Here is a 70915-nt window from a genome sequence, read left to right on the forward strand (position 1 = left end):
ACAGCTACAAAACAGAGCCCCCCACAAAGTCTTTTGTCCTGTTTTTCAGCGTGTATGAAATCCTCAGGGTGGCAATGGCCCCTGGTATTTGAGCCCTGGGCACAGCTCAGTTAGCATTTAGAGCATTGGACCATGAAAACAGAACAGCAGCTTGGAGCATCCCCTTTGTCACAACCCTGCTGACATCTCGCCCTCCCTGTCACCAAAAGTCCCAGCAGCTTTGGAGGAAATTTGGGTTTTCTACCCCAAAAGCAGCATTGATTCAGCCCATCCTTCCCTTTCTCTCTGGTGTAACATGAAACATCTCGTTCCCTCTGCAGGGACACCCCCTAAATTGGCAGCATTCCCCAGCCTGTCCAAACTCCAGAGTGACAGAAGGGAGCCACCTCTAATTTCCTATCAATATCTTGGACTTGGATCAAAGACCTGCTGTGGAGAAAGAGATCTGAGAGTTGTTAAGTGTGAGAAAAATGCCCTTGTGCTGTAATACAAACCCTTTGGTGCCTGAGAGCATCCAAATTCCCAGGAACAAACCTGCCTCTGGCTCAAATCCACATCCTCCCAGTCTCCCTGCCCTAGGCTTGGCTCCCCCTGGGCTGGCCTGTGTGAGGGGATTTAAGTGATTAATCCTTGATTTGTCTCATTATTTGTCACATCTGTCGCAGGGAGTTCGTGCCACTCCTAATTAGGGGTAACGAGTTCAGCCCCAAAACAGGGTGAGGGATGGCTCCCACCTCACTCAGAACCTCTGCTCAGGGGTTCCCCCCTTCCCTCAGATGAATCCTGAAAGCACAGAACACAACAGGTCACTGAGACAACAACAAAAAAACCTTTTAGTTTCTTTCTGGTGTTAGGTTTCCACTGGAGAAGTCAACTGACCTACCCCAAGGGATCAGCAGAAGCACCAGCCTGGGATGGAGAAATAATAGGAATTTTTAAACTGGGAGTTCAACAATTAGCCAAGGAGGAGGTGTGAGGAGCAAATTATTCTTCTTCCTCCACTGTTCCTGGTGGACTGTGGATTCTTGTAACACCATTTCTTATTGCAGAGGAGCAGCAGTGGCTGCAGGAGTGTGTGGCAGAGGAATTCTGTTCCTCTGGGGGCTGGGAAGACAAAAAAGCCTCGATAGGACACAAAAGCTCAGCTGACAGAAGCCCTTTTGCCACACACACACCACGGATGACACTTCTGGCATGGAGCAAACAGGGCAGAGGCAACGCTTCAGGCTGTGAATGACCTTCAAAAAGCACCTCAGCCCCTCTGTGCCTCAGTTTCCCTCCCACTGAGAAGTCAGTCCATGCAACTGGCCTTCAGGGAAAGAGCTCTGGGGATTTTCAGAGATGTACAGAATTCAGAATTCACCTCTCAATTCAGGTCTCATCTGGGTGCTCGTGCTCCCACTCCAGTGGGTGCAGGGACACCCTCTGTGAACAATGGAGTTTGGGATCTGGTTCCCCTGACCATTTGCTCTGGAGGTTTGCACAGGGGTCACCCAGATACCTACAGAGGAAAGCCCTGGAGTAACTCCAACTTGCCAGCATCACCACCCAGCTCTGCAGCTCCCAGCAGCAGAGGAGGACCCTGAGCCTGGAAAGGTGGGGTGAAGGAACACCGAGGTGGTGTGGGAGGTGGGGGACAGTGCCTGGTGTGCAGGGAGAGCTGTGTTTGCCTCCCTCCATGCACAGCAATGACACAGGGCTGGGGTGGGGGTGACTGACCCCCCTGGAGGTCTCTGACCTGCCCTGGGTGTCTGCTGCAGGTTGGGAGAGGGGCAGAGAGGAGGAGGTGCCTGTGAAAGGGGTTGCCATAGCAATGGAGTAAGGGAGGACTCTGGCTGAGGTAGGATGGATGTTCCTGAGCATCCTGAGGGCAGCAGAGGCTCAGGGGCCTCAGGAATGGGGTGAGGGAAGGAGAGACCCATCAGGATTAACACTGCAGCTTCCTGGAGCTGGTGGCTCCCTTTCAGGGTGGTTGCACATCACTCATTCCTTTCCCCATGCCAGAATGAGCTCTGTCAGGAGAGGAGCTGCTGCGCTGGGTGGATTTGGTGAGCTGGGGGTTCCTCACCCTGCCAGAGCCCCCCCATCCTGCTGCCTCTGCACAGGGGTCCTGCAGAGGTGGAGAACAAATCCCTGGGCTCCCCACCGACCCCGAGGAGAGCTGGTTTCCCTGGATTTTATTATTCAGTGTTTACCCACCCAATCCTTTTCTGTAGCAGTTGAAATCCTCCCATGCAGAAAACCAGCCTGGTCCCAAGTGACCTTCAGCTTCCCTCCCTTCAAAAGGACAAAATCGCAGCACCAGGAAGAGCTGTCTGATCCCAAGGAGCCAGGGCATGCTCCAGGGCTGGAATTGGTTCTGTCAGGATCAGATGCTCTCTGTTTGCTCAGGATGGTCGGGACAGGATGGAAAGGGCTCTGCCCCTGCTGGAGGAGTCGTGGCAGAGCCCTCAGTGGCACTGAACACGGTGCCCATGGAGACCTTCTAGCCACCCTCCTGTCTGTGAGCTTGTTCCTTTCTCCATGGAAAAATGACAGCACTGATGGGACTAAAATGGGCATTACAAGCATAGATGTGGACATGGCATTCACAGAAAAATGGGGAAAAGGGTAAAAGAGAGGCTTTCCATTCACATGTGACCTGGAGCAAGATGAGGGTTTGCTCCAGCACATCCTTCTGCCCAAATGGCCTCCAGAAAGAGCCCTGAACTCTGCAAGGGAGGAGGGGAGAGCATTGGGGGCTGCAGAAAATCCATCAGAGGAGTGGAGGGATGCAGACATGGCTGCTCCAGCCCTGGCAGCATCCAAGGCCAGGTTGGACAGGGCTTGGAGCAGCCTGGGATAGTGGAAGGTGTCCCTGCCCATGGCAGGGGGTGGCTGAGCTTTATGGAAGGGACCTCCCTTCCAGCCCAAACCATGTTGTGATTCTGTGAGATTAGAGGGGACCAGTTTGCACTCCCTGCCCCAAGGCACTTCTCCCTGGCTGATTTCCAGCGTCACAGGCAGAGTCAGAACCTGTTCCAATACACACATCTGCACCTTCCTGCCCGACTACACCTCATCCCTCCTGCGTCCCCCACACAGCTTCCAGCAGGCTCCTGGTGGGGCAGCAGGGCTGAGGCTGCTGCCTGCTTCAGAGGGACCCTTTCAGCTCCATTTTCAGACCAGTTAGGCTCCCCTGGATCAGCAGATTTCCAGGCTTTGTGTGGAAATCCTGCATGAAGAAGTATTTGGCATTCCAGCAAACCAGTCTTCCAGTCAGCTGGAAGTAGCTGCAAACTGGGGAGCTGAACGGGGTCAATGCTTACAACCCACCAGCCCACACCAGGTAGGATTCCTCTCAGGAGGAAAAGGATTAAGGAGCAGAAGCAAAGGCAAGTTTTCAGGCTCTTGGTGAAGCCACCATGTCCACCTCAGTGTGGTCTGAGCTCAGGGGAGCCATGGATCATGGGCAAGGGTTTCATCTCCACTCACTGCCCCAAGCTGCCTGCAGGTTTTGGAGATAATCTCAGAGGTGGCACAGCCAACCTGTTCCCAGAGATGCCCCCAAAGGACCTGTGGCTTGGCACAGCTGTTTTTCCCCCCTTTTTACCCAATGCCACTCCAGGCACAGCCGTGTTTCAGCAAGGAGAGGTGGGGACCTCTGTGCCCAGTGTGCCCAGGCTAATGAAAAGGGCTGGGATTCCTTGGGAATGAGCCAGGGCAGGCTGAGAAATGCTCTCTTCCGAGGAGAGGAGACTAGTCGGGGAGATATTTTTTTTCCCCAGATGCAGCATGCAAGGGTGTGTTTTCAGAAAGAATAAAAAAACAACCCAACCTTTTTGTTCTGTTTTGTTGAGCTCCGATCTGCCCAGTGCCGAGCTCAGCCCCTGCAGGGACAACGCCAGGGCCAGCTCCCACTGGAGACCCCCAGGCTCCAAGTTAACACGATCAGGGGAGTGGGGTCAGCCCCTCGGTGACCCCTTAATCCCCTTTACATGCCCCCTGTCCCATCCAATTATCCAAACCATGATCCTCCAACCCCTGTCCTCAGACCTGTCTTTTCCCAGTGCTGAGCTGCACTGTGGCATTTAATACCATTTAAGATCAGCTGGTTGCAAACAGACCCTCCTCTCCCTCCCCCCAGAAGGGCTACGCTGCTCTGAGGCTGATTATTTTTATTTTTTTTTTCTCTTTTTCCCTGCAGTGTCTCTGCTACATTTTGCAAACACCTAATGGCTGCGGGGCTGTTGCAAACCCAGAGCCCGGCAGAAGCCAGATTCCTCCCGTTCTGCTGGATTTTTGTGGTGTACAGACCCCCCCATGAAGGATGGAGGGGGAATTTATTGGGCATTTGATAGCAGAGAAGAGCTGGGATGCAAAAACCAGCAGCAGCTCCCGTGTGCTGAAATGATGGCTGGCACAGAGCAAACCCACGGCAGCCAAAACAGGCTCGTTCCCGCTGGAAAGTGGGGAGTTCCTCGGATACAGGGGACGAGCAGACAAAGCCAGAGGAATCAGCTCCTCGCTGGAAGCCAGGAACTTGCTTTTCATCCATTCCCACCTCCCCCCCGCGCCTCCGCTGAGGTCTCCGATGTAGGAAAGCTCCGGAGGGTGCAGGATTGTGGAATAACCGGGGGAGCATCGCAGGGAGACAGGGAGGGGTGTCCTTAGAGAGGTGCCTGTGGTGGGAGAGGTGCCAGCCCCGTGGCTGCGGGATGGGGATGCTGCCCCTGTGTGCAGCACCCCGGGGCTTTCGGGCACAAACACTCGTGCCGGGAGGGGTGCGGGCTGGCGCTATTATTTTAACAATTAGCCCCAAGCTGTTATAAAGGGCTCTAAAGAAGTTCAGGCTGGTTGTTTTGTTGGTTTTTTTTGTTGTTTTTTTTTTCCCCTCCTCGGTGTAAACCTGAGCTGCGAGAGCCAGACCCGAGCAGGTGGAAACCTGCTCTGCTCAGCGCACGGTGCCTGATTCAAAAACCCGAGGTAGCTACGCCCTGCGAGGCCACCACGCTCATCCCACCATGTCTGCACTGCACAACCCCGCCAACCTTTCCAGGGCTGGGAAGGTTTCCAGGGCTCCCGCACATCTCAGGCTGGGGGCAGAGGGAGCAACAGGTGATTGTCCCGAAACCCGGGCAGCCTCTCCCCTGTCACACCTCACCCAGGGCGGAAAAATCCTCCTGGAGCGGGCGAGGAGCCCCGCGCTGCTCCCAGCTGAAAGCAAAATCCACAAACATCACGGGAAAGGAGGATTCAGACATTCCCAGTCAATGGGGAGCCATCTCCAGGCGATGTCGGCGGGGCAGGGGATTGCGGCAGGGGGGACACTTCGCGACACCCCGCAGCAGAAGCGGCTCGCCAGAGCCCGGAGCTGAGCTGGTGCTCCGTGGGGTCCCCATCACCCCTCTCTGCTGCTCCTGGGGTCCCCTCCAGCCCCGGGCAGCTCTCCGACAGCTCCCGCGCTGGGTGTCCCCAGGGTGGCTCTGTCCCCCCAAGCCACCACCAGCACCAAACTTACCGGGGCTGGAGTCAGGCTGGGGGTTATTGCACGGACATCTTGGCTCCCTCCTTGCACCTCGGGTCCCCAACTTGGTGTTCTCAGAGCGGTGTCACCGGTGCCTCCCGGAGTCTGTCTCATCCTCCTCCTCTGTGTCTCGCTTCAGCAATCTGTGCGTGTGGTGGTTGGTTTGTTGTTTTTTTGGTTTTTTTTTTTCATTTAGGGGACTCTTTTTTTTTTTTTTTTTTCCCCAGCGGTTGCGTCAGGGCTGTTGCCTGGAGACAGGCGAGCTATTCCAGTTTGAGCTTTTCAGTGCCGATTTCCTCTCTCTCTTTCATTCATACCACCGAGTCCTGAACCTACCTCCCACCAAGCAATAACCCTGGAGAGACCTGGAAGGGAGGAGCTGCACAGCCCGGGTCCTAAACATCCTCCGGCACCCAGGAGAGGGAGGAACATCAGCGATGCTTTCGGCGTGGCGAGCAGGGATGGAGCGGTCCAGAGGAGGGCAGGCACCCTCGAGGCTTGCAGGAGATGCCCGGAGAGCTGCTGTGCTCCCAAAGGAATCTGTAGCTCTTCCCTGCTGGTGTCCCCATACCGGTAGTGTTTCTTACCATGGGTATCAGCCCCCCTCCCCAAGGAGTTTGGGGTCCTCTGGCATTCGGGAGAGCTTTGGGATGACGTTTTCCAGGTGCCACAGCTTGCCCACTGCGTGTGCCGAGGGAAATTTTGCAAGGATGCATCAGCATCTCTGGGAAGCCCCAGGGTGGTGGTGCTTCCCTGGCTGGTACCATCCCTCCCCGGACAGAAACCAGCTTAGGAACCAGCCTGGGCCTGAATTTTGTACTGGGGAGGCTCCTGTTGCTTCCACAGCTGCCCCAGCGGGGCTGGAAACCATTTTAGCTGCTTCCGAGGAGGGACTGAGTGGAGCAGTGCCTGCCAGCTGAGTGGGGTCCAGAATCAAAGGCAGGGAACAGAGGGGGTTTCTTTCCTTCCTTCCTTCCTTCCTTCCTTCCTTCCTTCCTTCCTTCCTTCCTTCCTTCCTTCCTTCCTTCCTTCCTTCCTTCCTTCCTTCCTTCCTTCCTTCCTTCCTTCCTTCCTTCCTTCCTTCCTTCCTTCCTTCCTTCCTTCCTTCCTTCCTTCCTTCCTTCCTTCCTTCCTTCCTTCCTTCCTTCCTTCCTTCCTTCCTTCCTTCCTTCCTTCCTTCCTTCCTTCCTTCCTTCCTTCCTTCCTTCCTTCCTTCCTTCCTTCCTTCCTTCCTTCCTTCCTTCCTTCCTTCCTTCCTTCCTTCCTTCCTTCCTTCCTTCCTTCCTTCCTTCCTTCCTTCCTTCCTTCCTTCCTTCCTTCCTTCCTTCCTTCCTTCCTTCCTTCCTTCCTTCCTTCCTTCCTTCCTTCCTTCCTTCCTTCCTTCCTTCCTTCCTTCCTTCCTTCCTTCCTTCCTTCCTTCCTTCCTTCCTTCCCCAGAAGTTGGAGGTTAACCCCTCAAAGCCTGGGGGTCACTCTCCAAAGCATCCCACACATCACACATCTGGGGGCTCCGAGCCACCGCCCGCGTTTGCAGAGCTGTGAAGGGTTAAACCTTGGCCAGTGACCCCCCAGCCATCCAGGCCCCTTCCCGCATTCCCACATTTTTTAATGAGAGAAACCCCTTCACAGCCTTCTTATTCCTTTTTCACCCTTCCCTTCTCCTGCCTGAGCCATCCCCCCTGCTCCCCGAGGGCTACAGGGAGATTTACAGCCCCTTCCTGAGCTCCAGCATGGGAGGGCTGGGATTTCCCACTCCCTTCGAAAGCCAAGGTTACCCCAGACCCCCACAGGAATTTAGAGGCTGTGCCTGCACAGGGTTTGGAAATCTGGAGTGCAGAGAAGAGGGGTGTCCTGGATGCAGCAATGCAGATTCAGAATGAACAGCAGCATTTCCACATTTCTAATGAAAATGCAAAATTTTTTTCAATTTTTTTTTTTTTTTTTTTTTTTTTTTTTTTTTTTTTTTTTTTTTTTTTTTTTTTTTTTGCTTTGCCAGCATTCATTTTTTGTCAGATTTCAGATCTGCATATGCAAACTCAGCCTGGTGATCAGCTCTCACTGTGCTGCAGGGAGGCACCTGAAGGCTGATGATGATGGAGAGGCACCAAGGGAGATGGAAGAGCTCTTGGCTGCTTGTTAAAACTGTCTGACAAAGACCTACAGGAGCTTTTAGCAGCAAAAGGAATCCCAGAATCCCAAGTGGGAAGGGATCACAGTAGGTCAGCTAATCCAGCCTCCCCATCCCAGAGCACAGGGCTGTGTCCAGATAATTCTGGAATATCCCCATTGAGGGAGACTCCACTCCCTCTCTGGACAATCTGTTCAGTGCTCAGTCACTGCACAGGAAAGTTCTTCCTCATGTCCAGGTGGAACTTCCTGGGCATCAGTTCCTGCCCATTCCTGTTATCCTGTTGCTGGGTCCCACAGAGCAGAGCCTGCTCCATCAAGCACGTGGAGGTTCAACATTTTCAGCAGCATCTCATCCAAATCAAAACTGAGTCTGTGCCCGTGAACCAAGCAGCAGCAGGGAACAGACAGACACAGGATGAAAGAGCCCCTGGCCTGGGTTTGGTGTGGGATGAGCAGTGTCAGGACATGGCTTTGGAATGACCATGACTGGGGCCCCTTCCTGACAAACAAGTTGGATTCAGCCACCCAGATTTGGTAGCCAGGAGCTTTGAATCACAGGGAGGTGGCCAGACAGGGTCAGGTCTAGCAGGAGGAGTTTACAGCAGAGGTGTTGCTCCCAAGGCTGGATGTCTGTCTGTCCATCTCCTCACAGGAACAGACCACACACTGTCACCCGCTCCCTCTTCTGTAAATGTTTATTTTTAATTCGGTTGCGTAATGGATTTCAAATGAGCTGCCATAAGATAGCAGTGAAAGGCTGCAGCCACATCCCTCTGAAGCCAGTCCATGGGGTTTGACTGGTTTTTGGCCTGGATTTATCTTGGATGAATTGTCTTCATCCAAAAAACCCTGGTGGGGAGCTGCTGAAGAAGCGTGGTGCTCCCACTGGTGATGCTCTAACACCAACCACCTGCAAGGGACACCTGAAATTAGGTGTGATCAGTCAAAATGAACCTGTGCAACACCAGCACTCTCCACACCTATGGCTTAGTATTTTTTTTCTTTTCCTCAGACACAAGGAATCCTTTCTGTTGCCCTCAGAGCTCCAGAGACTGCCAGTTCCCACTGCATCCCTGGGCACAGGACCTTTTCCAGAGGACTGCTGAATCCTTGGGAACACACAGATCCAAGCCTGAGTTTTTGCTGGGATAAGGTTTTGCAAAGCCCAGGCTGGGAATTCCTTGCTGTAGTGGTAGTTTGTAGAAGCATGGAAGGGTTTGGGTTGGAAGGGACCTTAAAGATCCTCTCATTCCACCCCCTGCCATGGGCAGGGACACCTCCCACTGTCCCAGGTTGCTCCAAGCCCTGTCCAACCTGGCCTGGGACACTTCCAGGGATCCCGGGGCAACCAGACTTCCTTGGGATCCCCTGTGCTGATCTGAACACCACAAACTCTGTAAGGTGCCTTGGAGATCTCTAAATCTTACCTGGACCTTCTGAGCTGCCTCTTACCACCCAAAATGGGCAGAAATGACCATTCCTTTATCACAACAGCAGCAGCTCAACTCAGTCTGGATTTGAACCTCCAGCTTCTTGCCCTTCCTGCTGGATTTGGGTGGTTTCTCCCTGCAGGTATCCTGCTAACAAAGCATGGAGGAGCTGCATCTCCTGGCAGGGTTGTGTGGCCATTCTCTGGGACCAGTGCTGGAATCTTGCAGAAGCATCAATGTTTTCCCCTCAGCTGGTCCTCAAATAAATGCCTTTCCCCTAAAGCAAAGGCCCTGTAAAAAAAAGTTTTTGAAGTACCTTTAGAGAACATATGGGGAAGCTGGGACAAGAACATGGAGTGACAGGACAAAGGGGAAAGGGCTCAAACTGGAAGAGAGTGTCTTTAGATGAGATATTGGGAAGAAATTCCTCCCTGTGAGGGTGGTGAGGCTCTGGCACAGGGTGCCCAGAGAAGCTGTGGCTGCCACTGGATCCCTGGAAGTGTCCAAGGCCAGGCTGGACAGGGTTGGAGCAACCTGGGAAGGCAGAAGGTGTCCGTGTCCATGGCAGGGGGTGGAACAAGATGGTCTTTAAGGTCCCTTTGAACCCAAACCGTTCTGTGATCCTACAGTTCCCTGGGGCTTGGCATTCCAGGGATGGGAAGAGGAGGCTGGGGCGCTCCCAACCATCATCACCCCCCCATCCTGGGCAGGAGCAGCCTCCAGGTTCTCCACAGGCACTGGCAGCAGGAGAGTCCTCTGGCATGGCTGGAGGATCACCTGGGAGCAAATCAACCTGGAAGCACGGCAGAGGCACCTCCAGAGGGCAGCAGGTCCCCAGGTGATGCTGTCCCCTGGTGTCCCCAGGGGCTGCAGAGGTCAGTGGTGGTCACCAAGCTGCTCATCTCCATGGATCACTGAGGGACCTGGCACTGGCCTGGCTCAGTCTTCACAGAATCATTGAATGGTTTGGGTTGGAAGGGACCTTAAAGATCACCTAGGTCCAGTCCCTTGCCATGGGCAGGGACACTTTCCACTAGATCAGGGTCCTTCCCTGGGTATCTACTTTATTTTCTCTATGGGCTTCTCCCAGGTGAGTCAAAGACCTAACAAAGGAAAATTGTGCCTGAAATCCTATCAAGATCATGGTGGGAATTTTCAGCCCATTTGTTTTTTTTTCAAAGAAAAGAGTAAATCCATTTGGTGATTCCATAACTAACTTTGTAAGTGTGTGTATTGCTGAATTATTTCTCTCTCAAGTAAAAAAATTTTTCCCAAGACCTGAAGAACTAGAAATAATTTCCAAATAAAAGCAACACGCTTTCCAAAGATTTTGCCTGATTTGTAATGGCTTTCCATTGATAAACCTACTAACCCAACTCATTGCAGCAACCCATAAAAGTAAAAAGCATTTAAAAACCTCAGGACTGATATACGTTTTTTCACCTCTCTTCTTTGCTGGAAAAAAGGGATTTCAGTTCTACTTTCACTCAAAATATTTCTTGTAAATTAACTCCAGAAGTGCTAATGAATAAAAATTCCTCTTTCAGTCTTACTTGTCCACCCAGTAAGGCTTCATCACCAGAACCCAGAGGATTGGAGGGGTCTTTAAAAATGCTGTGATTACCCTGAACTTGTATCCTGGGCTTTGGGAGGAAGGAAAAGGTAAGAAAAGCCCATCTCAGACTCTTGCTTTAAGTTGGGGTGAATTAAGGGTGGAGTCCAAGCCGCAGCTTCCTTCCCTTGTTACCCCAGGATCACTTCTGCAGCAAGAGCTGGGTGGAATTCCATGAATTTGGAAGTGATGGTCAAGGAACACAGTTCTACTTCAGCAATTGGTGGCTTGGCAAACAGAATCTGGACAATCTCCTCAAGCCAGGACAATAAAATGAAAGGCCAATAAATAGATTTTTTTTTTCTCTCACCCCTGCTGTTGAAATTTTCTTCTATTTCTAAATCAAACTGAGTATTTTGGGGACCTTAAAATGCACACAGCACTTGAAATGTGTTTGCTTGTTAGATTCCTCTGCTTTGCTGTTCGTTCAGACTGATGAATGAGCCATAAAAACAGATGTTTGCCACGCTCCTGATGTCCACTATTCCAGAGAGATGCATACTTTGGAATTTGCCTCCAGACAACTTCCCCTGCAGAAATCCATCAGAAGAAGGGTGGTGATCAGCCAGTGGTGATCCTTGAAACTGCAGGAGCAAGAGTGAAGATCCAACTTTCTCTTAAATAGTATTTCCATCCCTCATCTCAAATAAAGCTGACAAACCTCCCATTGCTCAGCCAGTCTCAGACAGGATCCCTGTTGTCCTGTTTCATGAGGCTCTGGCTGGTTTTCCTTTCTCCTTGTCTCAACGTGCAGGGGCTTTATCCAGAATCCAGCAGGATCAGGGGGTGACACTCAACATTTTCCTGGCCTTCAGATGAGTTGGTGGGTCTGGAACCCCGAGGGTGAGGGTGGAAATGGGGATGATGGAGCTTCACAGCATTGCATGGTAAAAACAGGAATGGCCTGGAGTGATTCCAGAGGAGGCCACGGAGCTGCTCCAAGGGCTGGAGCCCCTCTGCTCTGGAGCCAGCTGGGAGAGCTGGGGGTGTTCACCTGGAGATGGGAAGGATCCAGGGAGAGCTCAGAGCCCCTTCCAGGGCCTAAAGGGGCTCCAGGAGAGCTGGAGAGGGACTGGGGACAAGGGATGGAGGGACAGGACACAGGGAATGGCTTCCCACTGCCAGAGGGCAGGGATGGATGGGATATTGGGAATGAATCCTTGGCTGTGAGGGTGGGGAGGCCCTGGAACAGGGTGCCCAGAGAAGCTGTGACTGCCCCTGGTTCCCTGGAAGTGTCCAAGGCCAGGCTGGACAGGGCTTGGAGCAACCTGGGACAGTGGAAGCTGTCCCTGGCCATGACATGGTGAAACAGGATGATCTATTTTTTCTATCCCCACCCGAACCATTCTGTGATTCTCTGGTGCTCTCCTTGGGAATGGAAGGCACTGAAATGCCCCAGAACACTCAGATTTGAGCTGGGCCTCACCCAAGGCAGCTCCAGATGTGCTCTGGGTGCTCAGCACAGGCAGAGCTTTGTGCAGTACCACAAACAGAGGGAAGGCAGAGCTCACAAAATCTCTCACTCAAGCAATAGAGATACCAGGATGTGCTGTCAGCTGTCTCCTGTGCTCTTCCCCCCGTGCCCTAAATGGCATCAGCTGTCTTGTACTTGTTGAAGAAAGGAGGAAGAACATGACCTGTCTCTTTAGGTGAGATCTGAAGCAGAAACAGAACTTCAAATGGAAAGTGAGTGAGGTTACAGCCCCGTAACCCAGCTGATTACAAAAAAAGAAACTTCTCAGACTCGAGAACCTGACTGGTGATAAGCTCTCTGAAAGTCAAGTGCAATAAATAACCCCACCCCTTCTATTGGCTCAGACTGCTCTGAGCTGTGAATGGGCCAATTTACACAACCCCAGACCCACATTTCTCCTCCCATTTTCAGACCAGCTTTATACCCTGAGGCTCCAGAAGTTGACTTTCACATCACCCCAGCCTGAATGAGGGCAGTTCAGGGCCCTGTTTGCAGCAGGACTGGGCTTCTTACAGCCTGAGGAGCCTTTGTGGGTTCTTCTAAGGTAGACACCCTTCTAATATTGGTAGGGTGTGAGAAGTGTGGTCACACTGTCAGCCCTCCACTGCTCTAAGTGTAACAAACCAGCTCCATTTGTCATTCAGCTGTTGGCAACAGGAAACCACCAACAGCAACTCAACACACAGACAACAAGAAGAATTAGGGTTTTCTCTTTCTGCATGCTCCAAGGATTGAAACTCATCAGAAGGAGATGATGGTCCCAAGCTGATGATCTGGAAGAGGTTTTTCAACTCTGGTGGACAGCTAAGATTGAGTGGGATATGATTTAATCTGAACACAGGACTCTCAAGGTAAGTGCAAATGATTTTTCCAGCAGTTTTCCTTCCTTCCTGCTGCCTGTTTGTTGTCTGTTGCTCCACTGGGCATATTCCCTTAGGGTATTTAAAGATTTGGCCCATCGATGGACCAGTGATTATTAAAGGTGGGATGTCCAATGAGCCAAACTGCTGCTGTGGACCAGGACAGAGGGAGTGTCTGTCTGTCTTTCCTTCTGGCAGCTTCCCAGTGCTGGAATTGGGAATGCTCTGAGGTGGGACTGATGTTCCAAGCCAGACATTCACCCAGTGGGTTCTCCCTCAGGCACAGGACAACCTTCATCCTCTTAAAAATAGTGAAAGTAGATGACAGCCAGGAGTGAATGAGTCTCATCCAACTGAATTTCTTGGAAATGAGAGTGGTGGGAGAAGCTGAAATCAGGGACCCAGTTCTGAAGTTGAGGGGAGGTGGAAATTTGGGTACTCAACCTTTGGGTGCTGCAGACAGTGTGGGGAAGGGTCGAATCTTTAGTCTCCCATTTGTGGAGATGCACATTTGGGATTTTTGAGAGTTTTGCCTTTCTTCCACCCCACAGATGGTTTAAATGGTCTCACTGGATGCAATATTTTGTTTTCACCAGCTCCTCCACTGAAGCTGGTAAAACCACTGCAAAGTTTATGCTGGTTGTAGACAAAGCTTCTGGCAAAGCTGGAAATCTCCAGCAGAGCTGTAGGAAGAGTGGACTTGCTGCTTTTACCCTGGTCACTTCCCAGGATCTGCACTAAGCCTATAACTTTCATTCCTGATTAAAATTTAGGTCAGGCTCAAAATTGCAGAGCTCTAAGTTGAAGCATGGGTATTTCAGGATATCTGTGCTTGCTGTGGCAATTTTGGGAGGGAATAGCACTTGCTGTGTTGTGAGGTATTTGCATCTCAGACCTGCTCAGGTGTTTCCTCAGGGCTATGTGGCCAATGATGCCCCACTGAATGCTCTTCAAAGTGTTTTCGTTACCCCATTCATGATTTGGGGCTATTTCTTGCCTCTCATGATGGGCTGCTCTGATACTTAATTGATTATGAATCTTTAACAGTGCAAAACCAGGACACTGCCAGCAGTGAGGCTTCCTGCTGCATGCAGAGCACATGCACATGGTCCGCGCTCGGGGATGTGCTGGAGATGGAGAAGGCAGATGGAAATGAGGAATAAGAAAAGGACAGCTGCAGGGCAGCCCAGGCACCCTCATTAATATGCTCAGTCAGTCATTCTGTCAAGGTTTAAGTCATTTTTATCAGAAGATTTGGGGGCTGCAGAGCTTGTGGTTTCTCGTTCATATTCTGCTTTCTTCTCCCAGACCTCCTGCAGCCTTTTCATTGTATTGGTACCCAAAAGTCAGTGAAAAAACCCTTCTGGCCCGTTCTTGTTTGTTCTGCCAGTACAGGGCTATTGCTGCCCCGTGAGGATTGCAAAGTCAGACCCTGAATTTTCTGGTGAAGGAGGAAACACCCAAGGCATATTTAAGTGAGAATTTTGCAAAAGTGCTGCTGATTATTCTTCATCTTCTCTTCCAACAAATTCCCATGTTCGATTTAATCAGCGTGGGGTATTCTGGGATGCTGTTATACCCAGGACTTTCCGCTTAGATGGTGTGCTCCCAGCTCCTCATAACTAAACCCACAATATCCCAGAATGGGCACCCCATTCCCTCATAATTTGGGCTGTCTGTCCCTTTCAAACACAGCCCTCAGCTCCTTTATTTCTGCTTTGTGGCTTTCTTCCTGACCTGTATTTCAACCTTTAATGCGCTGTGGCACCTTGATGGGCATATCAGCATCCAAAAATGACCTTGAGGATATTTTCAGAAACAGCCCAGGCTTTTTGTCATCTAAAGCAGGTGTGGAAAGGGGGGATTCACATGGATGGATTTCACAGGGATCACAGGGATGTGCTGAGCAGAGTACGATCTCCTGGGCACGCTGTTACTTCATCATTATTTGCCATCCTTCCTTCCCCTCATTCTTTCCATTCCATCTGTGTTAAAAAAAGGAGTTTCCTCACTGCTCCTCCACGGTTCACGAGCCTCTGGAGGCACCCAAGCATTGCCTCCATGTGGGTGAGCTCCCCTGTAGCCAATCATTTCCTGCAGGGGTTCTATCACAGGCAGAAAAATCTTTCAGGGCACCTGGGGCTAAATCCTGCTGGAATCCTCACCAACCCCAAAGTTTCCATCCATGCCTTAATTCCATGTGGTGCAAGTCAGCTTTTTTCATTAGGCTGACTCCACATTGCAAGATTAGAAGTAGCTGGGAGGGTGAAAAAGGATGAAATTCCCCCTTGCAGAGGTCTTGGCAACAAATTACAGCCCCAGGGTCCTGATGCTGCTTATAGAAGGAGCAGTTGCACCACTGGACATCACAAAACAGGCTGTGCAGGGTCACGGTTCTTGCTTAAACATAAATAGGAATGTAAACCAGAATTCCAATATTTCATGCTGGACAAGACCTTTGCTTCTCACAGGTCAGTCTGTTTTCCATACCAGGTTTAAATCCATCACAATATCCAGCCAAAAATGTCTCCCACACCACCGAAGCCCAAGCTCAAACCACAGCAGCTCCTTGTGTTGAAGTAGAAAAATGGGTTTCAATTATAATTTTTTCCAAGAAGAAGTTGCAGCTGAGCAGGAGAACAATGCTCCCATGGTTTCACAGAGCAATTTTGTCTTTGTTAATGCTGGTCAGTTTTAATTTCAAAAATCTTGTGGCCTTGCCTATTCAAACTTCCAAACCCAGTGATAAATGCCTGAAGGAGAGGGACACGGTTGAGCAAAGGTACGGGAAGTGTGAACTGTGTGGAATTACTGCAAGAAATGATGCTGCTCCATTTGCTGGAGACACAGCAAAGAGGGAGGGAATAAACTTGCAGTGCACCATGGAATCATGGAATGGTTTGTGTTGGAAAGGAACCTTGAGGGTCAGCTCATTCCAACTCCCTGTCATGGGCAGGGACACCTTCTACCATCCCAGGTTTTTCCAAGCCCTGTGCAACCTGGCCTTGGACACATCCACCACGTGCAGGTTGTCCTGAGTATTTCAGTGAAGGAAATTAGTGGTGGTTGTTAGGAAGTCATTTTAAGGCTATGGGAATTGCAGGGCTGGGAAAGACTGATAGGAAGCAGTGGGAATTTCCATCACTGAAAGCTTTGAAGTACAAGTTAGGGGATCTCTGAAATTAATGACTTTCATGGTGCCAGTCCTACATTTCTGCCACCCTGCGAAATACACGTGGCTTCTACACTGAAATGAGCTTTTCAAATTCATCCCCCTGCATTTCCCCCTCTTTATTTATTTACATACTTATAAAATAGTTTTCCAAATTTGACCCAACCTCACTGATGATTTCTGCTGCTCTGGAAGTCGTGGAATGTGCTGCTGATCAAAAAGCAGCGAGCAGCACCCCTGGGGTCCTGTGTGTCAGGCACGTAGGAGCCACAGCAGAAATAATAAACACATGGCTCACAAATGAATTCTTTGCTACTTAACGAGCAGAGAAGAATGAAAAATTACTCAGTGTCCTTCAGGATGTCTGGTCTGCCTTGGTGATGGCAGAATCAGGAATGATTTTGGTGGATGAAGGTTGGGTGAAAAACACTTTGTCACTTGATAAAGGGACCTTACAGCCAAGAGGCAAAAGAGGTGCTTGGCCCCATGGCCAGGTCCCCATGGTCTCAATTTACTACAGGATAGTGTTTTCTCATTTATGGAAGGTCCCTCTTCTCCATGAAACCTGGGGTGGGAAAGAAAAACCATAATAAAATGCCTGGTGCAGAGGAACTGCCAGACTTCTTTCAGCCCAGACAGCTCCTTGCCCAGCACCTGAGCCTTGGTGGCATCCAGGGTTATGTGAACAACTTGGGACCATGAAATTTAGGGCAGAACCTCTCAAAATGTGTCTGTGGGAGGATGATGATTGAGAAGTGGGCTTTGAATAGAGGTTAAATTCGACCTGTGGAAAAATCAAGGCGTCACCTGTAATGCATGATGGAAAGAGGGAGAAGTGATGCCAATCTAAGCAGGCAGAGAAATTGATAGAAAAGCTTTAAATTTACTTTTATCTCGAATTTTTTTCCTGGCTGTCTCTTGCATATTTGGCCTTGACCATTTTAGAAGCAGAGGAAGAAGAGCACAGCTGCTTGAGCCATTAATGCAGCAGACTTGCACAATTATTATTCTTTTTTTCCAGTGAAAGGTGCCAATATTCGGGGTGTTTGTGTGACAGAACCTTTTGAGAGGTGGTGATTTCCCATGGAATGCTTTTTTTTCCCTGAAAATTGTGGTGAAAAAGTTGGAAAAAGCATTCTAAAAGTCACTGAGTGGTCTGCCAAGGAATAATAACTGTGAGTGGAAGGGAATTGTGAATGTGGGACTCTGTACAAGACTGGTCCTAACCAGGTGAGAAGAAATCCTGGTTGTTTTAGTGCAGTACTGCTGGTGCCAGGCAGAGGATGGACACTGGCAAAGCAAGAAACTTTAGGAAATAAGATTTCTTCCAGCTCTGAGCCAATAAATTCAGGCCAGATCAGATGGGAGGTAACCTGAGAGTGGATCAGCCCCATCAATTCAGTGCCATAAATAATGACTTTCTGTAACAAACCTGGTTTTGAGGTTTGGCTTTGTTCTGTCACATTTCTGTCTCCTTTGAGCATCGTAAGGATGTTTTGATATTATTTTAATTCTGAAAATTGAGTTGATCTTCTAATTTTGGGTAAGGGATTAAAAAGTAATGGGTTCCTTCTTTCTTTACGAGCATCAGAAAGGAAATCATATTGAGACAAGGTCTTGGCTGCTGCAAGTAGTCAAGAATAGTCATGTTGTGAGTGTAGGACAAGCTTGGCAGGGAGGACTAGTCTGGGCAGGAGTCACTTTCTGTGTCCAAAAGGCTTTTCCTCACGGGATCTAGACAAAATCTCTTTGTGGCAATTACTAGCAGAATATCTCCCAATTGCCATCAAGCAAAACCTGAATTTTCATCCCAGTCTCTGGAGATACCCCTGCAAAACCAATGGGATTTAATAATAAACAATGGTAGTAAAAGGAGAGGGAGCCCATCTTCACCCTGCACTCGGGGTGGTGAAAGGTACCTGGTGCCTGTGTCTGAGTGTTATCCCAAACACAGGGGTGGGATCAGGGAAAATCCTCTGTTTTCCTTCAAATCAGGGAAAAGGGGATAGCCTGTCTCTTGCAAAGTAGAGATCCAACAGGAGGGCCAGTGAAATCAGGATAGGCTTTAAATAAACCTAATAAACATACATGGATAAATATAATCCAGGAGCCACCACAGCTCCTGTAGAATGGGGATCACAGGGGTTTGGATGCAGCCACCAAATTTTTAAGAGGGGGAGGAACCCCAATATTGCCTGTTTTAGTAGTTGAGATGCTGCTTCAGCCTTCAAAAAGTCCTTGGACAGCTCCAAAAACAAACTCTCAAAATGGAGTCTGGTGGGTTGGTTGTAACACATCAGTGTCTTCAAGAGCAGCAGAACACTGTAAATAAGCTTTTCATCTGCTAGAGGAGTGGGAACAGGGAGGTTCTGATGGTAAAGGAGACCACTCATTCCTAAAAGGGAAGAGAAAAGCTTGGCCAGCCCATGAAAACAAAGTCTGGAGGAAATGAGCTGCCCAGCTTCTGCAGCAGCAGCATGGGGAAGCAGTTCTGGAGGCCAGCTGGGAAAGCAGAGGTGCCTTCATCCTCTCAGTGGGCTCAGTTCAAAGCTGGAGATGCTTCTGCACAGAAACCCCAACAAGAATGCCTTTGGTTCAGTGTGAAATGGATGAAATGCCAGGGGAAGGGCACTGCTGCACAAGGAGGCTGTGCAGGGGCCACCATTGCAAAGTCTGGCTGTGGGGTCATCCTGGAGGGCTGTGGGGTCATCTGCAGGGAGGCTTTCCCAGGAATGGCTTCAAACTGACAGAGAGTAGGTTTAGGTTGGATATTAGGGAGAAATTCTTCCTTGTGAGGGTGGGGGGGGCCCTGGCACAGGGTGCCCAGAGAAGCTGTGGCTGCCCCTGGATCCCTGGAAGTGTCCAAGGACAAGTTGGACAGGGCTTGGAGTGTCCTGGGATAGTGGAAGGTGTCCCTGCCCATGGCGGGGGGTGGCACTGGATGATCTTTAAGGTCCCTTTCCAACCCAAACTGTTTGGTGATTCTATAATTCCATGGTCTCACACTCCTGTCAGGGCCTGCAGAGATGCTGGAGAACATCTGGGGGCTGAAATATGAAAACAGGGTGGAAGCCACCACCAGAAAGACCCGGCTTGGCTGGGTGAGATCACAGCCTGTGCTTTCAGGTTGGGGGAACAGGGACAGATGGAGCCCATCTGGAGTGACTGGGAGCTGCAGATGAGAGACTTTTCCCCTTTTTAGTGCCCTTTTTCACAAGCTTTCTCAGGGCTCCCCCTCCAGCTGCTTTCAGAGGACATCCCTGGGCTGAGGAAGCAAATTGTCTGAGCTTCTGGATTCCAGAAGCTCCATGGCAGCTCCAAATGAGATCCCCAGGCTGGAAGAAACAGAGGAAGCCCAAGGATGAAGGGATGTGCTCCAGGTGACACACAGGATACCTTAGATACCAGAAGGACCTCCCTGGGATGCAGTAGGGCAAAGCACAGCACATCCAATCCTTTTCCTTTTTCATTCCAGCTTTTGAGCTGCTTGAACTGCGCTGGGAGAGCCTCTGCAGCAGGCGGCCGCAGCTGCTGGGTTTCCCCGCTGTCAGCAGTGGGAATGGGTGTCAGAGCAGAAGCAGGTTTCTGTCTGGAGCTGCCACGCTGTCACCCTGCTCCCAGGATGACTTGGCTGACACTACAGCAGTGCTCAGCCCCTGCTGCACCTCGTGGTAGCTCCTCCTTCCCACCTCAGCAGTGGACGACAGCAGCTTTCTAAAAGAGCAACTTCCCTTTTTGTGGGGATAGGAAGTGAAGCTCATTTAGCAAAGAGAGGTCGCCCACCAAATGGTGAGGCCCTGTCTTAAAGCTCAGAGCACTGCCCCTAACCTGACACTGCTTTTTTCTTTCCCAGCCCCAAACCTGAGGAGCTCCACCTCCTTCCCATGCCCTTAGCTGGAAGAGAATTGGGAAGGGAAAATGGGAATTGGCAAGGGGGAAGTTTGGCAAACCTGCAAGGGCTTCCTCATTTCTGTGTCTCTAAGAGCAGGCACACCTGGCTGAGGCCTGCTGGGCTGGGTGTCTGTCCTGGTTGTCTTCAGTGTCACCCAGGCTTGGAGGGTGTCAGAGGATGCTGCCAGGCTCTTTTCGGTGGTACCCAGCCAGAGGGTGAGCAGAAATGGACATAAAACAAACTACAAGAAGTTCCACTTTAACCATTATGAAGCAATTCTTTATGTTGAGGGTGTCAGAGCACTGAAACAGCTGCCCAGGGAGGGCATGGAGTTTCTTATTTGGACACATTCCAAACCCACCTGGTCATGTTCCTGTGTCACCTGTTACAGGTGATCCTGCCTTAGCAGGAGGGTTGGACTGGGTGATCCCCAGAGTCCCCTTCCCATCCCAAACTATTCTGGGACTCTGGGATTCTGAGATTCTGAGATTCTGACATTCCAGGATTTAGAGATTCTGAGATTCTGCACTGACCCTCCAGGGTGATGGACCCAGTGTGACTCCTGCAGACCCCTGTGTTTGGCCCAGACATCCTTGCAGCCCTCCATGGGGTTGTCTGCCTTTGTCAGGAGCACAGCTGCCGAGCCAAGGCTGATTCCCCTCCCGTGTTTCCAGAGGGGGCACCAGCCACGTGCACCCTGGGGCAGCTGCCCCCGCCTCACACATAATCGCGTCCTCAGCCACCCTCCTGTTGTCCTTGTGTCCTGTGGCTGGTGAAGGTCTTCTGCCATGACCTCAGCTCAGATCTGCCCCGTGAAGCTTTTGCTCCTGTAAACAACATCACCAGCGTGGGGTGACCTTTAGCTTGTGCATCGTTCCCAGCAGATGCTGGCTCGTGTTTGTCCTGCTCAGTGGGGGCAGCTGAAGTGTAAACGATGTGAGGTCATCACAGCCTTGAGCTGGCTGAGACCAAGTTTCATTTTCCTCCCTGCTGCCTCTTACAACGCAAAGATGACGCCATTCAATTTCCCACAGAGGTGTACACGGTGCTTTTTGGGGGCCTTGTGTTTGCAACAGCTTAAAAAAAATACACTGACAACAGCACAGACGAGCCAACATTACACATCCACCATGGGAAGCCTCTGTAGAAACAAATCCTGCTTCTTATACAACATTTATCTCCCAGGACAGAGTTTCAGTCTCTCAACTGAGCATGCTGAGGCAAAGTGAGAAAGTCACTTCCTCAGAGCCACCCACAAGTCCCTGACCAGGTCTTAACTCGTTAGACCACGCTGCTATGGTCGAGTAGGTTCATAGAGGGATGGAGCTGGCTGGAACAAGATGTGTTTCATCAGTAAAAGGTCTTTTTTTAGTGACAGAAAGGAAAGATCATCTCAAAGCCAGTTTGTTGGGTTGTTTCCTAAAATTTGGTGGTTTGCATATTGGAAGTACAATCCATTCACAGTCATTTTCACTGCTTTTAACGACAGCTGTTAATAGCCTGTGGCATTTGCGGGGTTTGTGTCTGGATTCTCTTTGTGCTTCTCGCCTTCCTCATTGTTATTTTCATTGGCCAGGTTGTCTGGGAAGTGCAACTCCCACCCCCTCCCAGGTGATCATTTTTACAAGCAAAATAGAGCAAAGAATCCTTAGGGGGGGAGAAAAGAGTCAGTTCTGACACAAAGACCTGATTAAAAAAAGAAATCCCATTAAAAGCATTTGCAAAACCAGGCTGCTCCTGCGGTCCGGGGGTGTAAAGCTGTTGGTCTCATGGATGGTGTGGATGTGGTGGAAGGCAGAGGCCTCTGAAATAGAAATTTGGGAAGGGCCTTCAGCCCCATGGAGCATCTGTCATGGGTCCGACCAGCGGCTCGCGCGTCCTCGGATCGTGTCCCCAGGAGCAGCAGCGTGGGAAGCAGGCAAGTCAGGAGCATCCCACCCCCATCCACGTTCCCCTGAGGGTGGGGAGAGGCACAGCAGGTTTTTCTCTGTCTTCATCCACCCTCCCATCCCTCCTTGTCTTATTTCCTCTCCCTACAATCTGCGGGTTAAGGAGATGATGGAGGCACTTCCCAGCTCCTGCTGGATGTGGCACCGAGGGATGGTTTGCAGGGATGCTGATCCCTCTGTCTGCTGCAAAAGACGGGAGGACAAAGAAGTGCCAGGTGTGCACATCCTGGCAATCCCATCCCCCCCATTCTCCCAGGGCCTGGAGGGAAAGAGAGGATTTATGTGTGGGGAAGGCTGACAGGAGCTGGACACAGCTGTGATGAGTAAGGAAGTGCTCTGCCATCCCATTGCTATTCCTGACACGCAGCTGGAGGTGTTCAGGTGGGGAATTGGAGATGTCAATCATGAGATGAACATCCTTCCCTATAGCCCTTTGCCTCAGCTGAGTGTGGTGGGAGGGAGCATCATTCCCTCTGAGACTCAATCCGAGGAACTGAATTCCTGAGCACCAGCCTGCCACCAGATTCATTTCTCCTCCTGGTCCTATAGAATGCTGTCCTCTTCCTAGGAAAAGTCATCCTCTGGGATGTAGGGCCTCCAGGAAGGGCCTTTCCCAGGGCAGAAGTTTGGGTGGCCACTCACAGAGGTGTGGAGCCCATCCATCTCCTCATGTTCTCAGGGCTGAGAGGGCCAGGACCTTCATCCCTACAGATTCCTGTGATGTGTCCTCCACGTGCTGTGGAATGGAGCATCAGGGATTCTGGCCAAGGGAGCATGGCCTGTGCCCACTTCCATAGGTTTGGATGTCAGATAGGGGTGGCCTGCAGAGGGGATTTCTCCCTGCTGTGCCCTTGCTCACCCAGGACCCATCCACAATTTGGCCCACGCCAACACTGGGCAGAGAGAGGTTTGAGTTGAAATTTGGATTGAAATTCCAGGCTCTGCAGGAAGTGCTGTTGGGCAGTGCAGTTTTGTCATAAAACCTGTCCCTCCTGAAGAACCCCAGAGTGGCTGCAGGTACCCAGAGGGATGTGCCTCATTTTCCTGGACACATCCTCCTCCTTGCCCACTCCAGTCCATCCCACTGCCCCTGAGTCCTGCAGAGACATTCCCAGCAAAAACCCCCCTTGCTGCCTGGGCTGAGCTCATGAGGGAAGCATGAAGGGAGGTGGGATAAGCAGCTGCCCTCCTGCTTTTCCCCTCTCCAAGACCCTGATCCCTGGCTCGGTTTCCTGGCCCGCAGCCTCCTGCAGCCCAGCCGAGCATCTGTCGGCTTCCAGCGGGATGCAAAGCTCAATGTAAGCAGCCATTTTTCCTCCAGACAGATGTTTTGATTAGGGAATGACCACTCTGGCAACAGGAGGCTGTTTTCTTCTTCTGGAATGAGCAAGAAGCTTTTATTATCTTCTTCTCTTTATTTTTTTTTTCTTAATTCCCTGTCAAAAGACTTTTTGCATCTGCTTAAGCTCAAGGTTCTGGAAATCTGTGTGCTCCCACAGCCCCCCAGCCTCACACAGCCTTCTCCCAGAGATTGTCCCAGCTCTTCAGAAAGGCCTGGAACAGATGGATTTTCTGCTTGTTTCGCTTGCTTGGGGCAGCTTCACCTGCAAATCATGGCCTAAGAAAAATGGTAGATTTAGGGCAGATATAAATTGTAATAGAAATGGAAAGCTGGCTTGGATTGTAGCAGGAGATCCTAAAATAAGCCAGAGGGCTTCAGTCTCTTTCTGAAATGTGTACCCCTCACTTAGGGATAAATCACAGGACCACAAAGCTCCTGGGTTTGTTCATCTGCTCTGGGCTGCCAGGGAACAGGTATTTCCAAGGCAATTTGGCCACACTGGCTGTGCTCAAGAATGGGGCCTGGACAGAATTGAAGCCAGGGAGATGGGATGCACTAGAGTGGGGAAGGAGGAGGATGGGACAGCTACAGCTGCTTTGGGGTTCTTTGGGTGTGTGAGATTTTATGATGGATCAGCCCCAACATCAGCACCTCACCTCAGCGGGAGGACCCGGCTGCTCCTGGGGGTTCTTCACCTTCCCTTCAAGGACCTTTGCCATGGACCAGAGTGTTTGACAGAGTCCTCACTGCACAGATAAAACCCAGTATCCATCGAAGATCAGGGCTGGAATGGGGTCTGAACACTGCCAGTAGGATATTCCCAGTTCTCCCGTGAGGATGCAACATGGAAACCGCACATCTGCTTCACTCCCCAGCAAGAACCAGGATGCTTCTTGCTCTGGGCTCTCCTTGCTCTTCACGGGGACTTCCTGCAGTGCTGGAATCATGGAATCACAGAATGGGTTTTTTTTGATTGGAAGGGAACATTAAGCCACGGGAAGGGACACCTTCCACTACCCCAGGCTGCTCCCAGACCCATCCACCCTGGCCTTGAACACTTCCAGGGATGGGGCAGCCAGATTTTGGCCACCATGTCACAGAGGATGGCGGTAGCCTCCACCTTCTGCCTCTGAGAAAGACCTTGCTCATGGTTTCAGTGCTCTTTATAGCACAGCACGTTGGTTCAGTGTTGTCTTCTTACCTCCTCTTAGCAGCGAAGCTGCAAATTACTTCAAAATATGAGCTAAAAAGGACTTGACCGAAACCCAGCAGAAGTAGAAAATGATCATGACAAAAGCTGCTTCAGTAGCAAATCTTCCTTCTTATTTAAGGAGCTGATCCATCAAGATCTTCAGTAATTCTTCCATTTTGTGTCTTGCAAAGCAATCCGAGGGTGCCAGGTCAGGAAATGCTCTGAAGAGCTATTTTATTGAGGGGAAAGAGAATTGAATGCATCTGTGATGCACTGAGAGCTGGAGGAAATTTTTTTACTGAACTTTTTGCTCCTTGCTGATGCAAAAATGCAAATCTGGAATACTTAAATTATTGCATCTGAAGTGAATTGATTTCGGCAATTCTTTCAGGAAAGGGGAGGACTTGTAAAGAGAAATCCAGCATTTAAAACCCTTCATAATAGGCTAGATCTGCATTTTCAAAGTAATCTTTTTAGGGTTTTTGAACCCATTTCCTTTTTAAAATGTGTTCTTTAAAAAATAGACATTCATAAGTTTTAAAATGAATTAAAATATCTGTTCTTGCTGAACTGTTAAAACACTTTGTTGCACCCACCACAGAATCTGGATGGAAAGGGAGCTCATTTTGTGATTTCAGTAGGCTTAGGGGGTTTTTTTTTGGAGCTGCCCTCAGAGTGAAACTCTATTGGCTTACTTGTGTATTAACCTCTTTTTCCATGGCAGTTTCATGGGGTTGAGGCAAATGGTGAGCCAAGACTTCTGCTTTTCTGCTCAATTTGGTCTTGTTTCCTTTCCTATACCCACCCATGCAATCCCAAGGCTGCCTGTCAGTGTCCTCCGCATCCCTCTTGCAGAAGCTGCTGGATTCTCATCAGAAATTACTTTACATCTCTTCTGCCCTGGTAGAGGAAATCAGCAAATGGCACCACAGGGGCTGCTCACTGTAAAAATGAGATGAGCAAAGCTTTGAAATTACAGAACCCGAGGCGATGATGTGAAGGTGAGTCCAGGGAGGTGTAGGTTGGATATTAAGGAAAAATTCTTCCCCCAGAGGGTGGTCAGGCACTGAACAAGCTCCTCAGGGAATGGTCAGAGTCCCAAGGCTGCCAGAGCTCCAGGAGTGCATGGGCAATGCTCTCAGGGATGCACAGGGTGGGATTGTTTGGATGTCTTGGGTAGGGCCAGGAGCTGGATCGATGATCCTTGTGGGTCCCTTCCAGCTTGGGATATTGTGTGATTCTATGATCTTCAAAGAGCTCCCTTTGACTAATTCCTGCAGAAACACTTGAACCTGCACCCACCACATTCTGTAGCCAGAATGCTACAACTTCCCCTGTAAAGGCTGCTAAAATTGCATTCTGTCATTCCCCAACGTGGGCACCCAGAATGAACACCAGTTTTAGAGGTTCTGCTCATACACCCAGTGTTCCTGCACGTCTATCCCACAAATTCAGGGCTGACTGCACCACAGAGCTCATTGTCCTGGTGTCTATTGGCTTCTTCAGCTTGGCTCTTCCAGGAACATCTAATATTCTTTTCTCATGACCTAGCAGCAGCTAAGCTGTAGAATATTGTAGAATATCCTGAGCTGTAAGAGGCCCATAAGGATCATCGGGTCCAGCTCCTGGACCTGCGCAGGACCACCCCAAGAATTCCATCATTTCGTTTCTGAAGCTGTTTTTTGCTAAATATTTTTATGCGTATAGAATCATAAAATCCCAGAATTATTTGGGTGGGAAGGGAACTTAAAGACCATCCCATTCCACCCTCTGCCATGGGCAGGGACAGCTTCCACTATCCCAGGCTGCTCCAAGCTCTGTCCAACCTGACCTGGGACACTTCCAGCGTTCCAGGCGCTGCCATAGCTTCCCTGGGCAACCTGTGCCAGGTCCTCTCCACCCTCATAGGGAAGAATTTCTTCCATACATCCGACCTAAATTTCCCCTCCTTCAGTGTAAACCCATTACTCCTTGTCCTATCACTCCATTCTCTGATGAAGAGCAATATGGAAAAAACTCTGTGTTGCCTTAAAACTTTTTTGTTCTGCTTGTTCTGCTTTGATTTTGGTCACTTTAAAAAGAACTTGTTTTGGAGGCCTGAAGAAAAAAAAGTTAAGTTATTAAATAAAACCAACATTTTTAGATGAGAAATACTATAAAGTCACAAAAGGAAATTTCTATGATTTTCTGAGTTATTGTGCCCTCCCCAGCACTCCTTTCCACTGGAAAAAAAAGTAAAACAGGGTGGGAGAACTAATCTAAGTGGCTTTTCTCATTTGTTTTTTCTTGTGAAGATAATTTTTAAAAGCATCAATCAGAAGCGAAACACATTGTCATAACACTCACTCAACTCAGCCGCTTTTATTTTTGAAAATAAAATTACTTTTTACCAATCGAGGGTTCCACCAGCTGTGAAATGGGAACCAGCAGCTCGCTGTATCCAGCAACATTTGCCTGCAGGACTATTTTGGGTTTTGTGAAAAACACCTCCTGGCCCAGAGGATGGTGGCGTTGCCTGCCGAAGGTGTCGGAGGCAACTGGGAGAGTGGGACTGGTGGATTTTGTAGGGACTGCGAATCCCCAGAGCTGTTCAAACCCCTTCTGCGTGTGGGTGGGAGTGAGTGACCTTTGTGGGAGGCTTGACTCGAGGTGGACTGTGTTGTTCCCCTCTCTGAGCTGCTTTCGCACGGCTGTGTCTCCGACACGTGCGTGGGGGCAAAGCTGAGCCTGTGCAAGGCTGCAGAGAGGTGTTTCCAGTCTCAGCAGGGTGCAGAAAGGGCTGCAGTGTTCCCATGGGGGTGCACAGGTCAAGTTGTGGTCCCCACTTCTCTCAAACCCTGACAGAGAAGCTGGGATGGCCCCAAGCCCCTGGTTGGACTTGCTGAGGTTGATGTTCCTTCAGGCTTTTCCAACCAGTGCCATCACCGGGTACCAGAGCAGTTAAAAGAGAATTCTGGCCCAGGAGGAGAAGTAGGACACAATGATGGCATGGATGATTATGATTAAATTTATAGATAATACAATAAATATTGCCAATGGATATCTAAATAGTAACTCCATCATCTATTGCAGTGGTTGTAGTGTCACCAGGTAGTTTCTCCTGTTGAACCATGAGACCTCCTCACTTTCTAAACTGCTCAGAGAAATATGTGTGGCTCACTCCACTTAGTCTCAGATTTGGTTTATGACTAAAGCATTACAATGTAAGCAAGTTCAGCTGGAAATATACACATTTTCAGTCTTTGGCCCTGCAGAATTCACAATTGCAAAGCACCTATGGAGCTACTTTAGGATTTATCTCTGTATTCAACCAGAACTGAGAGCTATTACTCACCCACCCAAAAGTTCCCCATCTTTGGGCTGGATGTCCTGCAGGTGACCCTGCCAGGGTGGAGACTCATCCAGAAGCTGCCTTCCCTCTTGGAAGATCACTTGGTCTAGAGGGTCCAATCTCCAACAGCATTTTATACCCTTTTGCAGGCCCCCAAACCACCACAAACACATTATTATTATTAGTAGTAGTAGTAGTAGTAGTAGTAGTAGTAGTAGTAGTAGTAGTAGTAGTAGTAAATTATTTATTTATTTATTTATTAGTTATGTATTCCATTATTTGTGTGAGCACCTGGTGTTCTCGCGATTGGATGAATTACATTGCCTGACGCAGAGCGGAAGGGGAGAGGGAGGATGTGTGTGGGAGGATATATTTGATGGCCAAAATATCTTTCGTTGCCATCACGCGTTGAGAGCAACTGAAAACCCCAAAAGCAGCATCCATGATCCTGTAGATGGTCTGTCAGTCCTTCCATAAGATCATCCTTGTGACACGACTGGCAGTCAAAGCGAATTGCTGACTCGGGCTGCATCTCACATTCCCTAAATCTGCCAAAAATATGGCAGTTGCATGAACTATCTCTCATTTGGGAGCAGAGTATATCAGAGATCCCAGGATTTTCCAGCGAGACCGTAACAAGGACAACAAATCAATGCCAAACATGTAGGTGGATTTTCTGTCTTTCCCAGTTGGTAATGAGTGATAGCTGAAACTTATCCATTGTCCAGCCTTGACTTTAGATGATACCTTGCTCTTTCCTGCTGCTGGAAGAAAAAAAAGAAGAAAAAAAAAAGAAAATTCAAGCCACTCTCATGGCAAAAAAACCATGATCCCTAATCTGAAATCCTGGCACAAAGTTGTGAGTGGAAGAGCAGGAAAAGTTCCCCTAATAAATCATGTGCCATTGCATTACCAGATCTACTAAGCAGAGCAAGCTCTGGGTACAACCTGGAGGCTGCCAAATAAAAATGAAATTGCTGCAGGAACTGCTCTGGTTGATTTAATAGGTGAATCTCCCCCTCCAACTGTGCTGTCAGTGCCTGGAGCGGAGCTGAGGCCTGGGGACAGATGGATGGGCCATCTGTAGACCCAGGTCAAAGGAAATCTCAGAGATGAAAAAGTTTTGGATGGGGGGGAAAGTGTGTATCACGCTCTCCTGAAATATTTCACCAATTCCTTCTATTTTGCACACCTTATCAGTAATAATAAAAATAAAGCAGAAGGGAGAAGACATTTAAAAAAAAAAAAACAAAAAAAACCAACACTTAAAATATTGTGAAGTCTCCATTAGAAACCTCATTTTAGAGTCCCAGATTTTGACATATTAGATCTGTGCTAGAAAGCAAAAAAAAAAAAAGTTGCTTTTACTGGAATATTTTTCCCTGTGAGTCTGTCTGGGAGCTTTTCTGAACACACTGGTTGGAATCTGACTACTAAAAGACAGTGCCTGACTGCCATTCGGGGGGTGTCCCTGGACCTGAGGTCCCTGATCCTCCATGATCACTGCAGACCTTGAGGTATTTTAGCAGGAATAGGAGTCAATGTGTCTCTGCACAGCTAAGAGTGCTCAGGGTTTAATTTTTGGGGGTTTTGGGCATGTAGCCCACTCCTTCCAAAGCCTTTGGTTCAAGGCAGGAGAGGGGCAGACTTTGGCGCTGGATGTTGCACTTCAGCAATGCTGGCTTCATCTGCTCCTTCATTTTTGAGGCTCCAAGAAGAGTTTGGCCATTTTGGCTACCCAGACCCATTATTATCCTTGAATTCCAGACTGGAGCTGAAATTACATTTCTAGGATCAAAGTCAAACAGTCCTCAAGCCCAAGTTTGGAAACCTTAATGCAGACCAGATGATGATCCATGGAAAAAGTTTGATTAATTTGTGTCTAGTGATCCTTGGGGTGTCCAGGAGGTCTGAGACAACCACAGGGTATAGGGAAACCTAATCCATGACTTCTGGGAGAGCCACACCTTGGGAAGACCCAGAGCACATCAAAAAGTACCAGAGTACTGCAGATGGATGAGACAAGTCCTCAGCCCACACTTTACAGGCAGGATGGATGCAGGCTGCCCCACATTCCTTAAACTTCTTACAGTATTCCAAAGGGCCAGAGAGGTCCTGGACAAACCAGGTGTGAGCCTGAGCTGCTGAAACGTGAGGAGCAGAGGGACTGGTTCCGTGCACGGCGCCGCCACATCCGCGCATGGCCCTGCTGCGTGGGAGGGACAGGAGCTGCAGAAAGCCCTGAGCTGCCTGAGGTGACTCCTTCTCGGGCCAGGGACGGTGTGACCCTCCTGAGGCCCTGGTGCAGCTGAACAGCTCAGCACAGGGCTGCTGATAAATCCATCTTCATCCCTCCAGCATCACCCAGCTCTGGAGCAAGTTCGATATCAAATGGGGATCTCTGAGTTGGAGAGGGGACATATCCAAAGCAGACATTTGAGCCTCTTTTTCTGGTGAAAAAGTAGTAGTGTCTGTTTGAACCTCATTTGCAAAGTGTGAAACACCAGAGTCATGTGGGAACAGAAACCATGGGGTTCACAAGCTCCAAGGTAGCAGAGGACTGTAGACAGGATGGCTGTCGACTCCTCTCTCTGCTGTTCCATCGTCCTGCATTCTGATCTTCTCCCGCTTGTTCTTCATGAATGCAAAGACTTTGTCCGTCAGGGCCTGCACCTTTCCCCAAAAGCAGTCCCATTAAAACCAACTTCTGCTCTTCCTTCCAGGATGGGGTTGTTTGGCAGCAAAAATCAGCTGATGCCCAATGAGAAACACACTTCTGGAGGCAACCCAAAAACCAAGGGCAAACCTCCTCCTGCCCCACCCAAGGTAAGCCTGCAGTTTTGTGTCCTTTTGGGATCCCCCACAGCTCAGTTGGTATCTGGGGTGATGCAGGCAATATTATATTATATTATATTTAGAATCACAGAATTATTTGGGTTGGAAAGAACCTGAAAGAACATCCACCCTCCAGGCATGGGCAGGGACACCTTCCACTATCCCAGGTTGCTCCAAGCCCTGTCCAATCTGGTCTTGGACACTTCCAAGGATGGAGCATACCCAGATTCTCTGGGAAACCTGGTCCTCCCAGCTGATCCCTTTTGGACAGGGTGGGAAGGGCTCTGAGGAACCTCTGTGTATTTCAAGCCCCTAAAATACTGTGTATTGAAATATCTTCTCATCAGCACTTTGAAACAAGCTGATGTTGCTGACTTGCAAGATGGGTCAGATTCAGGCTAAGATTCAAAGTTGCAAACCACAATGGAAACTTCACCACTGTGAGTCCTCAGCGGGTTCAGTGAAGAGGGTCTGCAGCCAGTCTGTGTTGGGGTGAGCTGAGAATGAGAAATGCTGGCCATCTGCTGCTCCCTTTGCATCCCCTCAGCCTCTGCTGGCGTGGACACAGAGCAGGAAGGGACTGGGGAAGGATTTAGGAGACCTCAAATGACAAACTTGTTTAAAATTTGTAAGTCACTTTGCCTCTGTTGCTGTCCAAAGGACGTGAAGCTGTTTTGTCTTTCCTTGCCCCTGCCAGCACTGAGCCAGCAGCCAGCACAAGAGAAACTCGAGGTGCAGCCCTCATGTGAAGACCATCTCAAGCCCTGGGACAGGGGAGAAATTGCAAATCATTGCTTTTTATGGCAGCTGGAGATGTTTTTCACTCCTTTACTTTCATTTCTGAGTTCTCCCACGGCTATTCAGTCCAGTCTTCATGACAGCAGATGTCAGATTGACCAAGAAGATGTTATTTTCCTAAATTTCATTCTCTCCAGCTCACTGGAGAGGAGCCACTATCAGTATAAATACAGTATCACTGGCCACCTTCTATCATTCGTTGCTTTTTGCCACAGGCACTCAGCTCTCACATGTCAGGGGAAATCCAAATTTCTTCCACTTAAATGAGAAATGGCAGCAGATGAGCAGCTCTCCCACCCCACACTGCTGCTAAGCTGGGGTCAAAGGGTGGTGCAGGCAGAAAACACGAGGTGTTTTTAGTTCTGTGCCGGTATTTCACCACTTTTGCACGTGTGTAAAAATACCCAGTGTGGTCAAACACCCACCATAGGCACTGCAAGGTGGCTGAAGGGCCAGTTTCAAACTCTTATGCCCCAAAACAAGGTGGTTCCATCCCAGCTCACTTGGAATGACCTATGGACAATTTGCCAGTTCCAGCAGCAGGGCCAAACCAAACCAGGAACAAAGTAAGCATTTTAAAATTGTGCCCAGATGAGTTGCAGAAACTTGCTGCTGTTTAATTTCACAGTCTGCAATTTCCTGCTGAGGGACAGTGGAGGGGCAGCTGCAATCTCTGCTCTCTGTGACCAGTGACAGGACCCAAGGGAACAGCTGGAGCTGTGGCAGAGGAAATTTAGTGTGGATATTGGGAAAAGATTCCTGCCCCAGAGGGTGTTGGGCACTGAGCAAGGTCCCAAGGGAATCTCCCAAGGCTGCCAGAGCCCCAGGAGCATTTGGACAATGTTCCAAGGCACAGGGTGAGATTTTTGGGGTCTCTGTGCAGGGCCCAGAACTGGATCAATGATCCTTGTGGGCCCCTTCCATCCCAGGAATCATAGAATCATTGGATCACAGAATATCCTGAGTGGATATGCACAAGGACCATTGAATATTCTATGATTTCGACAGTTCTCTGATTAATTAGCTGCTACAGTCACTGCCTCTGTTTTTTTGAGCAAAGGATATCATATACCCATGATCCTTGGGACAATTATGGCAGACAACATCTCTGGTTTTCTGCTTCAAACAACTCTGCAATTGCCATTTCTCAATTGGACCATTCATCTCCCATCCCTCACTGATCCCAAATCTGGCATCAGTGGACAGGGGTTGGATAGAGCAGGCTCCAAATGAGGGGGCAGCAGATTTCTGCTTTAACTCAGAAGGAAGCCAAGGCTTATTGCAGCTTTCTGTGAAGACAGCTATGAACACCTCATGGCAAAATGTGCTAAAGCCATCACAGCTGTGGAGCCAGGCACAGGGGCTGCTGACTGCCTGCAGTGGTCTCTGGACCGGACTCCCACTCATCTGTGAAGCTGAAATCAGTTCTTCCTGAAACACAGCAAAGTGATAAATATCTCCTTTTTCCTTTCTATTTCTACCACAGGGGAGACAAGTTATCAACAGCCCTCATCTAAACCAAGCCTCTGCACAAGGTAAGGTTCTGTTTTCTTTGCCTCCCCATGGGGTTTTGCAGGGTGGTGGTCCCCAAATGTCAGGGTTTGAGGACGAGCCATCACGTCACAGGCGTGTGGTTTCTGTATTTGCAGCAGTGCCAGGCAGGGAGTTTATCAGAGTGGTTCAGAAAACTCAGTTTACATCACCACGTCCTTGCAGCTGCCAATTTTTCCCTGCTCATCAAAGAACTCCAGAGGGAAAAGCACTCCCTCTCCTTTGGAAGCAGGTGATCTTTAAGGTCGCTTCCAATCCTGTGATTTCACGATTGCTGGAGCAAAGGGAGATCTGAGCCTGGAGCTGTGTGAGATTTCTCTGCCCTGTCTGCAGTGTGACAAGTCATGGATGCTTTATCCAGCCAGCTGAAAATTTCAGAGGAGATAGCAGGCATCAGAGAGCCCAGGGAGGCTACAAAGAGAAGGAGAAGAAAGGGAAGAGAATAAAATAAGGATACACAGAGCCCCTGCCTGGAGATGGGCTGTTGGCTTCATCCACCTCTGCAATTATCTGTGGGTCACAGATGGTGTTTGGAGATTATTGCCTTTTAGCAGGGAGCCCTCAGCTCCCTCTGCCCTGCCTCCAGCAGCAGCTCATGTGTATTTTTCTCAAAGAAATTCTGCAGATTAAGGACAGAGAGAGAGATAATTACAAGAGGGGGGAAAATAGAGGGAGCTTGGAAGAGGGCAGTTAGCAAAACATGAAAGTTCTACACGTGGATGAAAGGGTAGGATTAGGGGAGATGGTGTGAGGGAAGAGAAAAGGGGGGTGGTGAATAAATGGGATGGGTGGAATGACAGTGTTAGGTCTTCTTAGGTCTTATGGATGGTGATGGAGGCTCCCCACCATGGGCCAAGCTCAGGAAGTCCTGCAACATCAAAATATCCTTCAAATTTGGCTTTTGTTATGGAGATCAAATTTGTGGGAGGTGAATATCTTCAACCACGTGATCTGGGGTGTGTTTTCATGGAAAGGCCACTTTTCCAGAAGCCATGTTTTCTTTTGCAGAATTGTTTTCATGGCACGTTTCCAGGTGGCCATGCTCTCCCACCTCCCCAGCTGAGCAGGGACTGACAGTTTGTCACAGAGTTTTTATCGCAGAGTTTTTATCACAGGGTTTTTATCACAGGATTTTTATCACAGGGTTTTTTCCACTCTGGTCAGAGTCACAGCAGAAATTGTGATCAAGGAGGCGGATTTTACTTCTCCTTCATGCCCAAAGGCAGAAGTTGAAAGATGCTAAAAAATGGATTAAGTACAATATTAGCCATTTTCAGCTCTCAAAACTAATTTTGTTCATTAGATTCAGTTCCAGTTCTGGAGGAATATTCACACTGACAGTCTGGAAAACTTCCTATTTTTCTCTGCCAGTGTCTGAGTTTCCTGAAATGATGGTACATCTGACTGTGCCTTGTGTGGCAAAACAGGCTGATAAGAACCAAACAAGATATTTGAGATAGCAGAGATCTTCTCCTAAGTGACAGCAGTTCAAGTAAATAGAAAGAGAAAGCACAAAATCCAGGCAATCACATCACATTAAAAAAATAAACTCAAAAAGATGAATTAAATCCTGTGGGAGCACTTCAAATTCAATCAGGGAAAATTATTGACTATGGAAGTGTGGCACATGATGTACAATCAACCCTTTCTTTTCATGTTTTTTTTTTAATTTTTGTGTGTTTTTTGTTTTTGTTCTCCTTGCATTTCAAATTATTTTTCTTTGTTTTTTTCTGATCTGGAGTTGTTGAAATTGTCTCACACTTTCCAGCTTTCACACCTCTGTCTCAGAAATCATTAATTTGCTTATTTTTAACAAAAACATCATTCCTCCTGACCTTATTTATCCTCATGGAAGTAACACAAAGGCAGGCAAGGGCTGCAGAATTCTGGATTCAATGTGGTGCACGTGGCATCACCAATCCTTTTGCACTTCGGGTGATTTTTCCTATGGTGTGAATCTCCCATTCATTTTAACACCATTTCCTGAGCAACCACAAAGTTTTTAAGGCTGATTTTAAGTCTCTGTGGAGTCAAAATTTTCATTCTGAGCCCCCAAAGCCCTCAGCACTGCAAAGTCTTGGTCCCAGGTGGGCCCCAAATCCAAGGGTCCCATGGTAGGGCTGCTGTTTGCTTGCATTGGATGGATAAGACATAGGTAGAATAACCCCTGCCCTTGCCCTGCCAGCTGCTCACAGCTGGATTTAAATCCCACTGATGGAAAGAGCTGGTGGGTTTGGGGGCTTGTCCTCAGGCATTTTAATAACCTCCAACATCATGAGGAGTTGAAGGCTCTGCAAGGTCATTTCTTCTGGTGAGGAACCACCACTTCTCCCACCTCTTCACTTGCTTCTTGCTGACCAAAATGTGAACAGGACTGAGTTTCAGGGTGTGGAAGGTTAGCATGCTCTGGAACTTGAGGTCTTCTGTGGTGTGTCAAAGTTAATTCCAAAATTCTTGGCTGTTTTTGTTGTTGTTACTTGAATGTGGTTTTGAGCTTGAAAGGAATGCTGTCAGAAACGTGAGTTTGAGCTGAAGTGGGAGAAGGAAGGGTTGTTTCTGCTGAAAAGGCTGAGTTTTCAGTGGGAAATTAAAAAAAACTTCTAATTAAAAATGTTTGCCTTGATGTGGAGCACGTCTGAGGAGAAGAAGATGAGGGAGCTGGGAAAGGGGCTCAGCCTGGAGAAAAGGAGGCTCAGGGGGACCCTGTGGCTCTGCACAACTCCCTGAAAAGAGATTGTAGCCAGGTAGGGGCTGGGCTCTTCTCCCTGGTAAAAAGTGAAAGGACAAGAGGAGATGGCTTTAAGTTGTACCAGGGGAGGGTTAAATTGGATACTAGGAAAGAAATTTTCACAAAAAGTGTCACCAGTCTCAGATCAGGCTGCCCAAGCAATGGAATCACCATCCCTGGAGGGATTTAAAAGCCACGGGAATGTGGCACTTGGGGACATGGTTTAGGGGTTGCCTTGGCAGTGCTGGGTTAAATGGTTGGACTTGATAACTTTGGAGATCTCTCCCAAGTTTAGGATTCAGTGATTCCAACCAGCCCATGCCAGGCTGAAACAGAAAGCTGACCCCTTTCCCAGCAGCAATAAGCTGTAGCTCAGTGCACCCAGCTGGCCAACGTGTCCTGCAAGTTGTCACTCACACCATGACCATCCCAAAACAGCCCTAAGCCAATGGATGATTCTCTGGGACACCCTGGCACCGTCTGAGCCCTGCTTTGTGGCTATGAGGTGGTTGCAAAGACCTTCCATTCAGGACAAGCCAGCAGTGGGAGGACTGGTTGAATCACTCCTATTGAGCCACCAAACTGGCACTCAGCCTCTGCAAACTCTGCTGGTATCAGACTTTCCTGACAGCAGCTCCGAGCCAGGATGTGTTTGGCTCCCAATCAAAGTCCCAGGGCTGGCAGCTTTGTCTGAGAGCTCCTCACAGCCCTGACGAGCCTCTCGTGGCCTGAGTGGATCAAACTGATCCAAAGCAGAGTAATCCATGTGTTTCTCATGGGGTGATGGACTCAGGGACAGGAAGAGCCCCTTTCTTCATGAGATGGCAACTGCTGCTAGCTCGGGCAGAGAGAGCTTTTCTTCTGGCTCATTTCAGCATGCAGTGTTCTCAGCGCCCGTTGTGGGATAAGAGGTGATAAAGTGTTTTTTCAGCATACAAACCCTTTTTGTCCTTGCTGCATTCTCTCTTTTTAATTTCATTTATTTTCACTTATGTCAGTCACTTCAAGACCAAAACTCCATTTTCATTTTCTGGAGTGCACAGCCACTCTGGCCTTGAAGACATTTACACACTTGCTCCAAATTTTTCGAGCGTGAGTGCAATCACTGCATTATTTCCCTTTCAAGAGGAGCAGGAGGGTGTGTGTGTGGATGGCAGGCTGGTGGTGCACACCTCACAGGAGGTACATGCCCCCAACCCTTTCATGTCTGAGCAGATGTGTGATGACAACTTTCTCAAGGAGGCAGACAGAGTTTGGGTGCATTGCTAATTCCAGCTGCCTCAAGGGGAAGCCCCCAACCGTGCCAGCTATTTTCAGACTTCAAAGCATTCTCCCTTGTGACTGATCATCCTTTTCCCGTCCTGGGAGAGAGGCTCTGCTGAAACCTCTCATGGATCTCCGATTTCCTTCTCAAAAGCCTGAAGGGAGCTGCTCAGGGCTCTGCTTTGCAAAGCTGCCTTTCCTCCCACGCTGACCCTTTCTCCTCCCTAACAAATTGCCCTCGGAGCAGCAGCCAGCCTTGCACAGACACAAACCCCAAGTCACCCCAGAGACACGGTTATCTTGCTGTGACAAAGGGCCAGTCTGGCTCTCTTGCTGGTGGCATTATTTGAAAAGGTCATCCAAAGACAGTGGCTTGACAGGCTGTTTTGAAAAATGCTAATAATAGGCTGTCCATCGGTCTCAGTGCATTAATTAGGCTGAGCACAGGCTGAAGCCCTCCTGCAGCACAGTTCAAATTCTTTTTTTCTTTTTCTTTTTCTTTTTCTTTTTCTTTTTCTTTTTCTTTTTCTTTTTCTTTTTCTTTTTCTTTTTCTTTAAATTTTTCTTTAAATTTTTCTTTAAATTTTTCTTTTTCTTTAAATTTTACTTTAAATTTTTCTTTAAATTTTTCTTTTTCTTTAAATTTTTCTTTAAATTTTTCTTTAAATTTTTCTTTAAATTTTTCTTTTCCTTTAAATTTTTTTTTCTTCCTTCTCCTTTTCCTTTTCTTTTTCCTTTAAATTTTTCTTCAAAATTTTCTTTAAATTTTTTTTCTTTATTTTTTCTTTTTCTCCTTCTCCTTCTTTTCCCCCCTCTCCTTTCTTTTCCTTTTTCACCACGGTGTTTTGGTTTGATTTTTGTGATCCTGCGCATGCGCTGATTCTTTTTCTAAATTTTGATTTGCCCCAGAATAGCTGCTCTTTTCTGCTTCAGCAGCTCCGAGCGTGCAGAGCACAGGGGAAAAGTTGCAGCGCTTCCCCGAGAGCAGCCCCAGCACCTCCGGGGTTTGCAAACCAAGAGATTCAGCTCCAGCCCGCAGGGATCAGCCTGGGCTGGGCCAGAGCATCGTGGCAGCATCGTGGCACGTGGACAGGGCTCATGAAAAAGAGAGAGAGGGATTTTTTTATAAGGGCAGAAAGTGACAGGACAGGGGGCAGCAGTTTAAAACTGGCACAGTGCAGGTTTGGGTTGGATGTGCAGCAGGAATTGTTCCCTGTGAGGGTGGGCAGGCCCTGGCACAGGGTGCCCAGAGAAGCTCTGGCTGCCCCTGGATCCCTGGGAGTGTCTAAGACCAGGTTGGATGGGGCTTGGAGCAACCTGGGATGGTGGAAGGTGTCCCTGCCCATGGCAGGGGATGGGACTGGATGAGCTTTAAGGTCCCTTCCAACCCAACCCAACCCATTCTGTGACTCACTCACTACAAGGAAAAGCATTCAAGACTCCCTCTTGACAAGATCCCAGCTGAGCCCAGAGCACAGGCCACAGACCATGAGCCCAAGGAGAGCTAAATCCTAGAAACAGCTTCAAATAACAGAAGCTGCAATGACTTCATGCTTTTTTCAATCAAAAAACCCCACATCATCTTGAGTCAAATTCCACAGCCACCATGGGAAATGTTGCAGTTTTCATTTGCCACTGTGTAAAACTCAGGCTGAACTCTGACAGGTTATTTATGACCCTTCTAATTCCACACAAACCCCTTTTTCTTGTTGACACTCTGGGTTTTGTGGACTGGGGGGTGGTTCTGCAATGTTTTAAAAATACATACACAGGAAATGCTTTGTTGAATCAGTGTTAATCCCTGAGCAGAGGTTGTGGTGAGCAGGAAAGCTGGGTTGGTGGAAAGGTTGGATTTGGGGGTGGGAGGATGACAGAGCCCCGTGTTTAGGGGCTGAAATGCCCCCACCATACACCCAGGTGTGCATCTAACCACTCAAGGAACAATCTGGATGCAAAGGAGTTAATTCTTCTTTCAGATCACTTGTTTGTGGTTGCACTGTACGATTTTCCTGCCTCAAGTGACCGTGACCTGGAGCTGGTCAAAGGGGAGAAACTCCAGGTCCTCTCCAAGTAAGTGACCCAGGAGGAAGTTCAAACATGAGCACAGGGAGGCTGGGAAAAGGGAAACCTTGGGGTCAGCCACCACTTTGCAGCCGAGCCTGTGCCTGGGCTGTGCTCCAGAGCCGGCGGTGGGTACCCTCTTCTCTCTGCAGGGTGACACTTCCATGGGTGACAGACACTCTGGGCACTGTCCCTGCCTGGGGGGTGCTGGGACCCTCTTTGCTGTCAGTGCCTGTGGGTGTAGAAGTAGCATAAATAACAACAAAACAACAACAAGAAAAACCAGCTCCTGTCCTGTGTTTGTGCTGATTCTGCTTCTGCAAAGGATGTGGGTTGGGTGTAGTCAGAGGAAAGGACAGAACTGAGCCAGAGACTTGTGAGGTTTCATTTCAACTTCTCAAACTCACCACAGAAGAGGCCCAGTCCATACCAGGGCAGAGGTGAGCTGGGGGCCCCCAGGCCTTGGAGGGCTGCTCCATCCATCCTTGACTGCTGGAGGTTTGAGGTGGCATTTCTAACCTACGTGCCATGGGCTGGGACCTGTGGGACAAGGAGGTGGAGAATCCATTGCCTGGGCATGGCTTTGGATCATGGCTGGTGGCTCAGTCAGCAGTGGGACAGCAAGGTGGGGTGCCTGGAACACAAAGGAAGGAGCAGAAAGGACCCCAATGCCCTGTTCAGGAGACAAAACAAACCCCATCACCCTGATGCCCCTCCTCTCGCTCGAGGTGTGTGGCAAAGGTTTGGGTCTGTGGTTGCTCCACATTCATGGAAAGAGATTTTCACCTCCACAAGCCCCTGAAACACCAACAGCCACCAGCCTGGTTTTGGTGCTTGGGAACCCAGAGGGAACTGCAGAGTGGATTATGGAGTCCTAGTCCATCTGCAGTGCTCAAAACCCCACAATCCACATCCCCACAGCCTCAGCTTGTCACAAAACCTCCTCTGGGCACTCAAACCTTTTCCTCTGCTCCCTTTGCAGAGAGGGGGACTGGTGGCTGGCAAAGTCCCTCAGCACTGGGAGGAAAGGATACATCCCCAGCAACTTCGTGGCACAAGTGGACAGTTTGGAAGAAGAAAAGTAAGTGGGAAAGCTTTTGAGAGGTCGGCATGGATGCTGTGCCTTGGATCTCAACGAGCTCCAGGAGGAGCTTTATTGGTGGCAGGAAGATGTCACTGCTGGGCTGGATGGCAGGAGGTCTTTCCTTATCCCAAACAATGCTGCCCAAAAGCTCAGAACAAGTTTCATCATATTGGTATGGAAAGGGAGGATGAGGTTGTTTTGGGGAAAGTGGGGAAAGGTTCTTGTCCCATTGATTGCACTGTGGAAAACAAGGGTTTGGAGGGGACAACAGAAAGGTTATGGTGGCAGTGATCATCCTCTGGTCCCACTGGGCCAGTCCACCCACACAAATGGCTTTGAACCTCTTCACCTTCCAAGAGAGCATCCATATATAAACTGGGAATCTCTGGATGGGGGCACTGATCCAGGTCTTGGGTCTGCCAGGGGCCACACCAACAATTTAACAAGACAGAAAACTGAGTGCCAGCACCCAGACCCACAGTGCTGTTTTTAAATGAGCCCAGATGCAGCCTCCCTGTAAAGAAGATTGAATGAAAGGCTGGAGTCCAAAGAGTTTATTTTGCCTGTAATACAAACAGAGGGAGAGTTTTTTTCCATGAGTTCTCCTCCTCTATGGCATTCAGCTCTAAATGATCAGTGCTGCCTGCAATCTCTTCTTGGAGGGACCCAACCATCACTGAGTTCAGCAAATATTTAGCAGTGCACAGAAATGTGGTTGAGACATAAAAGTTCTTTGTATCCAAAGTCTGAACTTTGTATGGGATACTGCACATCCCATCCACTCCCCACACTGCCTGAATTTCCAGGCTGTGATACAAGTCCAAAGTGACCCAAATCTGGTGTTAATCTACCTAAAACAATCTATTACTGCCACTTTCCAGCAGATAAAAAGCTACTTGCTGATAAAAACAACGCTCCGTTTCACAGTGTAATGATTAATAAAAAAACTAACTGGAAAGAATTTAATTTTTTGTAGAGTTTTTCCTTTTCAAGCCATGCTTTTGCCTTTTCTGTCTCCCAGGTGGTATTTTAGAACTCTGAGCAGAAAAGATGCTGAAAGGCTGCTGTTGTCTTCTGGGAACAAAGTTGGCTCTTTCCTCGTCAGGGAGAGTGAAACCACCAAAGGTGAGATCTGTGGAGCAAAGGTAATTCCTCATTGCTGCCCAGGCTTGGAAAACCTTCAGCAGGGCTCTAGGTGTGAGCTGGGGGTTTGGAGGGCAAAGATTTGCTCATGATCTACTCATTTGTGCAGTTGTGGCTGTGGGAAGAGTGGCTCTTCCACCAGAGTTCATGGCAGAGACACAGGAACACAAATAAGCAGATTTTCCAAAATAGTTTAGGGGGTTTTCTTTTCCTTTTCTTCCCTAGGAAATGTCTCTCTCTCTCTTTTTTTTTTTTTTTTTTAAGAGGTATTTCTACACACTCTTGAAGGAATATTTCTCCTGTTTGCAACAGAAATTCGCACAGTTTGGAAAAAAGTCATTTTCCTAGGGAAAACGTGTTTCTCCTGACTGTCTGTAGCGAGGGGAATTCATACAAAACAGAACTTTTGGAAGGAGAGTGACTGGAGCAGGATAGATGCATTTCATCCACTTTCCTTCCACATGAACATGTCTAACTTTTGATCCAGTGAGGATGGGAAGGCCAGAGCATTGTGTCCACTCCTCTTGGGCAGTGGATATAGTTATTAACCATAATAGAAAACCATGTAATTTCAATTTCTTTGTTCCATGCTGTTAATTCATAGAGTCTGGAAGTTAGTTTGGGTTTTCCCTTGGGAATTCCTTATTGTTTCTTTCCTACTTTTTTCTCTTTGCTTCCTCTGGGCCATCATGTGTGTTTACAGCACGGAGATGTTCATGATGGCCCCGTGGTTCTGCTCTGAACCAGATCCATGGAGTAGCTCAGGAAAGTGTTTTTGTCTTGCTGTCATTTGGGTCCTTTCCTTCCAGATGGATGCAGGAGTCTTCCCTTAACATTTCAAAGAAGGTGCTTTGTGTCTTCCCAATTGAATCAAGGAATTGTTTAGGTTGGAAAATCTTTAAGATCATGGTGTCCAACTGTGACTTGTTCAGTAGAGAGTTGGAGCACCCATCTGAAATCATATGGAACCTTCTTTCCCTTGACTTGTTTCCCAAATACTCCCAAAGGCCCAGGCCAAACAGTAAGAGAGGGAACAGTCTGGTTCCTCCATCCTGCAAATGGCTCTTGCCTCCTGTAGCGTAACAATCATTCCAAAAGCTGCAGGAACACATTCCCCCAGCTGTGCTGAGCCTCAGGCTCCTGGCTCCCAGCAGCATTCCTGCATCTCTGCTCCCAGCAGGAGGGACCTCACTGAGCTCAGCTCCTGTCCTTCCCTTGGGAAGGATCTGAGGGGCTGCTGAGAGCTGTGGGAGCAGGAAATGGACTAGACACACGTCCCCAGGGGCCACATCTACGGGGCTTTTAAACCCTTCCAGGGATGGGGTCTCCATCACTGCCCTGCAGCTGTGCCAGGGCTGGCCAACCTTTTGATGAAGAAATTGTTCCATAAGTTTTGTACTCTGGACTCTTTAGCAGCCCAGGTCCGTGCCAGGATGTGGTGCAGGACTGCAGAACTGGTGAATGTCCCTGGGAGCTGAGGAGCAAGAACTCCTCTTGGCTATCCTGGATATCATCAGAGGGAATTAGGAGTCAGTGACTTTCATTTTCTGCTGTCTCTGGGAACAGGGATGAGGTTGGATGGGGCTTGGAGCAACCTGGTTTAGTGGAAGGTGTCTCTGTCCATGGCAGGAGGTGGAACAAGATTAATTTTGAGGACCCTTCCAACCCAAACCATTCTGTGATTCTGTGAAGGAGGAATTGAATTTTTCAGTGCCTGGCCTCTGCACAGCAGCTCCCAAGGGCACAGTAATTGGCCATGGAGGAGGAGAAGGAAGCTCCACCATGCTCCCTGCAGCAAATTAAACTGTGACTGGGGCTGAGATGCAGTCATTAGCTTAATGACCGGGTAAGAATTAACACTGGCAGCTGAGAAATTTGCCCTGTCTCTGTTTGAAAGGTGTGGGAGATTTTAAAAGGTTGGTGGGGCCAGGAAAGGAGATCATGTGGGTGAAGAGTATTTTGGGTGCAACCACACTGGCAAACAGGGCAGGTCTCCTCTTCCCTGCTGACCCTCAGCCCCCAGACACCCCCTTGCAGAGGTGTTTGTCATCAATTCCTGGATTTCCTTCTGCAGGATCATTTGGCCTCAGTGCAACTGCCTTCACACCACCTTTGGCTCCTTCCTTGAGCAGTCCTCACCCTGTAAAAATCCCACACAAACCCTAAGCTGTGTCCCAGGCACACCAAGCACCCTCCTGGTCTTGTGCCACGTGAGCCCAACTCTCTTGGGCTGCAGCCTGGCCTGGGCAGTATTTCAGTCTCTTTGAAATTAAAACAATGTCATCACCCTCAACAGCAATAATAGAAGTTAATAATAGTTAATAACAATAATAGCAATAATAGTAATAATGGCAATAATAGTAATAGTCATAGTCATAGTCATAGTAATAGTCATAGAAGTAATAATAATAATAATAATAATAATAATAATAATAATAATAATAGGTGTTGTCATCAATGTCATATTCTTCTTCACAGAACCACAGAATCATTTAGGTCAAAAATCTTAAGATTATCAAGTCCAGCCTTTGGCCTTGATGTTTATTATCATTATTTTGGACCTTAGGGCCACATGGGTATCCCAGAGGAGCCAGCAGAGCCATTTCTTTGCCTTTCCCTCGAGGTTTTATTGCCCCTTTGAAGATGTTTCAGGGATGTTTCTCGGTTGTTCAGCTGTAGGACTGATCTATTCAAAAAGGCTTCTTGATTTGTCTTCTGCCTGACATTCATGGTGAAGGAAAGAGAACCAGAAGAGCTTCCTCTGCTGAGGAGACCACCACATCAAATTGAGGTTCTCTGGCTCTGCATTTAAACCACCAGTTTTTTCCATAAATTTTACACCACCAGATCTGGTCTCTGCAGGAAGGGAGTCCTCTCAAAATGATTGCTGGCACTTGGGAAAACTTCAGACTCTTCCAAACTCTGCTTGTAAAGATTTATGATCACTCCAACAGAGCAAATATCCAGAGAGGTGGGGAGTTTTTTGCTGCTTTTTATAAATGCAGATGGGTTTCAGGCACAGTGTAGGGAAAACTGCTGGTGCTAGGACGGAGAAACCCCAGCCAGTGAAGATTTTACGTTAATAAACTTTCCCCTCACATGCAGGATTAGGTTTTCAGAGTTGCTGTTGCTTCTTTTTATGATCCTGCATGAACAGATACGCACTTTTAAACATGTAGAGTCTTGCCTTTCATTTAAAAACCATCAAAAATGGGCAGTTTATCAGGCAGGTGACATATTAGACTTGGAACAGCCCAGCAGGCTTGTAACAACTCACTCCAGAAATACAATCCAGACAAAGGGGAAAAAGCACCACTGCTAAGCTGCATTGAATCACACTGACACAGGCTGCAAGTTCTGCTCTGCAGCAACATCTAGTGATGCTTTTGGGCACTGAACACCAGCCTTGGTTTAGACTCCCACAGAGGGATGGCTGAGCAGCTCCCTTGAAGCCCAGAAGGGACAAGATTCCAGGTGGGAATCCCTAGATCTGGTTTAGCCGTGGTCACAAGTTTGTGGCTGAAAAAGACAATTCTCCTGAACCCACCTTCTGTATCCCCCCAGCTGAACCACTGACCTTGGCACAAGGTTTAATAATGTTTAATCCAGAGGAAAAGGGCTTTAATTGGCTTTAAATTGAAAGATGAGAGGTTTAGATTGGATGTTAGGAAGAAATTCTTCACTGTGAGGGTGGGGTGGCCCTAGCTCAGAGTGCCCAGAGGAGCTGTGGCTGCCCCTGGATCCCTGGAAGTGTCCAAGGCCAGGCTGGACAGGGCTTGGAACAACCTGGGATGGTAGAAGGCATTCCTGCCCATGGCAGGGGGTGGAACTGGATGAAATTTAAGGTCCTTTCCAACCCAAACCGTTCTGATTTCATGATGCTGAGGTTGGCAGAGCTCAGATGGGAATATGGAGCTGTGGAAAGACCATCCTGACCAAGGGAACATCTGACAGCCCTGCCTGCAGAGGTGCTGCTGGTCCCCACAGTGCTCCCCGGGGCTGTCAGCCACAGCACAGGCAGGTGTTACTCCAGGAAGCCTGGACTGGATCAGTTCAGCTTTGATGAACCTTTATCCTGTCCCCTTGCCTTGGAGAAAGGAAAACTGTAAATTCTGGGGGACTTGCCCTGGAAAGGCATCAGCTAGGGCTGGTTTGGAGCTGTTGACAGCCGTGGAAAGAGGAGGCAGCTGGTGCCTGGCTGGGATGCAGTTTGTCCTCACAGCTCCCTCTGCTCCTTCTCCAGATGCCTATTCCCTGTCTGTGAGAGACAACAACTCTGCTCACGGAGACATCATCAAACACTACAGGATCCGCTCCCTGGATGGAGGGGGGTACTACATCTCCCCCAGGATGACTTTCTCCAGTCTGCCAGAGCTCATCCATCATTACAGCCGTGAGTTGTCTGCCTTCCCTCGTGGATTTGTGTCCTGGAAGAGAGTAGGGACAGAGGCAGACAGGCTTGGGAGACAGCACAGCTGCTCCACCCGCTCTCGTGGGGCAGGTGTGATCCTACAACCAGAACTCACGTCCTGGTTTCCATCTTAGGGAATTGCAAGGGTGAGCTTTGCCCCCAGCCCTAAAGTCAGGGATTGTCTCCCATCAGGAAAGGAAAGAGGTGAATGTTGCCAGGATATGCAGGAGGGATGCATGGGAAGCAGGGTTTGGAATAACTGGGCAGGAATATTTGTTCCTCTATGGCTCCCTTTGAGCTTTCCTCTTTGATTGGGACCTTTCTTGATCCCTGTGGCTGAAGCTTTGCATATAATCATAGAATTATAAACATTGAAAAAACCCTCTAAGACTGCTGAATCCACCTATTCCCCCTGAACTGCCAAGGCCACCACTAACCCATGTCCCCAGGTGCCACATCCACACAGCTTTTAAATCCCTGCAGGGCTGGGGGCTCCACCACTTCCCTGTGTGGTTGTGGAGGTTTCCATGGGTGGATTTTTCCTGTCGTGTTGGATGGAAGAGGAGGTTTTGTCTGCCATCCCACTGAACTGTCCTGTGCTTTGTCCTCCTCCAGAGAAAGGGGATGGGCTGTGCCAGCGCCTCACAGCTCCCTGCACATCCCTGGTTCCCCAGAGACCCTGGGCCCAGGACGAGTGGGAGATCCCTCGGGAGGCCCTGAAGCTTGTGAAGAAGCTGGGCAGTGGGCAGTTTGGGGAGGTGTGGATGGGTAAGTGGAATTCCTTCCATTCCAGGAAAAAAAAAATAAAACACAATGAAAGGAGATGGAAAACCCTTTTATTTCCCTAAGGCAAGACTGTTCAGAGAGTGGGGATCCCTAAGGATGAACACAGACTTAGAAGCAGCTGCAGGAGCCCTGGGAAGGACTGGAGAGCTCGTGTTTGCAGAGATCAGGGATTGAGCAAAGGTTTCACAGGGGATGGATGTTGAAGTCATTATTTACTCATTCTTGGGATATGCACTCTTGCTTCCTGGGAATCCTGGGCACAACTGTAGTGATGCCAGTGATCCTAAGTCACACCCACGTGGGTACCTGGGTGACATTTTCCCACTTTTTCTGCCTCCCTGTTCCACTTTTTAGCCCAGATCTCCATCCTTGATGCCCTCCTGCCTCCTGCTAATCTGCAGGAGAGGAAGTGGGGGGAGATCAGCTTCCTTTGCCACTCTCTTTGTGGTTGCTGTTTGCCTTGGGAAATGGAGATTGTGGACAGGACCGGGCTGCGTCCATGTGCTGACTGCTCAGTCCTGCTTTTTTGGATGGAATTTAGATGACAGCCCAGCTGGTGAGAGCCCCCAGGGGTTTCACCCAGAAAGGGTCTGGCTGCACTGTGTGAGGATGGGCTCACTGCAGGGACCACCCCTGATGCATCCTCATGGATTGACAGCTGTGACATGAGTGTCCCTTCTCCCCTCACACCTGCTGGCACTGGGATTTACCACATGTTCCTTTATGAGGGATTCAAGCTGTTCCTGTTGCTTCCTGCTCCATGAGCTCTCCTTATTACACAACCCCACAGAGCCTGCAGAGAGCCTAAAATTCCTCAAAACACCATAATCTCCCTGCAGGCTACTACAAGAACAATGTCAAGGTGGCTGTGAAGACCATGAAGGAGGGCAGCATGGATCCTGATGCCTTCCTGGCAGAGGCAAACCTGATGAAGAAGCTGCAGCACAACAAACTGGTCCGGCTGTACGCCGTGGTCACCAAGCAGCCCATCTACATTGTGACAGAGTACATGGCCAATGGTAAAAACCCTCCTGGAGCTCTCTGCTGGGCTTCTGCACAACCACTTTGGTGATCTGGCCAGTGCTCCCGTGCAGAATGAGGGTGGGCAGGAGGGGTTGTACCAAGTCTGCAAGAGAGTGACCCAAAAGTTTGATTCTAAGACAGAAAGAGGCTTCCTGGGTGATGAAAAAACTATGGTGATGCTCCAATTGAAGAGGGTTTAAAGTTCTCCTCCCCACTGTTCTCACTGGAAGTTTGTTTCAGGTTTTTGCTTCCTTCATGGTGAAATTGTCCTTTCTTTTGCCCCTCTTGTTTATAACTGTTCAAACTATGAATGCCCAGCAGTTTGCAACAGATCTGTGCAAAACAGAGGGGAATTTGGGCTGTTTGGGAGTTTTCCTAATGAAAGATACTCCCGTGGACACCCACTCTGGCTGCTGAGATTTCCCTTAGCATGGAGGCAGATTTGTTGCATATATTCAGAGAAGTACTGGGGAAAACAAATTTACAGATTATTCAGAAGAGTGACAGCAGTCCCTCTCCTCTCCTCTCCTCTCCTCTCCTCTCCTCTCCTCTCCTCTCCTCTCCTCTCCTCTCCTCTCCTCTCCTCTCCTCTCCTCTCCTCTCCTCTCCTCTCCTCTCCTCTCCTCTCCTCTCCTCTCCTCTCCTCTCCTCTCCTCTCCTCTCCTCTCCTCTCCTCTCCTCTCCTCTCCTCTCCTCTCCTCTCCTCTCCTCTCCTCTCCTCTCCTCTCCTCTCCTCTCCTCTCCTCTCCTCTCCTCTCCTCTCCTCTCCTCTCCTCTCCTCTCCTCTCCTCTCCTCTCCTCTCCTCTCCTCTCCTCTCCTCTCCTCTCCTCTCCTCTCCTCTCCTCTCCTCTCCTCTCCTCTCCTCTCCTCTCCTCTCCTCTCCTCTCCTCTCCTCTCCTCTCCTCTCCTCTCCTCTCCTCTCCTCTCCTCTCCTCTCCTCTCCTCTCCTCTCCTCTCCTCTCCTCTCCTCTCCTCTCCTCTCCTCTCCTCTCCTCTCCTCTCCTCTCCTCTCCTCTCCTCCAGGGTGTTTGCTGGATTTCCTGAAGACAGAAGAAGGAAGCCAACTGAATCTCCCCAAACTCATTGATATCTCTGCTCAGGTCAGTGAACAGTGGGTGGGAAAAGGATCCAAGATTTTTTATAACTCAGTGAAATTCCTGCAAGTCTGAAGTCAGTGAGAGCAAAGATTTCCTGGAGAAGAACAGCTCCTCCTGGTGTGTTCTCTTAGGGATTCTCCTCATCCTTCTCTGTCCATGTGCATATCAGTTCTGTTCTTAAGGCAACCCCTGATAGCTTAGTGCAGGGCTAGAGATCTGGAGTTTGGGGGGTTTTGGGGGGTGGTTGGTTTTGTTTTGGTCTGATTTTATTTATTTTGCTTTTCTTCCTTGCTGAGCAGGAAAAAAATGTTTCTTTTTCTTTTTATCAAAAAAGGAGGGAAAGCTCAACAAAGAGACTTCCAATGCAGGAGCAGCAGTCCTGCCCTTCTGAGGATGAGGCATAAAGGATATTCTGATCCTCAGATTTAGGAATATTGCTCTTTAGGAAAATAAACAATTTTATTTTTTAAACATCCCCAGGCTGCAAATCCTCATAGCTGCAGCTGCAGCTTAAATTTTTAGTCCAGAAGGGCCTCTGAACACAAATAAGGCAAAATTAGGGAAACCACATGAAGAATGAGAATGGCTAAATCACTGCACTTTGGTCCCAGACAGCTGTTGACAGAATTTGGCTCATCTAGAGCAGAGTCAGGCTAATTAGGAAATATTGGCAAAAAAAAAAAAAAAAAAAAAAGCCCTGAAGCTTCAGGCTGAATGTGGGATTTATCCATAAAATCACTCAGCTTCTCCTGTCAAAGTGAACTTGAGGAAACAATGTGCAAAGTTTGCTGGTTCCAGCCCTTACATAGAGTTGCTTTTTAATAAATTAACAACTGGAAAACCTTAATATTTGAGGGGATGGCTTATTAGAGTGAAATACTTTAATTCTTGCTTTAACCAGAGTGAAAAGATTTAAATGCTTTAAAGCACCTTCTGTCATTTTTATTTTGAACTTTCCATAGGGGTGCACAGGAACCTCTTTCTGTTCCTTCCCTCTTCACTACTGATAAACTTTCCATATCTGCAGCTTCATCATTGTTGTCTGTGAGATGTTACGGAGACAAATGCATGCTCCCTGTTTAGGGTATTTGACTTAATTACTTCCCTCCTTCCCTCCTGTCCTGAAATCCCCACTTCCCTCCCTCTATCTTTCATTGTTTCATTCCCTCTCTTAAAAATTACAGCCTGTGGTTTGTGTTAAATTCCTGAGGATAAGGAATTAATTAAGTCCTTTAATTAATTAATTAATTAATTCCTTATTCCTGTTAATCTGTATTACAGAGCCTTTGGGGTTAGTGGGAGCATTCCCCAGAATTTGGCAAGATGCATTTCTGTGCAGGACTAGAGCAATCTCTGGGTGACTCAGAGCAAAGATTTTGGTCAATGTTATGGAATCATGGAATGGGTAGGGTTGGAAGGACCTGAGAAATCATCTAATTTCACCCCCCTGCCATGGGCAGGGACACCTTCCTCTATCCCAGGTTGCTCCAAGCCCTGTCCAGCCTGGCCTTGGACACTGCCAGGGGCGGTGGGGCAGCCACAGCTTCTCTGGGCACCCTGCACCACAGAGCAGGACCAGGACAATTGGACACAGACCAAACCCCCACACCCCAATCATGCAAAACCCACAGGAGTCACCCTCAGCACGGGGTAGGAAGGATTTTACCCATCCCTGAGGCATTGGCATCCACTGGAAGAACAACTTTCATCCTTCCCTCCCAGCCCAGCACCACCTCCCCAGGGCAGGGGCTCAGACGTTCCCTGGGTATCTCTGGGAGGAGCAGCAGGAGGAAAGGGCAGTCTACTGAGCAATTTTGCAATCTGCTTATCTGTGGTGTTGGGGTGACATCACAGCTCAGCAGGCACCCAATCCTCTCGAGTGCAATTTTTGATCCAATGACACCCGTGTGAGTTAAAATTAGAACAGTCTGGGCTGATACACTCAATCCTGTGGTCAGTCTTGAGGGTAAATGCTTGAAAACACTCTGGGCGGGAACGGGCTGAGCACCAGCTCCTATCTCATTAACATCAGGACAGGAAATTGCATCAATTCTTCCATTTTCCACTGCAGAAATCAGCCCTTGCACTAGAGGGGTGTTGACACAGGTTAGAACTGCAGCATTGGAAAGTATGTGTGAGTATCCTGTTTGAAACCACATGTGAGTGCAGAGGCTCGTGTGAATCTGCATGGAGTGGAAAATTGCTCTGCCCTCACCTACAGACACTTAAAAGCTTTAATGGGTGCTACCCCATGCTGGCAGGGGCTGCACACATCCACTCACCATCCCAATAAATGCCCAATCCAAATCTGAGACTCAACCTGGCAATCTCTGTCTTCTGTCAATCTCCCTTTTCAACCCCCAGCGCTCATCAATGAAATACTGCTGCTGTCAGTGATAGAGGCTCATCACACACCAAGTGCCTCAATTAGATTTTAGGAATAAATTCTTCCCTGTGAGGGTGGGGAGGACCTGGCACAGGGTGCCCAGAGAAGCTGTGGCTGCCCCTGGATCCTTGGAAGTGTCCAAGGCCAGGTTGGGGTTTGGAGCAACCTGGGATAGTGGAAGGTGTCCTTGTCCATATCAGGAGGTGGGAATGAGAGGTTCTTTAAGGTCCTAAGGTCCTTTCCAAACATTCTATAATTCTGTGATTTGCTAGTTTGATTTTTTGGGGTTTTTTTTTTCCTTTCTTTAATTCACATATTTAACTTGGAGTGTTTATGACTAAAATGCCCACTGGAGAGGAGAGACTTGTGGCAGAAACTGGGAATCCAGTGATGTGGCTTCCTCTCTCGCTGCAGACACGACTCAGGGCAAAACAGAGAGTGGTGCTTCTGTTCTGCTTCACTTGGCTGCTCAGGATGGTAAAGCTGAATATCTGCACCTGTATAGGTGCAATATCTATTTATTTACCTGTCTGCTGATCCACCTGTCCATCCCTCCATCCATCCCTCCATCCATGAGCAACGTCCGCACATCCATGCTCATGGAGAGACAACCGCAACCCTGTAAAAATGCTGTGCTTTGCAAAGGTGGGTGAAAAACACCCAAGATCCCATGGGGAGGTGATGATGAAGGTGGGCTCTTCCTCCCCTCCCAGGTGGCAGAGGGCATGGCTTACATCGAGCGCATGAACTTCATCCACCGGGACCTGAGGGCCGCCAACATCCTCGTCTCGGAGACGCTCTGCTGCAAAATCGCCGACTTCGGTCTGGCCAGACTCATCGAGAACGAGTACCTGGCACAGGAAGGTGGGTGTCTGTGGGATTTTCAGGGTCCCCTGGAAGAAGGGAGGAAAGATGAATCTGACTCCGTGTTCTTAGAAGGCTAATTTATTATTTTATGATACTGTATTATATTAAAGAATGCTATACTGAAACTATACTAAAGAATAGAGGAAAGAAACTTACAGAGGGCTTAACAGGATAATAATGAAAAACCCCTGACTCTCCCCAGAGTCCTGACACAGCTGGGCCATGATTGGTCATTAAGTCAAAATGATCACATGAAACCAATAAAACAATGACCAGTTGGTAAACAATGTCCAAACCACATTGCAAAGCAGCAAAACACAGGAGAAGCAGCTCAAATAATTATTGTTTTTATTTTTCTCTGAGGCTTCTCAGCTTCCCAGGAGAAGAAATCCTGGCAAAGGGATTTTTCAGAGAATATGACAGTGACAGGTGTCCTTCCCAGCACTGCCCTTATTTCCCACCCTCCTGCCCCCAGGAATGCCAGGATACCAGGCTGGCATCAGGCACAGGGCAGCAGAGCCCGTGGCAAGAGGCAGAGAAACAGAAACACCCAAAATCCAAAAGAAACAGAAACCCCCAAAAGTCCTGGGAGAGGCAGCAATGGTTGGGGACTATAAAACCAACTGAAAACTACAGAGGGGAATGGGAAAAAACTCTTTTAGTTCTGTTTGGGGGAGTCCTGCTGCCCCTCCAGTTGTTTGCTGGAGAAATCATTTGGTTTGGAAAAGATTTCTGAGATCATCCCTGTACTGAGCTCTGACTCCGAGGTCAGGCATGAGATCAAATAATTCAGATTGCAAAGGGACTCTACAGAGCATCAGGGAAAGCAGCAGAAGTGACTAAAATAAAACAATTCAGTCAGACATAAGTGGCATTTACCAGAAGATTTTCAAATTTTGGAAATCTGTAGAGTTGAAATGGGATAAAATTCCCCTTAAAATATACTCTGAGGAAAGGAAATGTAATAGTTTTTGTGGGCTTTTTTAATAAGATAATAAACCTTTCTTTCAATTTCCTGAATACTTTTTGGTACAAATTATACCCATTTCAACATGCAAAACTATTTCAGAGCAGTAAAAGATTCCAAATGTAGTTTGGAATCTGCCATGAATGGGAATTTTGACTTTGCTGCAAATTTTAAGGCAGTTTTATCCTTAAGAGAAGTTTTGATGAAATCAGTATAATTCTGCTAATAACAAAGGAGCTGCTTTCCCAGGAGAAAGCAGCTCCCATCAGCGCTTTTCCAGCTAGCTTTGCTCTGGAATAACACCTCTCCTCTATCTGCTTTGAACAATTCTCACTTCATATATTGCATTTCCCAGCCTTGTCTCTTAGAGTGTGATGTGCAACAACTGAGGTGCTTATTTCACACCCTGCAGTTGGATTTCCAGTCCTGTGAGGATGTGTATAAATAAAAATGTGGTTTCCTCTGCAGTGTAACATTATCAGTTCCCACTTATCAAGGTGGTTTTGCTGTTAGTTTATGTTTTTTTGGTTTTTTTTTTTTTTTTAGCTAAACTGAAACTGCAACCTTTTGGTCATTGCTGTCCACGGAGGGTTAAGCAAGAACTTGGTGGACAAAATGAAAAGGGATTTATTTTGGTTTTATAAAACTATGCAGCTTTAAAGACTGGGGGATTTATATTTGCTGTTATATTTATGCTCTTTTGCTAAAACAACCCCCTACTAATAAGTGATTTCACAGAATCACAGAGTACTGGGTTGGAAAGAGACCTCAAGAATCATCTGATCTAACTATTCTTGGCAAAAGCCAAAGAAATTTTATACAGAATAAAATCCTACTGTTGTTGTCCCATAATAAATCTGCCAAATTGGTTCTGAATATTCCATCCAGCTCTGGGATGGAGCAGGTCCAGAGGAGGACGTGCAGAAAACCAAAGGGCTGGAGCCCCTCTCCTAGAAAGAACCACAGAATCATAATCAAGAGCCCAAAGGAACCAGGGCTCAGTTTGGGGGAGTTCTTGTGCCTGTGACAGGTGAGGGAGATGCTTTAACTCCAGGAGTTATTTCCCTTTGTTTCCTTTGGGACAGGTGCCAAATTTCCCATCAAATGGACAGCTCCAGAGGCCATTAACTACGGGGTTTTCACCATCAAATCTGACGTGTGGTCATTTGGGATCCTCCTGACAGAGATCATCACCTTCGGCAGGATCCCTTATCCAGGTACAGGATCCCTTTTCTGGGTACAGGATTATTTGTCCAGGTACAAGATCCCTTATCAGGGTACAGGATCCCTTATCTAAGTAGAGGATCCCTTATCCAGGTACAGGATCCCTTTTCTGGGTACAGGGTTATTTATCCAGATACAGGATCCTTTATGTAGGTATAGGATCCCTTATCCATGTACAGGATTATTTACCCAGAAATAGGATCCCTTATCCAAGTATAGGATTCCTTATCAGGGTACAGGATTATTTATCCAGGTAGATGATCCCTTATCCAGGTATAGGATCCCTTACCAGGGTACAGGATTATTTATCCAGATACAGGATCCCTTATCCGGGTATAGGACCCGTTATCCAAGTGGAGGATCCCTTATCCAGGTATAGGATTCTTTGTCAGGGTACAGAATTCTTCATCCAAGTAGAGGATCCCTTATCCAGATATAGGATCTGTTATCCAGGTATAGGATTCTTTATCCAGGTATAGGATCCCTTATCCAGGTATAGGATTCTTTATCCAGGTATAGGATTCCTTATCAGGTACAGGATCCCGTATCAGGTACAGGATCCCGTATCAGGTACAGGATCCCTCATCCAGGTGCAGGGTGCTGGCAATGCAGGATGAGCGTCCTGGCACTTCCAAGCCCCCAGTGCTGCTCTAGGCTTGGAGGCACTGGCTGAGGTGTGACCAGACACTCTCAGCTGTCTCTTAGAATCACAGAATTGTTCAGTTGCAAAAGGCCTCTAAACTGAATTCACCCAGCACTGCCAAGGCCACCATTCACCCATGTCCCAGGTGCCACAAATACACATCTGGTAAATCCCTCCAGGGAGGGGGACTCCACCACTGCTCTGGGCAGCTGTGCCAGGGCTGGACAACCTTTTCCATGAAGAAATTGTTTTTAATACCCAGTCAAAAAGTCCCTTGGTACAGCCTGAGGCCATTTCCTCTTGTTCTCTGAGAGAAGAGCCTGACCCCCCTGGCTGTCCCCTCCTGTCAGGAGTTGTGCAGAGCCACAAGGTCCCCCCTGAGCCTCCTTTTCTCCAGACTGAGCCCCTTCCCAGCTCCCTCAGCCCCTCCTGGTGCTCCAGCCCCTTCCCCAGCTCTGTTCCCTTTCCTGGACATGCTCCAGCCCCTCAATGTCCCTCCTGTCACAAGAGCTCCTTCAAGCTGGCTTTGCTTCCCTCAGTTATCCCTGTGCAAAGCCAAACTTAGAGAGAGGAATCAGGAGGGGGCAGAGGGTTGGAGGGGAAGCACAGCTCTGAGGAAGGGTTTCCAGAATTCAGGAATTCCAGATTCAGGAACCACCACAGCCCCTCCAGCCCTGCCTGGGTGTGAACTTCGGGGAGCACCGACCTTCCCCACGCCGGGTGCTGAATAACTCCTGCTGCGCTCTGTTTCCCCCCAGGAATGACCAACCCCGAGGTGATCCGCAACCTGGAGCGGGGTTACCGCATGCCCTGCCCGGAGTCGTGTCCCGGGGAGCTTTACAGCATCATCCTCAAGTGCTGGCGCAGCAACCCCGAGGAGCGCCCCACCTTCGAGTACCTGCAGTCGGTGCTCGAGGACTTCTACACCTCCACGGAGAAGCAGTACGAGCCCGAGCCTCAGCAGTGAGCCACCGCCCCGCCAGCTCCTGGGGACAGCGCTGCAGGACAGCCACCACCCGCCGGTGGCTCGGTGCCGGCGTTTCCCTTTCTCCTGTCTGCTTGTGGAGATGGGGAACGAGGAGAGGCAGGAGGGAGGAGGATGCTGCCGGCTCTGTGGCTGGCGCAAAGACTGAAGAGGTGGCTGAGACGTGGCACAGCTCCTCGGAGGGCTGTGCCCACCTGGCAGGCATCACCTCTGGCACGAAGGACAGAAAACTCCTTCGTGACCCACCTGGATAGAGAAAAGCCCCCGGGAAGAGGGGGCCGTGGCCAGGGTGGTGGTGTGGGGGTGAAGAATCACTGCCCCACTCTGCTGGCGATGCTGCACCCGCTCCGTGCCGCGGGCAGGGCTGGCAGCGTGTCCTGTCCGCACCTCCTTGGGCCACACCAGCTCTGGAGCGTTCCTGCCGGGTGATGCCCCCTCTCTGCCTCAAATCAGTAATAAAAAACTGGACACGAGGACATCCCACTTCTTTATTGAGGCGTCAGGGTGTGAGCGAGCCCCTGGAGGAGAAGGGAGAGGCCGGGGGACTCCCCGGGCAGAGCGGGGTGATGCTGGGGTGGTACCCGGGGAGGGAGTGGGGGGATGCCCGAGGAGAGATATTCGCGGTGTGGCCACGAGATGTCCCTCCTTCCCAGCAAATCTGGGCGGCTCTTGGAAAGTAAAAACTCAAGGGGAAAAAAATACTTCAGAAATAAAACCCTTCCTCGCTTGGCTGAGCCTTTGCTGCACAAGCCCCCGGCGCAACAGCACGGCAGGTGCTGCTCTGCACCCAGCCCGAGAGGGTTCAAATGCCATTTCCCTGGTTTCTGGTGAATCTCCAACCCGGGGGAATGCCCAAAAGAGGCTTCAGGCTCGTCTCCAGTCAGGGGTTTCACTGGGCTGAGGAGTGGATGGCAAAGACAAAGGGCACAGATGGCACATGCGAGGGGTGTGAGTACCACAGGAATGAGCTCCAGGCTGGGGCACGAGGGAATGCTCCAGAACCATCTCCCCAGGGTGTTTCATCTGCTGTTCTCTCCTCCATGAAGTAGATTTTGAGTCCAGCTGTAGAGGGTGCATTTCACAGTGGAAAAAGGATGCTATGGGAAAGAAACAGCAGAGATGGAAAGAGAAATCTCCACTAGAACTTAAAATATTCAAATGGGGTTTGTAAGAAAGATAGGGACAGACTTTTTACCTGGATCTGTTGTGATGGAACAAGAGGTGATGCTTTTAAACTAAAATAGGGTAGATTTAGACCACATATAAGGAAGATGGTTTTTTAGAATGAGGGTGGGGAGGGGCTGGCACAGGTTGCCCAGAGCAGCTGTGGCTGCCCCTGGATCCCTGGAAGTGTCCAAGGCCAGGCTGGACAGGGCTTGAATCAGCCTGGGATAGTGGAAGGTGTCCCTGCCCATGGCAGGGGGCTTAGAATGAGATGATCCTTAAGATCCATTCCAACCTAAACCATTCCCTGATTCCATGTCATGTGTGTCACAAACAGCACCCAACCAAGCCCAAGCCATGACACAGAATTACCAGAATTGCCTGTTCATGCCACTGCTGCACAAGGGCCTGGGAGAAAAAGGAGTTGTCCCCCTGAGGGGAAAGGAGGATTTAACAACAATAAATGATCTCCCAGACTGAGAAAGAAGGGAACTGGCTGAGATGACCCAGTCTCAGAAATGTTAGATCTAGTGCAGAAACCCTAAGATGTCTGGGATTTTTCCATAGGGATGATGGATGGAGGTCTATGGGAGACCTGCATCCCTCTAGGACTGCACTGGAGCTGGGTGGGAAACCTTGGGCTGTGGAAAAGATCTCCATCCTCCCAACCTGAACCCTGTGAACTCAAGGCTAGCAAGTCCTAGAAACAATTTAAGATTAATCAGGGTCGGTCCCATTCCCTTGTGGCTCCCAAGGGACAAGTCACATGTGCTATAATTATACAAATCCCTTTTTAAACCACAGGGGGGAAAAAGCCATTTATTCAATAACTTCATTGGAGTTGAAGGAAAAGTCTTTCCCCTTGTTTGAACTCCAGCTTGGTCTCTACCAGATACCAGGAGCTCCATGCAGAACCAGCAAATTCCTGTTAATGAGATGATAGTCAGGAAATAAATACAGATGAAAGCTATTTGACTCCTTGGCTGTTAATATTTTATTGAAGCGAATGCTGTGGATTATTTGTGCTGGAGCAAAGCAGGAAGAAGGGCTGCAGGGTGTCTGCTGAGCACTTGTACATTGCATTATCGCCCAAGGCCAAAGTGTCAAGTGTTGTGGCTCAAATTAGAAAGGAAATGGATATTTTTATGGCCAGTTGCAGCACGTGGCCAAGCCCAGGGTGAACATAACAAGAGGCTGTGGGCTGAGCTTCCTCTGCACCGGACACCACGATCCTTTTTGTTCCTGCTGAACAATCACGTTAAATTTGTTCCCTGGGGCAGGCCTGTCTCCATGAAGCCACTGGAAACTCTTCCCTTGCTTTGGGGAGCAGGCTGGGGCTGTGCCACCAAGCTGAGCCTCTCCAGGGGATGGAGGGAGAGCGTGAGCTCTGTGAGCAGCCATGGTTTTACAAAGCATCCACAGTTTTACAAAACACCCACCAAAACTGCTGCAGGGAAATGGGCCCTGAGCTCCTCCACCACAGCTGGACAGAAAAGGACCTGTTCTCCTGAGCATGGACATCAGAGGGTACAGCCACAATCCCAGGTGAGGAGTGGGGTGCTGCATCTGTGACCTCCAGCCCAGGATGTCTCCAATGCCATCAGAAAACTCTGGAAAAAACCTTTCATCCCCATACCAACCTGGCAGCCTAAGAGGTGTCTCTTCACATGGGTGAGCTCCAGCCAGAGGCTCACAGGGCAGTCTTGCAGCAGGAGAAAGGTGATAAAAGTGATCCAGGCTGTCAAATTCAACCTGCCCAAGAAGAACTTGTTGGGCTGTGCAAAGATATTTCACAAGATATGAGTCAATTCCTGCCACAGACAGGGCATGAACCCCTGAATGGCCCAGACAAGGATTAAAAATGTTATCAAGTGATGTGTATCCTGCATAACATCCAAGATCATCCTTTCATTTCTTCCCTGTGGGCCACTGGAATGTTCTTTCCAATTCTCACATTGAAAGATTCAGTCCTTCATTGTTGGTCTTTGCTTTTCCATGCAGTCTTAGTCCTGTTACTGCATCTCCATCTTCTGTCTGAAATTTCATCTCTGTGGGTAATGTCTGGTCTTGTGCTGAGTTCCTTGTCATTAACACCCTGTTTACAAGTGGTTTGAGGCTTTGGAGAGAAGGTTTTTGCGGTATTTCTCAGTTCTTCACCTTGCAGATGTAGAAATAGCACTGGCTGCAATGTGAATCCTTCCCTGGGCAATGGCTGTGCGCTGTGACACCTTGGCAAAGCGGGGAGTGCATCTGGAAACTCAGAGCCAGGGCCAGCCCGGGAGATTGGCATGGAAAAATCAGCAGGTGCTGAGGGGAGAGAGCAGGGAGAGCAAAGGAAACCCACTGAGAGGGCAGGGCTATGGGGAGCTGCAGCACTGGGGGGCTTTTCTGCTGTCTGTATGAAAGGTGTGAGCTCCAGCTTTTCTCAGAACCTGGGCACTCCCAGCAGTGTGGATTTTCTCATGTCTAATGAAAGATCCAGCACAGCAAACACTCCCTGGAGCCTGGAGCTCTGAGATGGGCTTGGTCAGCTGGGGTAAAGCAAGAGCAAAGCAGCATCAAAGTCATGTCACAGAGCCATGGAACCACAGGATGCTTTGGGAGAGAAGGAACCTGGAAGTTAACCTTGATCCAACCCCCTGCCATGGGCAGGGACACCTTCCACTATCCCTGTCCAACCTGGCCTTGGACAATTCCAGGGATCCAGGGGCAGCCACAACTTCTTCACAGACAAGAATTTCTTCCTAATACCTAATTGAAATCTATCCTCCTTCAGCTTAAAGTCATTGTCCCACCTCCTGAGGAATGGGATTTTATTTCAATGCCATCCCATTCTGGGCTCTTGTTTGGAGCAGGACAGCACTGGCTGCTCACCCACATGCACACTGCCACATTCCAGGAGCTCAGGATCTCTCCCAAGTGGATTAAGGGAGGATCCAAGTGTCTCCACCTGCTCTGTGCAGAGCAGGCTGCCTGGAGCTTTCCTTGCTGGCACAGCAAATCGAGGCTGCCAGGGAAGGGAGGTGGTGAGGAGCCTTCACCTTGCTCTGTTTTACCTCCACCCACACACAGCAGGGTAAATATTCCCTGGCAAACACTGCAGAGCAAACAAGGGCATCAATGTCCTGCCAGGCTGGGCTCTGGGCTCGGAGCTGCTCCACCAAAGGGAACAAGGATCACTTTTTCCAGGAGGGCCCCTTCCCTGGCCAGGCTGCCCAGTAGCCCAGTGCCAAGGGAGAATTCACCGAGCTCTCTTCTCCAAGGAGTCTTGGTTCAGAGCATCTCCAAGGGTGGTGACACTCCAGACTGGCTCTGAAAAGCATCTGTGGCCAACCCTGAGCACCCCTAACCAAGGAGAAGCTGTGTCTGTGTGTCACAGCCAGGCTGTGAGGGTGGCAGAGAGCACAGAGGTGTTCCTGGTGGGAAGCAGAGACAGAACCTGCCACAAATCAGCCCAAGGAGAGTCCTCTCCATCCCCACTGGCTGCTCAGGGCAGCATTCCACCTCTGCCAGCAGCCAGGAAAACCCTCCAGGGATAGCAGGGCCCAAGGGAAGCATTTTCCTTGGTCACTCAGATGCCCCAAAGAGGTTTGTGTTGGGTTGCAGGCAGAGGGCTGGGGCTGTTTCTGGAGGATTGCCCATCCCTCAGGGGGCTGAGCCAGGTGTTACAACACCATCCCTGCCTTGGAAAGTCTCTAAATCACTGATTTCCTTGTTCTGCTCTGCCAGGGCTCATGCTGCACCCTTCCCATGACATTTGGGGTTGCCCACCACTGCAGACAGGCTGTGACCTGCCGTGGGTTCTCCTTTCCTAGGCTGCTTCCACCTCCTTTCTCCAGGGTTTCCTCCTCCCTTAATCTGTCCAAGGTCACTCCCAGCTAAATTTAGCAGTTTATCCAGCGTTGGAGAGAAGGGAAGGCCAGCTGCTCTGGCCTGCTCATGATCCTGGGAGCTGGCAACAGGAGATCCAGCTCTGACTCCCCTTGGAGCTGAGGATGGCCTTGCCATCCTCGTGGTTACAAGGAAAGGATTTGTAGCCAGGATTTGTTCTCTCTCCTTCAATGTGAGCTACAGGTCTCTGCCAGCAAAGCAGGAGGGAAGGAACATCTCCCTGGAGCCACCAATCCCTGCCACCATCCTCAAAATGCCAGATGTCACCCTGATTGTACCAGAGCCAGACATCATTGTCTCTGTGAGAGATTCCCCAGGAATCTCTGCAGGAGATTCCCCTCAGCCTTTCAAGTGTATATTTAACTCATCCTCACCTGAACCTCCTTTCTGACCTTATCTTTCCTCTTTTCTTTCAAGGGTAGGCTGAAGCCACAGGGTGGAGACAGTGGAAAGGCAGCTGTGGCAGGGTGGTGGGAGTTTTCTGTGGTCAGCCCACTGCCCTGGGCTGGGGCTGCTCAGGGCCACGGTCAGAAATGGGAGTTTAAACCACATTGATGTCTGGGAGTGAGGACACTGCTGGAAATGAGGTAACAGCCTGCACAGGGCAGTGGCTGAATTACCATCCCTGGAGGGATGAAAAGATATGTGGATGTGGCACTTGGGGACATGGGTGAGTGGTGGCCTTGGCAGTGCTGGGGATGGTTGGGTTTGATGATCCCAGAGGGCTTTTCCAGCCTAAATGATTCCATAACCACAGGGAGCCTCCAAGCCACAGGGATAAGCCTTGACTGGGGATTGTGCTCTGGCAAGCAGGGGGATCTTCAGCTGCTCTGAACAGGTACATGTGAGAGGCTTTACCCCTGGTTTCTTATCCAGATCAAACCTCCAGAACAGCTGGTCTGTCCCACCCAGGAGGTCAGAAATTAATATCACACCTGGCCTCTCCCATCTGCATCTGACCAACATTCATAAAATAACAGAATCACAGAATGGTTTGGGTTGGAAGACATCCTAAAGATCAGCCAGTTCCAGCCTCCCTGGACAGGGACACCTTCACTAGACTTTGTCATCTTCAAACAAGGATCTCAGGGGCCTTCCTTTGGCCGACAAACACTGCCAGGGCTGCTCTGGCTGGTGCTGACCCTTCAGTACCTTCAACTTTGGCACCTACTCAGTACAGCTGTGCTTGTGAACAAAAAATCACCAGTTCCTTCCCCTGGTCCTGAGGCCAGTTGTCTTCTCTGGCTATGTCCATGCTATTAAACTCTTTCAACCTCCAAAACAGTGTGGACAGATCCAAAATATATTTTGGGAGTGGTTCTTGATGCGTGCTGTCTCCAGTCTGATGCCCAGGGATTGTTTGGATTTTTAATAGTTTCTGGGAGGAGCAGGTTAAGAGTTTAGCAGTGCAGACATTCAGATTCCTGGCTGGGTTGAATTTAATACCCCAGACACAACCAATAAACACAAATTTGCCTGAAATCACCAGCGCTGGTTTTCATCTGGTGGTCAGAGCCACCTCTCTCCATGGGCCAGCACCACAGAGGAACTCAATCAACCCAACTGGTCAGACTGGAAAAAGTCACCTCCGCCATCCATGGGCTGGCCAATGTTTATCCCAGGTGTTTAGATGCTCCTATAGGTTCCCAGCCCTGTCCCTACACGGGCCAGGAGCCCTCTGTATCTCCAGATCTCCTCCCCTTGGGCTGTGCAGCATCTCCCCACAGCTCCCCTGGCACCGTAGGTGGTCCCCCAGCCCCACCGCACGGTCGCTTCCCCCTGATAACTCCAGGGTCTCCAGGGTCACCCCAAGGGCAGCGGGGGGACATGTATCAACCAGCCCCGACACGCTGCACTCCAGGAGTAGCTGTGTTTAGAGCCAGGGACTCTCTGATCTTCAATAACCTGGCAGCAGCTTGTAAACAGTGCGTTTGACGTGATAGCATCCTCCGCCAGCAATTTGCACCCTTCCCCCCCAGCCCCCTGCCCTCTTCTCACTCCCACTTTGGCTCCCAAATTGCTGGGAGAGGCTCAGCCTGTGGCTGAGTGTTGGTGCAGTGGGCTGGGGAGTCAGGGAAGGCTGCAGGGGTGGGAGCACTGGTCTGTGTGTGTGCTCTGCGTGCACAGTTAGGGTGTGTGGTGCTACAGAAGCACCAATGGTGTTTCTAAAATAGTGCCTTGCTTTGTCTCTTATGGAATTGAGCTAAAAAGAGTGGGACAGTGGAACACTGCAAAGCCTTCGGCATAGACCAACAGCATCCCAGCCCCAAGTGCAGCATGAAAATGTAAAGCCATTTGTTGGGAATAAAGCAACACCCAGCAGGCTGGTGATCTAATTTCACCTCCTATTTCATGGAATACTTGAATGGTTTGGGTTGGAAGGGACCCTAAAGATCAACTTGTTCCACTATTCCCAGGTTGCTCCAAGTCCTGTCCAACCTGGCCTTGGACATTTCCAGGGATCCAGAGGCAGCCACAGCTTCTCTGGACAACCTGTGCCAGGGCCTTCCCACCCTCACAGGGAACAATTCCTTCCCAATATCCCATCCATCCCTGCCCTCTGGTAGTGGGAAGCCATTCCCTGTGTCCTGCCCCTCCATGCCTTGCCCCAAGCCCCTCTCCAGCTTCCCACCCTCAGCTCCTTGTACACAAGTAAGGAAGGCCTGAGCCCTGGGGATAGACTGTGTTTTACTCAGAGGGGTTCTCTTGGCCATGTCCCACTTGGATGCAGAAGGAAGGAACATTGGGATAATTCTTTGCAGGGGGAAATGCCCCACCAATGTTCACTCTGAAGCAGGAGGAGGCCAAAAGGATGAAGGGAAAGGGGATCACCCCATTTCTCTGTCTCTCATAGAAACACAGAAAAACCCCTTTGAGGTTCTGTTTCCAAACTCTCCAGCCTGCTTAGTCTGGCACAGGTCTGGCTTGGCCTGGGTAGCACTGACCCAGGTGAGTCCAAGGTGCAGTTTTGGGGTTTTTATGAGCCAGACACCATTCCCAAATTCCCAAAATTCATTGTGAGCCCAGCCATCCTTTTTGAAAGTTGAAGAGAGCTTCATAGGATGGACCCAACCCATGCTGCAGGACCAGAGGGTCCTTCCACCTGGGGAGAAAACAAAACACGAAAGCAGGAGAAACCAAAGAGCTCTAGAGCTCATCTTTCCTCTCCTCTTCCCCCGGGTAAAGCAGCAGGTGAAGGCCACAGGACAGAGCCCAGCTGTGCTGGCTACTTCCAACACAATCTCCCATGAAATCCCTGCTGTCAGCCCCACTCCTCCTCCTCCTCCTCCTCCTCTTGCTTGGAGCAGGACGGCAAAACAACCCTGCCGCATCCCTGCTGGCCGGGGAGCCGCTCAAGGTGACAGTCCCTGCACATCTGTCCCCTGGGCACCCCTGGCCTCCCTGGGGAATGTTCTGTCCCCGGCAGCGGGAGCGTCACGGGGGAGCGCCTGCGTCAGGCTCTGCTGCCACCGAGGCCTTGACTCCTGCTGGGAACAGGAAGGGCTGTGCTGGCAGACCAGTCTGGAATAACGGGGTTTGCTGGGGGAGATGGAACAGGAAAGCTTTATAAATGGGATTGCCTGGCCAAAGGTTTTGAGAACATGGAAAGTATAAGCGAGGTTGAAGTGAAAGCAAGCTTTGAGATACCTTAGTTACTGAACAACTGGAAAACAATGGTATGAGGGTGATTCCCTTTTTGATGGAACAACACCCTCTGCTTGCAGACAGGTCCAAGGGGCAGAGCAGGCCCTACTGGCTTGGCAGAAGGGGTCCAAGGAGGAGTTTTTAGGGTTTAAAATGAAACACCGTATGGTAATGTAATGATTCTTATAGGCTGTACACAAATGCTATAGGATTTGTGTCTTGTACTACATTGGCTAGTGAAAATTAGAATATTCAACACAGAAGAAGATTTATTGTATTGTAACAGGAACTTTGCTCTCTTTACTCTTCCTTGCTCTCTTATCCTCTTTTACTCTCTCTCTCATCCTCTTTACCACACTCCTGCCTTCTCTCTCTTTACCACTCTCTTTACTTCTCTCAGGCCTGCTCTGAGCTGTGGCTGGCAGCTCCAAACAAGGTCCCTGCACCCAGGCCCTTTGCAATAAGCCACAGCTTCCAGGACCTGGCTTCAGAGATCTCTCATCTCCGTCCTTTCCGACCGTCCTACACCCCGTCGCTCCTACAGGGATTGGGGCACGGGATGCTCTGGTCCATGTCCCTGAGCTGATGGCTCCAGGGTGGAGCAGCACCTTGGTGGCAGGACCTTTTATGTGGCAGGACCTTGGTGGTCACCAAGACAAATCTGAGCCTCCCCAAACCCCTCCCTGCCCTGTGCATCCAGCAGAGGAAAGGTCCAAACCCACCTACAAACACCCCACACCTGACAGTCAGCCCTCTGAGGCTCTTCACACACCACCCAGCCCACACTCACCAAGAAAACAACAGAATTTGGGTGAAATGCAAAGTCCAGTCTGCCCAGAAATGCTTCTTCCTGCTTCAATAGAAAGTGCTGGATACCCCCAGCAGTAGGCTGAGCACTTCCCATGGTATATTTTTAGATCCCATTCTTCTCCTCCTCTTCCTCCTCCTCTCAGACATAGGGTTTGTACCCCTGACAAAGCCCTGGTGTGTTACTTAAAGTATTGCTGGTGCAAAATTGGGTTTTCTTTCTATCCATAGAAACATCCACACTGTTTTCATGTGGATTATAAATCCACCATGACTTTGACCAGGATTTTCCCTGGTCCACAGGCCCAATAACCTGTTAGTGTTATTAGTCAAAGCTCTGGAATTCCCAGAGATGAGATGCAGAACTGCACTGGAGCCTTTCCTCCTTTAATCTTTTCTCTGAGGTGCAACATCTGCAAGGCCCAGAGTGCCCAGCAAGATGGAATCAATTCCTCCTCCTCCTTACTTGAACAGGAGCGTTGGAGCTAATGGAAACTCAGCCATCCCTTTGCCCCATGTCCCTGAGAAGAAAACTCAGCACCAGGAAGTGCCACAAGATCTCAAAAATAAGGTAATGCCATTTTGGTATTTACTTTTTTTTCTTCTATATATTCTCTGTATTCTTTACACATCTATTTTTTATGTGGCAGGACCTTGGTGGTCACCAAGACAAATCTGAGCCTCCCAAAACCCCTCCCTGCTCCGTGCATCCATCCAGAGGAAAGGTCCAAACCCTCTAAGGCTCTTCACACGACACCCAGCCCACACTCAGCAAGAAAACAACAGAATTTGGGTGAAATGCAAAATCCAGTTTGCCCAGAAATGTTTCTTCCTGTTCCTTCTCCTCCTCCTGTTGTTTCAGGAGACGTCTCCATGTCTGTCTGGTTTTTAGCTGCCTTTTTTCAGCACAAGCCAAGAGCAAGAGAGGTTGGCTGCCACTCATCTGCTGCTGCTGAGATTTGGGTAGGCAAGAAACTGTTTGGCACCAGGGCTGACATGAACAGCTCAGGCTATTTAAAAAGGGTGATTTAATCAGCAGAGGTATTTCTGCCCAGGTCCCTGCACAGTACATTTGGCATTTTGCTGGAATGAGACCAAGGTGTTTTATCAGGAGCAGTGAGGAAGGGAAGGAAAGGGCAAAGCAGATGTGGGTGCAGATGAAGAAAAAAAGAGAAGCTTCTAAGGCTCTTCCATAAAGAAAAGCAAGGAAGGGAAAACAGAGTTAAAAATAATATCATGGCATGTTCTGGGCAGAGATACCAGCATCCTAGGAAAAATATACGCCTTTATTTTTTGCCAAGAGGGAAATAAAAGGGAGGATGAGGGAGGATGCTGAGGCTGTTCTTTGATTTGAAAACGAAACAAGGCCAAAGAGTAGAGACAGTCACTGGCATTTGTCAACAGAATCTGCATTTTACTGCTAAATCTAAAGCAAACTGGGCTTGAAACATGCCAAGTGCAGGAATTTGCTCAGAGGAAGAAAGGTCAGACCCAATCCTGTGCCACTAAATGTTGTCTTCACAGTCCTGTAGGAAATCTGTGCAAATCCTTGGAATGGAATTAGCGTGAATTCTGCTTTTTGGTTTCAGTGGTTGTTGGTTCAGTCCCTCCTGCTGTCAAGAGCAGCCATCATCATCTAAGCAGGAAGGGCCAAAGTCATCCAAGAATTAAGTAGTGACTCTCCATCATTTGAGAGGGAGTTAGGTACGTGCATTCCTTCAAGGAGCTAACCATAAAGGCTTGTCTGGAAAGACTTTTGCACCATTTTAACTTTATCTCCTCAAGACAGCTCTGGGTTTTGTCTCAGCTGGCTGAAATTTTTCATGACCATCATTAATTCACTCAAAAATGCAGGTTTTGGCAGATCAAGTCTCTTTGCAAGTTCAGGCCAAATTTGGCAAGTTCAGCCAAAAAAAAAAAAAATCCAAAACCAAAAATGGAGAAAACTTTGATGCATTTTGCCCTGAGTTTTAAAATGATTGAACAATGCCAATTATCTCAATGATTTTCACGGATTCCCATTTCCTTCCCAGTGCAACCATAGGAGGAAGCATTGCAGCCAGGACAGCTAAAACTCTAGGTCTGTATCCCACTGCCATGTAGACAACAGGGAACATCAGAGCATTTCTCTCTCTGGTTGGCATCTTTTCCACAAGCAGCTCTTTGGAAGAGGGGTCCCAGTTTCTGGTGCCTTCCCAGGCTGAACTTGCTCATTATGGGTTTCTAAATGAGGAGTAAGTACAGGCATGGACTGAATAGCAGAGCTTGGAGAAGCTGAAAATCTCTGAAAATCTGGGAGAAATGAGCAAAACAGGCGTGCAAGGTAATTTCTGGTTTGGCCCAGAATGAGAAATAAAGGATGTGGTTGGACCACAACTAAAGACAACCTTTGAAAATCTCTTCAGGAGAAGTTGTAACAAATATTTCTTTCCCCGGTGAATTGGATCACTCAGCTCAGTTCACTGATACAACATTGGCTCCCACTGTAAAATCCCAAGGTGGGAAGTGCTGAGCCACTGGGGTCTGCACAAACTACTGGTTGTCTTTTAAGAAAACCTGCACACCTTGAGGTCCTAAATAGCTGCAGAAATTAGGAAATTAGGAAATTAGGAAATTAGGACATTAGGAAATTAGGAAAGGTTGTCCCATAGGGATTCTTCATTCATTTCAGCCTACAAAAATAGGTGTGTGGACAGCCCCATATCAGCTCTTTGGTCCATAAATGTTGATTCTGGTCCATTCTCAAGCATCCTTTGCTGCAGAGACACAAAATCTGCCTCCCCAACTCATGGATCTACATGAATTTTCAGAGTGCTTCTCCAAAGGATGATCAGAAAACAGGCTGGTCACATGAATGGGCTTTGTTGGACAGCACAAATATCACTCCCAGATAAATGGGACCATAGCACTCAGCACTCGGCATCAGAGCCAAAGGATCCCAAGAAATTATCAAAGATGTTTTTAGGTATCTGAATTCATTGTAGTCCCCTGGCTCCACAGTCAGTGGAGCTTGGAGGGTTGGATGGAGGTGTCTAACATGAGCTGAATCCTTCCAGGGTCTGCTGAGGGTCTGGGTGACACCTCCAGTGACCATCACAGGACATATTTGACAGCCAGAAAGGAGCTGAAAAATCACTGCGCTGAGATATTTTCCATGCAAAAACAATAAATTATTAAATCTTATCCTTTGCCTGGAGTCTGATCTGGAGGAGGTGTTGAGATGTGTAGGAGCCTTGAGATTTGAGAGAATCTTTGCAGCACTGGGTTTCACTTGGAGGAAATGGAAAATCTTGGTGGAAGTCTCTGTGCTCATTATACGGTTGTGGTATAGAACAACTTGTGACAACACAGTGACAAAAATCCCTGCTGAAATCTTCACCTCTTGGTCCCTCTATCCTGGCAAACTCCATTTCTAATTGCCATAGGTGCTTTGGGAGAATTCCTTGGTTTGGGTGGATTTCTGTGCTCCAGGAGGGTTAAAGGGACAATCAGCTCCGAGTCTGCTCTGGAGGAACAGCGACCATTACAATCAACCCTCGGTCACAACACACAGGAAGAGCACTGAACCCTGGGGTAAATGAGGAAAACTTGGATGTTAAAAATGTGGAGGGACTGCCAGGAAACACTGGGAGGATATCTGAAAGGCAGCAGGGGAAATGAGATGGAAGCAAGGTCTAATTCAGGGATAGACTCTCCAATTTGCATTTATTATCCTCATCCCCCATCCTGCCTTTGCTTTGGCCATTTTTAGATCCAGAACCTTTATTTAGGCTCCCAAATATTCAGGATTGCTTTCATATTTACTCCAGCTGTGCAGAGGTAAATGATCCTCCATTGCTTCCAAATCCATGTCTAGGGACTTCCTCCAGCTGGGGAAAAGCTGACTTTCTCCTGACATTTCAGATCTTCTCCCTGGATCAAATTCCTCAAGACAGGGGATCTGCAAAACACACAGTTGAGCCCCCAAAAAAATGTTTTTTCAAGATGTTTTTTTAAGATGTTCCTTCAGGTCAGAATTTGCTAATCACAATCACCTTGCACAAGTGGTGACAAAATTTTAGTAGGGCCTGTTGTGACATAGAGTGATGATTTTAAAGTAAAAGAGGCTGTATTTTGACTAGAAATAAGGAAGACAGTTTTTACAGTGAGGGTGGTGAGGCCCTGGCACAGGTTTCCCAGAGAAGCTGTGGCTGCCCTTGGATCCCTGGAAGTGTCCAAGGCCAGGTTGGATGGGGCTGGGAGCACCCTGGAATAGTGGAAGGTGTCCAGTTTACTGCAAGAAGACTATCTGACCATTAAATGTCCCTTCCAACCCCAACTTCTCCATGATTCTTTGTTCAAATCCCAGAAGATCATAAGAGAGGGGAGTCTGTGCCTATAAATCAGACTCCAGCCCCATTCCCACCATGTCACTGCATCAAGGCAAAAGCAAAGACAGCACAGCCACCTGTGCAGGGGAGCAGCCTGAAGATGAAAGCCACAGCCTTCCCTCCCCTCCATTACCTTCACGCTCTACAAGTCACTTATTTTTTGTTACAGACTCAGCCACCTTCAGCAAGAGGGCTGAAGGGAAGGTCATGGCTCCTCTCTGGGAGCCAGATGATTTCAGTTTCGTTTTCCTGAGCCTGAGAGAGGCTGTGAACTGAAATCTCTTCTTTTTTCCTGGACAACTCAAGCATGAGGCTCCCCTGCCCCTTCCCCGCTGTGTCACAGAGAGGGTGTCCACACTGGGACATGGCAGGGATGGGGACCCAAACCTCTCTCATCAGGAAATCCCTCAGTTGTCTTTCTAGAGGGAATGTGTCCACTTGCTGCCAAACCATGAAGGATTTACATTGTTCAGCCATTCCTTCTGGTGACAGTCATTTCTACTGGAAAAGAAAGCATAAGACACGCCACAAAAAAGTATTAAGCAGAAGAGCATTAAAAGGAAAATGAAATTCTCAGTCCTGCATCCCCTTTTCCCTTCCAAACACATTTCAAGTGAATAATTTCTGACTGCTGCCACTGCAGTGCCATGGGCAGAGTGAATGGAAGCAGCTGAGTCTGGCCAACTCAGTGCATGCAGGATTCCAGCTGGGAAGAACCACTGGGTACTGGGTCACAGATCCCTGATCACTCATCAGCAGGCCCTGAAAAGAGATGCAAGTCACTGCAAAGAGTTTCACTGACTTGGGGGGGCAGGGGATGGGGCCAAATCAGTGTTTTCTCATAAATCTGGACAACGTGTATATCACTCTAATTGATGTCAAACTTTCAGCCTGACATGCTTTATAAACCCTGGGCAGCTTTGATCTCCTTGTCTTTGCCTATAAATGCAAGGATTACAAAAACATTCCGAAAAAACGTCACCAAAAAATGTCTTTCACCGAGGTACTTTGCTCCAGCAGATAAGGCTAATAAGCAAAGAAACCCCAGGTATTAGGAAACGAGGCTTTTCAGGAACATACTCCGGGCTGGAGAGAGAGGGGGGAGAAGCAGCTGAAGGATATTGATGCTTATGCTCCCCCTGTCATCATTCCAGGATATTGTTTATATCCCTGGGATGTGGATAAAGGTAGCTGTCACTTCTGGCACCGCTCTCCCCCCGGGAGATTACAGCGAACTGTGGCTGACACTGCCCAACGTTGCTCTGACTGACAGCCCCCGTGGCATGGTTACTGTC

General features: G+C 48.9%; 1 protein-coding gene across 1 annotated transcript; it reads left to right on the forward strand.

The window, feature by feature from the left end:
* Positions 1 to 21914: 21914 nt before the first annotated feature.
* On the forward strand, positions 21915 to 55725 carry BLK (BLK proto-oncogene, Src family tyrosine kinase; the record flags this gene model as incomplete). The annotated part of the gene is made up of 13 exons (XM_084203541.1): positions 21915 to 21994; positions 30614 to 30716; positions 33010 to 33058; positions 39042 to 39135; positions 40109 to 40207; positions 41232 to 41335; positions 45597 to 45746; positions 46380 to 46532; positions 47390 to 47569; positions 48598 to 48674; positions 51771 to 51921; positions 53977 to 54108; positions 55517 to 55725. The coding sequence occupies 13 exons, from the start codon at positions 21915 to 21917 to the stop codon at positions 55723 to 55725; spliced, it is 1581 nt and encodes a 526-aa protein (XP_084059667.1).
* Positions 55726 to 70915: the final 15190 nt, after the last annotated feature.

The sequence above is a fragment of the Fringilla coelebs genome (genome assembly GCF_963513975.1).
Source record: "Fringilla coelebs genome assembly, chromosome: 3".
Taxonomy (NCBI): domain Eukaryota; kingdom Metazoa; phylum Chordata; class Aves; order Passeriformes; family Fringillidae; genus Fringilla; species Fringilla coelebs.